This window comes from Amphiprion ocellaris, chromosome 2 (genome assembly GCF_022539595.1).
Source record: "Amphiprion ocellaris isolate individual 3 ecotype Okinawa chromosome 2, ASM2253959v1, whole genome shotgun sequence".
Taxonomy (NCBI): Eukaryota; Metazoa; Chordata; class Actinopteri; family Pomacentridae; genus Amphiprion; species Amphiprion ocellaris.
In genome coordinates this window covers 14,452,504-14,524,592 of record NC_072767.1, presented here as the reverse complement: position 1 = coordinate 14,524,592, position 72,089 = coordinate 14,452,504, and the positions used below count along the sequence as shown (strand labels likewise).

At 41.5% G+C, this 72,089-nt stretch overlaps 2 protein-coding genes across 2 annotated transcripts; one reads left to right on the top strand and one right to left on the bottom strand.

Moving 5' to 3' along the window:
* The first annotated feature begins 32,286 nt into the window (after positions 1-32,286).
* igfbp3 (insulin-like growth factor binding protein 3) lies at positions 32,287-55,836 on the top strand. The gene is made up of 4 exons (XM_023272305.3): positions 32,287-32,792; positions 36,309-36,556; positions 39,290-39,409; positions 52,254-55,836. Exons 1-4 carry the CDS (start codon positions 32,429-32,431, stop codon positions 52,377-52,379), a joined length of 858 nt encoding a protein of 285 aa, XP_023128073.1. The 5' UTR covers positions 32,287-32,428; the 3' UTR covers positions 52,380-55,836.
* A 532-nt stretch (positions 55,837-56,368) lies between these two features.
* On the bottom strand, positions 56,369-59,086 carry igfbp1a (insulin-like growth factor binding protein 1a). Its single transcript, XM_023272300.3, has 4 exons — positions 58,547-59,086; positions 58,229-58,398; positions 57,805-57,933; positions 56,369-57,512 (listed from the first exon to the last, which is right to left on the bottom strand). The coding sequence occupies exons 1-4, from the start codon at positions 58,932-58,934 to the stop codon at positions 57,402-57,404; spliced, it is 798 nt and encodes a 265-aa protein (XP_023128068.2). The 5' UTR covers positions 58,935-59,086; the 3' UTR covers positions 56,369-57,401.
* Between the last annotated feature and the right edge of the window lie 13,003 nt (positions 59,087-72,089).

The window sequence follows — 72,089 nt, the reverse complement described above, 5'->3', positions numbered from 1 at the left end:
CTGCAGTGATAGTGCATCTCTGTATCCTAAATCGCATTTATATTTCTGGTTAAGTGTGTTGGCTACATGAGGTGATGAGCAATTCCTCAAAACTACATAATCAGACAACAAAGATGCATACACTCTGCCAAAACTGTGCTTGGCAACTGTGGCTTGTGTTCTCCTACATGTTTTTGACATTGGTGGACATGCTTGAGCTTCACTCTTTCACCCTCTGATCTCCAACCAGTATCTGGGTGTTTTATTTATTTGTTGTTTTTCTACTCTATCACTTTTAAAAAAAAATCACTATGGACTCATTTTTCACTGCAGTATAAAGTCCTGCATCTCCATACAAACATCAAAATCATGGTCAGAAGTAGAGAGAACTTGAAAATGTTTTTTGAGCAGTATAAATGCAATAAATCATAAAAAATTCCAAAAAAAAATGAAAAAAAAACTGGAACCAACATGCACAATATTTTTCAAGGATTCAAGGATATTTATCGTCATTGCATTTCTGCAATGAAACTTTGTTGTTCCAAGTGTGCACGGATGTTTCCATTTTTGTCTCCTATTTGCTCAGTTCATCTAAGTCACTAATTGCTGATCAGCTGCACAGAAGAGCAAGTGCAAAGTGCAAATGATTAATTTTTGGTTCATTTTTATATGACAGATACAGAATAAAATATTCAGATGTGGTCAATTTTCCCCAGAGATGTGCACGTCACACATGATTAATTGAAGGTCTGTTCGAAAGTTGATAAGTCAGTGATGTCCGCTGTTTTTACAGTTCCTGGTTCTGATTAATGGATAAAGATAACACGCCTTTCAAACCCGTCGTCAGGCTTGGATGTTCAGAGTGATAAACAGCACCACATGTACAATTTATTATCAAGCAAAGTCAAACATTGCTTCAGACATCTATATCATGGAGGGAAGGAAAAAAAATGTAAACTGGATGCAGGACAGTCAACTTATGACAGATGGATCTAGTATAGACAGTATAGCAGTGCAATGATGCCGCATTTACATGGTTTAAAACAATCTCAGTTTACATTGTCTTGGCACGCAACATCTGAATGCTTACTTCTCTAAAGCCCCTTTCAGATATGCACTGCTTTACATTAATCAGTAAGCGATTGGACATGGTGGCTTCATTTTTGGATGAGCCTCCTGGTGACTTCTCTCGTAAAGTCATGACAGCAAACTTGGTTGGAAGTACACTACCTGTCCAAGAAAAAAATGGGCAACTGGATTTAACTAAGCAAATAGGTAAGAGCCTTCCATTGGATAATTACTGTAGTGATGAATATGTTTCAGCTGCAACAACTTAGTTAACCCTAGCTGATGCAGGGAGGAGCTACTCATTTGTTAAACAACCATGTTGGAAGACATATCCTGTGGTCATGGAAGGGATGTTAATCTGTCTCAGAAGGGTCAAATTATTGGCCTGCATCAAGGAAAGAAAACAACTAAGGAGATTTCTGAAACTACCAAAATCAGGTTAAGAACCGTCCAACGTATTATTAAAACCTGAAGGATAGTGGTGAGTGGTGGTCATCTTTGAGGAACAAATGTGGTCAGTCATGTGGTCTGATGAGTCCAGGTTTACCCTGTTCCAAAGTGATGGATGCATCAGGCTAAGAAGAGAGGCAGAGGAAGTGATGCACTCATCACCTCTAGTGTGGGGGTTAGGGTTATGATCTTGGGTTGGTCAGGTTCAGCAACGTTATATTCCCAGAGAATGAGGTCAGCTGACCAAGTATACTAAAAAATACCAGGTCTTTCCATCAATGGAGTTTATCTTCCCTGATGGCACAAGCATGTTCCAAGATGACGAATCCAGGATTCATGAGGCTCACATTGTGAATGAGTGGTTCAGGGCGCATGAGACATCATTTTCACACATGGATTGGCCTCCAGAGTCCAGACCTCAGGCCCACTGAGAATCTTTGGGATGTGCTGGAGAAGACTTTGAGCAACGGTCCGACTCTCCCATCATCAGTACAAGACCTTGGTAGAAAATTAATGCAACTCTGAACATAAACAAATGCTGTGACTTTGCAGAAGCTTATCAAAACGACGCCACAGCGAATGTGTGCCACACTCAAAGCTAAAGGAGGTCCAACAAAATATTAGCATGTGCAAAGTTTTTTTGGACGGGCAGTGTAGTAACATTCTATGTCACTTTCAACATGCCACAAGTCTCAGCAGTTATAATGGACATAAAGAACATTGCCCAGGTGAGTTTTGTTGTCTTTGCGGTAGTGTTGCTTACGTATGGACAGAAGCGTTGCAGTGTGTGTCAGAATGAAGCTGTGAAGAACATGAACATAAAAGTGACCTATGTCTGAATGAGAGAATGTTGTATCCCATGCGAGGAAGATTTGAGTAAAATATTCATGAGTCTAAAGACTTATCAAATATCAAATCACTACAGAGAGGTTTGTTATACTATCAGAAGTTTTTGCACCTTGTGTTTTGATTGGTTGTGAAAATTACAGCATAACACTCCACCAATGAAATGAGCATTAGCTTGGTCAATACAGTTTGCTTTTAATTGAGTTGCAGCTAAGGTTAAGCCGGTTTTCCAGTTTTTTTGCTGGGCAACAGTGCATGTTTTAGTGAAGCCCAAAACACTGACAGTGGTCTAATCAGGGGCTAGCATTGCTGCAGAAAGTGTTAAAGGCAACACAACTCCTTTCATTGTTTTGCAAAGAAGCTGCTTAGAGGTCAGATGTCACATCAAGTGAAAACGATATCTTATTGTCCCTTTTCATATCAAACTCTATCTTTTTCAACTCTATAGAAATGCAGTAATTCAATCAAAGCAGCACATCTAACTTGAGTACTTCTCTCTTTTCATTAACGGTGCTTCTGATGTGCGTCACACTTTTGATGATGAAAATGTTGCCCATATTCACCTAGGATATGTTCCAGCCTCGTGTAACTCCAAAAAGGATAAAACCGTTTACAGAAAATATATGGTTGGATAAAACACCTTTGACTTTAACCAAAAAGATGCGGGTTCTTAAATGCAACCACACTGTAAACACAGAGGCGACCAGTAACAAATTGCTCATGTAAGTTGCCACATCTTTCAGATTTAGCAAGCACTGACAAGCTGCCTACATTGTCGTTGTTCCAACACACGGTCATCTTAGCCAGTAATTGTGCTAAAATTTTTAATTCTTATACTTCAATTTGTCCATAACCTGCACCAGAAGATATCGTGAAATAGAAATACTGTACTAACAGAGAGACAACGAAGGGGATATCGATGGTAGATGTCAAGGCAGGCAGGGAAAAAAAAGACAGATTGAAAAGAGGGGGGATGGGTGAACGGAGTGTAGAGAGCAATATAGGGGAATGGGTGAGGGGTATGTTGTGTGGTTGTAGGAGAACCAGTGCACGAGATAGTGAAAAAGTGAGAGAGTGGAAAAGAGAGAGAGGGGGGGAGAGAGGTGTTGGTGCTTTTTAAATAGCCTACGTGGAACACCAAATCCCCTCAGCAGCACAAATCAGCTGACTGACTGCCACTTGCCAAGGAGGAGGTGGGGGCAGGGGAGCAGGGCTTATAACTCTCCACTGACACATTCACCATGCAGAGACGAGAGGGAGCTTTGTCCATGTTGGCCGTGGAGAACTCTATCCTGTCTAAACATAGGCCTCCTGGTGCACTGGCAGAAGACGAAGGAGACTGGCATGAAAAGAAAGAACGAGGAGAGATCAGCTATCTCTCCCTTTCCCTGCTATGTCATCATTATTCATACACTCACTTGACTTTGTCTCGAAGCTGTGACAGTGCATTTCACAGCTTTATTCAGAGTTAGCTGCTATCCTTTATGGCTTCCTCTGCACTTAAAACTATGTTGTTTTTGAATTCTTTAATTCTCTGGCTGTGAAATAAAATCAGTCAATACAAATAATCAGTTTTAAAATTCTGGTGCACTAACCAGCCATCTATCGAGACGCTTACATCCAGTGCTGGTGAAAATTGCCGTCAACGCTCTGTCAAATTCATCTCTTTAGTGTTGTGCTAAACCTATGTTGGCACCAGTTTCTAAAAATTTAACAGCCAGCCCTTGTGTTAGGAATAGAAGATCAGGTAAGTATCTGCATTTTAAAAAAGGAAGTTCATCCATCCATTTTTAGCCACTTATCTTTTCCAAGACATAAGCAGAAGGCGAAATGGGGAAGCCTTGATGGCTTTGGCCCCGTTTAAACGACAACATTTCACCCGAAAACACGAAAGTATCTCCTTTGCCTTGTTGGGTTTACACGACAATGGAGTGAAAAAAATTTGTGTTTACACTGGAACGCTGGAAGGGCTGAAAACGCTGTATTATGGATGCCAGACTGGTAGTCGGTGATGTTACTTTGTAGAGGCACACCTCATGTGACCACCCCGTTCCTCCACAGACCAGAAGAAGTACAGTCGTCTATTAGAGGTGGGCTGATTAGCTGGTGTATATATTGAATGTGTTTTCGCTGATTGCAGTAATGGCGCAACAAATGCACATTTTGCTGAAGGAGATTCAAAAAATTCAGTACACTCAGAAGCACAAGTCCAACATGGTAGTCTGTCATTGTTACTGTTGTTGTCCGGTTCGCGGATGGCAACCAGAATAAAAGTGTAATGCGTATGCACAAAGTGGAGCGTGACGTCAGCGTTCTCACTGAAAACTCCGGCTACTAGTTCACACGGCGTACTCTGGAGGCCGTATTCAAAATTTTCCTTCTAAAATGCTGCTTCTGTGTAAACAGGAGGCAGCAACACACCAGAATCTTTGCATTATATCCTAAAACCATTGTTGTGTAAAGTAGGACTTTGTCCACAGACACATCTCCAACTTTTCTGGGGCAACCCTGTCTCCTAGATGTTCTTGATTGCAAAAGCAAATATGCTGTAACAGAAACATCATTTCAGCCTCATTATTAATTATTACTGTATTTGTCTCAAGTTGCATATGTTGATACTGCATCTATGACTAATAAATTCACTGACAACTTATTTTTTCAGCCAAAATGCTAGAGCTGCACAAGATCCACTTGTAGTAACTATAGGATTATTTATGTTTTATAGCTATGATTCAGCACTCCCAGCACTTTGTCTGTTAATTGTCAGGGTATCCAGACCGTCCTTCATTTTATGATATAAGACTTTCAGATTTTTTTTTGTAGGGGAGATTGTCTAGAATCAGGAACTATCAGAACCATTATGGTGGGTTAAATTGGGAAAAGCTTTCTTGTTTTATTAACATAAATAGTAGTATAACTATGGAATGAATAGTTTATGAGTAATTCAGACAAGAGGAAAAGGTGTGAGATGGACTCATGGCTGTATGCAGGTTTTAACTATGATTCTTGGCAACAGTTCATCACAGACAAACAACTAGCATTGTTTGAAACGTCAAAGCATGTGATTTCATTTAATCCACACTACAGCCTGTTACAATTAACATTTCAAGAGCAATTCAACTGAGAAGAGAGATATAAATTTGAACACAAGGTGCATCAATCAGGCTATATGGGTAAAGTAAGAGTAGATGGTCGTATTCAATAGAGACATGGATCTACATTGATGTGGGACACAATGTGATAATAAGCATTGCCTCTGAATATAATCCAACTAGTTATGATGCAACAACAAACAATTGGGGGAAAAATGTAGCTGTGTGCAAAAGAAATAATTTACAAGGGTCATGGCTGTCCTGGAGGCTCCCAATGTTTTCCAAGTTCAGAAAAGTAACTCCTCCAGCCTGGTATTCCTTCATTTAGAATGTGCCTATTGCAAATGTGCACACACACAGTTATAGACACCACAGATGTGTAGCAGCTGCTATTATACTAGTTGTCTTTCCTTGCGTTTCCATTGCAAGGACTCAGAGACTACATTGATGCTTGGAGGGAAGACTTTAAGGGTGTTGTATACGTGAAAATAACTAGTTAGAAGCATTATAAAGTGTTGTTCAACTATGTCCAGATGCAAGGAAAGGAAGTGAACGTGTTCCAAAAAACTCCACAGGTGGAGCTGTTTCAATGACCCATGATGGAGACTCACGTGCAGAGCAGTGAGACACGGCAACATAGTATATGCAAAATAAACAATTTATTACAATAAAGAGAAGTTGCAAAACTCAGAGGAGTACAACTAGACGCAGTCGGACTACAACAGGAAGTCAACTCGGAGACGAGGAACTGGAGCCAGCTAAAGAAGGATGCTCTAGTGGGCCTGCAGAATAACTAACACCAGAGTCAAATCAGGAAAATAGGTATTAATACAGAACTAACCCACGCTAAGTACTACCTAGGCAGGAGAGTGAAATGAGATATACAAGAGCCAAGAATAAGTGGCGACTAGAAGTTCGGCTGAACTGGATTTACAAAACACCAGTTATCTAACAAATACAGGGACTAGCTACGGCGATGGAGCAGGGAACTTAGCTGACAACAGACAACAGAGGGTGGAGTACAGGGAGGCATTGGTGTAGGTGTAGGTGGCGTGTGGCTGGTGGCAGGGCAGATGTTGATGATGGGGAGCATGGACCAGCGTAAAAGACGAGGAGGGAAGTGGAGATGATCCAGGTAAGCAGCACGAGCAGGCAGGGGGTCCAGACTGGAAGGCAAAGCGCAAGTGATAACGAGGTTGTCAGGAAAGGGAGCTAGACTGAACAGGAGTCAGAACTGACTGAGTCTGTTCGACTTTCCAGCGCTGAGTAGTGTGCAGAGTCTGGTCTTATGGAGAGGGATGCAAGTGATGAGATCACTCCCACCTGCTCACGTGCCAATTCCTACTGATTACATTGAAGACACCTGACCGGCAAGCCACATACACATGCCTACCTGAATAGAGAGGACAAGGGAGGGGGAAGGAAAAACCTACCACCACCTGGAGTCAGAGGTGGAGGGCGTGATAGGAGCAAAAACGAGGCACAAGAAATCATTACATTGGGGAAAATATTGCCTACTCTTGGACAGTCTCACATCTGGCCAGGGACTACGTAAAGTAAGCACAAATGGCAAATTGCCGGTTCGGAAAGTTGCACAAAGCACCCTGTGAAACAAACTCAAGTTGGTCACTTGCACTGTTCCAACAGCCATCCACAGTGTGCAGGAACTTTATTGTAAGTTGCAATCTAATTCTTTTGGTCACTGCCCAGATATTATGACTACAGGTAATGGGTAACTTAGACAGACTGGCAAATTAAGAGCTTAATTTGAACCTTCTGTTTAACATCACATAATGTTTTGAGGTGACCAGTGTAAAGAAAGTGTGTGAAGTCATGTTTGCTTACCTAATTTTGTGTGTGCACATTTGCAGGAAGGGTTGGCGTTCACTGTGTTGGCTGTACTCGTTTCACATGTTCACCGTAAAGGTTTTGACTCAGTAATGATGGGGAAATATTCTAAACGCATTAAAGGTAGGTGAACAGAGAACACTGGGAAGAAAAGAGACAGAGTAAACAGAGCTATGTATATTTCTTTCTTTTACTCTGGCTCCATCTCTCCTGAAGTCCAGCCGGTTTCCTGCTTTCCCAGAATAATGCACAGTTTATGAGGCAGGCAGAAGGCCATGCTTTATAAATGGCACTGTCTAAACCCCTATGCTTGCTTGCTTTGTCTCTCCCACTCTGTCACCCTCCTCCACTCTCCACAGCAGTTCATGGTATTTGTGCAGGGGTAGTGAATGAGCATGCATGACACTGTCTACTGTAGATACACAGAGGCAGGGAGGTGGTGTGTCAAAGTGGTACAGGCATTCTGTCATGGTGGACCTTTTAAATTTGTGGACTTTTTTGAATTCCTACCAGTTAGCCTCCCCCTTCAGTGCTACACACACACACATACACACTGTCCACCCCACCCTTCTCAACTTGCCCTGAAAGGTGACCAACAAACTGACAACCCCTGTTCCTGAAATGCGCCCTTGAAACACTTCTCCAAATGCAAAAGGTTATTCCTCGGAGGAGACGGTAAATCTTCAGGCGACCCTCCATCTTGTCTTACTCAGGGTCATCGTCATCCTTCAATACCCTGCTATCATTCAAGTCTCACCCTTTTTCTGCCTTTTTCTCCCCTCTCTGGCCCTTTTCTTCTTGGTTGGATGACTAATGTCTTGGAGGACAGAGTGGAAAAAATGCTTTACCATTCTTAATGAATATCAGAGACGGGTGTGTCACATGTTTGTGATTCATATCCGTTGTTATCTCAAAGGGTCCACTCACCATAACACAAATCCCAAACATGACGAAGCAAAATGGAAGGAGGATGATCCGAGCTTTGGCCAAGACTTATGCTTCAAAAAAATGACTTGGTTGCCAAAATAGATCTTGCCTGCAAGCGACGGGGATAATTAATTTCAACTGTGCTAATCTAAAACATGTCAAACTAAAACATACTTTCTGAAGGAGTGCCAGTACTTTGAATGTAGTTGCCTATTTAGTAAAATCATATAGACTATACTTTTACATCATTCTACAAATGAAACATTTCACTGCTGCTTTTATTATTTAGTTATTTTTTCACTATTGAGGACAGCGATTGGTTTCCATCTTTCGCTAATATATAAAAATGAAAGTGATTGTGTCCACATTTAGGAGTAACTGCACACCTGGCAAACTACCCTGTTCTTAAACTGTATGATATGAAAATAATATATTAATATATATTTTAAAACTGTGATCTGTAGGTACTGTAGTGTAGTGACCTGACCTATTTTGTCTTGTTTTAAGATACTGACAGTCGCTAGTGGAAAAGTCCTTAAAATCAGCCAATTTTCAAGAGAAAAACATTATCTTAACCTCGTGTTAGGCCTATGGAATCATGGATTGTATCAGTCAAGCTAAGACTCGCAGTGCTTATAGGATAACTGAACCTCTGAAAAAGTCTTTCTTTCAGTCAACTGTTTCTATAAATTTGTAAACCAGCCTGATTACTTAACACAGTGATTGGTAGCATGTGCAGAGCTACGCTTTTCATTTTTTGTCAATGTCATGAATACCTTTACAGTTCCTCCAACTTCTAAGATTCAGCATTTCTCTATGAAAGTGGGCTTTTCATCTTGTCTTTGAGTGTCAGTACTTGAATAAGGTAAAGTACTTTCCCCCGTTGAACTGGTCACAGGACAGTACAGGTGTGTTTCCATGGCAGGAACTTTTCTCGGGGAACTTACTCTGGGAACAGGTGCCTTGAAAGAAGTCCGTTCCCCTCCTTATCTTTCCAGTAAGGGAGACAGAGACTGAGTTAATTTCCAGGGAGATAGTTTCACCACTTTATTGCAGTGCTAATCGTTGCTGACTGTTACTCTAGCATTTTCTGCCGAACGAGACGTCACAATCGACCAAGTCCCAGCTTTGTTGTTGACTTCTGCGGAATTTCAGAGGGAATATGAAATTGCTACATTTTGCATGTTAACTGACTTATTTGCTTAAACTTCAGGGTTTTGTCCCTGCTTTGGAAATGCAAAAATACACTGATTTTCACCGCTGTTCTTTAGTCCATGGCAAATTACACTGACAAGGACTTCTGGTAGAAAAGCACATAATGAAGCGATGGGTTAAATTCAGCCATGCTCAGGACCCTTTGCGATGACGTACTTGGACTTATGGGACACGGTTTTTATTAAAGGTCTTCACAATGATTTTGAATATAGGCTCAAACAATGGTGGAAATAAAGTTCCACTCACTCTTGGTCTCTCTACACATACTGAGCTACAAAGAAGTAAGACACACTGGTATTGTCGTTTAAGTATGACAAATGCTGCAAACGACAGTCCAGGCGTTCTCTCACACTCGAAGGCATGCAGACATTTACCACACTCGTGTAACAAATGAGAGGAATGTGCACACACTCATCTAAACACACACTTCAAAATCAAAGCAGGCATGCATCACACATACAGTAACTGAGTGGAATGACGTGTTCATGGTAACGGCTGCAGTGTCCTGTGGCCCTGCTGCGAAACATAATAAAAAGCACTTTGATTACATTCCTTTGTGACCGTTCGTATCCCACTTTCCATTCTCTTCACCGCCAACCAGTGTTTTATGCACAGCCGCTCTGTTTTCATGATGCAGGGCAACGATCTGGAGCCTGTGGGGGTGACTCAGCTATGATGCATCCTTTTGATGTCCTGAGCTTTGAGACCTCCCAACATTTTATGTCCCACCTGCCACTTAGGTTAGAGGTGGGGTGGTGGAGCAGAGAGCAGGGAGGTATTAAAAATAAAGACACGTAAAGAACACGGAGGCTGCACATTAAGGGGGGTAAGTCTGGAGTAAATGCATGCATGGCAAGCATGTGTTTAATGATCACTTCATTACTGGATGCTCAAGCTAAGAGGGGTTAACCCTTTTGATGGCCACAGCTCAGGTAGGCACTGTGCTCGATGCAACAGTGCTGGGAGGTTGGATCATCTTTTCAGAGGTCGCAGCTATGTTCTGGACTGTCCTCACACTGGGACATGTACAATTGCCATCTATCAATGCAAGTGATGTTTTTTTTTTTCAAAAAAATGCTTTATTCATTCTCTCCTTTTCTTGCTCAGTTTTTCCCTTTGTATGTGTCGTGTGACTTGTTCTCATTGCCAATTTAACCACGCTGCTCTGAAAAGAAATTTAGAGTTCAGAGAACATTCTGCTTACAGATACAGTATGTTTAAAACATTAATATCAATGTATTTGAGAAGTGTACTCCATTTCCTAACATTTCAGACATCCATGGATTTTCATTCATTTTCTTTTCCTTCTTTTTTTTAAAGTATCTGTATAGGTTTACATAACATACTTGGCCTGGACAGAATACCATGTAAAATTATAATTGGATGTCAAGAGACCTTGCAATATTTATGACTTAAATATTATTATTATGTTTTGTAACTTTGAATATCCTTTTTGCAACTACTCCAGGAATTTTATATGTATATTTTCCTTTTTTATTGTTTGTTATGGTTCACACCATGTAATTGAGCAGTGTGGAAATTCAGATCTCAAGGAACTATCGTGGTTACATGTGTGGTCAAAGAAGTGGATCCTCCTTTTCCCATCCATTCCAAGCAACCCTTCATTTTCACTCAAGGCTTTTCCTCTTTTACCCTTCTTTCTTTACAGTGTCCTGGTTCATGTAATTTGACTGTGCCAAGCAGTATTCTCTCCAAAAAGAGATCTAGTAGATCTCAAAGTAACCATGGACATTAATTAAAGAGATGAAATAAACAAATGAGTATTACATTTATTTTTGAGCTACACAACAAAAGGTGCATGGCAACAATTGTGTCCATCGGCAGTGTTGATGTTAGAGGGACAGAACAGGCTGCTGTCTGTGGATTTCACTCAACCCAGCCGATGATGTGACCATAGAGAAGTTCTTTTTAACCCTTTGACAGCGCAGCTCAGGAGGGAGGTTTCGGCCCAGCTGCGTGGTAACTCATTGGTTGTGGTGAGATGACTGACAGACTGCATGGCTGAGCCGTGATTGGCTGCTGAAACCTCCTGATCTGTCTCCACCAGTCCCCGCCAGTCAGGTGACACACTGGAAAATCAATGTTATCAATCTGTCCTCACAATCAGAAAGAGCCCCGCTAATAGGAAGCTGAAATTTATCAATGCAATAAATTGTTCCTCTTTCCCTCCTTTAGGAAAAAAAAAGAATTTCACCCCCTCAGGCTTGTTTGTGGTTTAACGCAGCTTCGATTTATTATGAGGCTCTTTGGAGATCAAATGGGCTATGAGCTGTATGTGTTTCCATTTCTTTTTAACTCTTGGCATCACAGAGACAGAATCTCTGTGATCATTATTTGACAAATGAGACCATTATAAAACATTGCCGAGACGCAAACTGCAGGTTTGAGATGTCATTGGTTTCAATATGACTTATAAGCGTCATCCTATGACGTTGGTTCTCCCCCCTGCCCTCATTTCTGTCAATAAAAATAGGGCTCAATAAGTGCCTCATAAACAAAATTGTTTTGCATTAGCTTGAAGCTGAGTGAATAATGCAATGACTTAGCCACCTGTTTTTGAACAAGTCTCAGTGTCTGACTGGGATATGTGTCTGGGTGATGGGAAACATCTTTTATCACAGTGGTTTTTGCAAAATTTGTGATTGCACAATATAGTCACCATTTTATTGATATTTTGATGTGTATTAGTCAGATCTTTCATTGTTTTTCACTGACACACAAACAGACACACACACACACACACACACACACACACACACATGAACTGTCACATGCATTCTTTACCTCTCAAAGGGGTTGAGGGACCAATATGCTTGCTTAACAGTTACAAAATGTCTACACAAGTTGCATAGCAAAAGTAATAGCAGATCACTTCTCCATTAGTGTCTACAGTGGATTTACTCAGAGTATTCTTAGTTGCACCCTAAGTTGAACAGTCACTGCAGTTCTGTATGCAAAATGTAAGAAAATAGAAATCCAGTGTAAAAATATGTTTTAGCTCGCCATTATACACACTTACAGCACACTACTGTCTACTACTACTAGATTCAAAGACAGACTCTACCACTGTATAGACACTCAGGTTAGTAAAAATAGAAGCACATCTGTATTAAACACAAAGGAAATGAAAGGAAAAATCGCCTTATATGCAAGTCTTTAAGTCTTTAAGTCTGTATGTTCCACTGATATTTGGGCAATACAGTGTGCTTTTTTTTCTCCGTAAACCACAAAGACACATTATCTGTACATGACCTGTACAGGCCGTGATGAGTAATTACTCATTTTGTCATTTGACCACCTCTCTGAGCAACATCATCAGCAGTTCACTGCAAGATATTTCAGGGGTAAAGTCCTTCAGAGCAAATTTTTAAGACACACATGATTGACCTGTCCAACTGTATAAGGGATCAAATGTGTCTATTGTTGTTGCTGAAGAGACAAACTGAAAAGGGAAAGATGGTTTCAGATTTTGGGCTGCTGAGGATAGGAATGTGGACCTGCATCTGGACTAGAGCAGATGATGACGTTTACGTCACGTGCCCCTTTACAGAAATGCAGAAGCTGTGAACTGGCCGTACCAGTAACACCAGTACAGTACATTAGTAGTCTGCATTGTCTTGAATTTTGCGCAGTATGCAGGCGTCTGCAGAGGACATGGATCTGAATGTCCGCATGGTCACAGGTGGACAACAGAATTTGCACCGTATGTGGACAAGTGGACACAGAAACAATGAACTGGGCTAAACAAATACAAAAAAAGAGTTGGCCAATTACAGCATAGAGTCGAAATGAAGTGACTGCAGGTTTCAGAAAATACAAGAAATAAAGTGTAATTTTTAACACCCTCTATCTGAAGTCATAAAGGTTTCTTGAGTTTCCTACACTTTTGACTCGTGGTTTTGACAGGCTATAAACTCCTATTAGGTGAGAGTTGACATGGATGTTCAGAAACACCTATTTAGTTTATCAGGTTCTTCGTGTGTTTACTGACGTACTGTACAGTTAGTAAAGTTTTGAAGTAATTGTAGCTGTTAAAGGGGCTAAGCCAATGCTTAAAGCCACTGAGAGCATCCAACCAGGAATCATAAAAAGTTGACGTGCTTAATAACCGTACCAATGAATTAAAGTCCAACTTGTTTTAACTTGCCTTTCACACAGTGTCTTTATTGGTTTCCCAGAAATCTCCAAAGTGCACAAATTCACATCCACAAGTTGCCATTTAGTGTTTGGCAGTCAAAAATTTACTTGTTTCCTTCCGGCCGGAAACCCTACCTAGACACAAAGATTCCTACCTTATATAGGTAAAACCGACAATTAACCAATAAGGAGTGAAACCCACTGACACCAAAATAATTTAAGAGCATTTTCAAATCTGCTCCTACAGTAGTTTACTTGAGTATTTCCATTTGCTGCTAATTTATGCTTCCAAACATGAACACATTTTTCCATTCCAGCGCATTTCAGAGGGAAATATTGTACTTTCTGCTTCACTACATTTCTTGACAGTTAGCACAACTTTTAAGTTGAATATTTAACACAATGGATAAAACACAAGCTTTTGAAATGCAACACAAGTTGAAGGGTAAACCTAAGGCTTCTGATCTTTTAGACTTCTTATATTTTACAGTGTTTCCTTTATCTATATAAAGCTTTCACTTCCTTTTGTTGCTTTTCAACAGTGAATCATGGTCAGATAAATTTGGCTTTTTTGACAAGAATTTACAAGATAGATCCTTTCATGCGGGAGTGAAAGCTTATACAAAGTAATGTCAATCGATAAAAATACAAAAGGTCAAATGTGTTATTACAAAAGTATTCAACCACCTCAAATCAATTTAGTAGATGCCCCTGTGGCTGCAGTACCAGCATTGAGCCTGTATGAGTAGGTATCAGTCAGTCTCGCACATCTGGACACTTTAATTTTACACCATTCCACTTCGTAAAACTGCTCAAGGTCTGTCAGGTTGCACGGGGATTGTGAGTTAACAGCGCTTTTCCAGCTACAAATTCTCAATTGGATTGAAGTCTGGGCTCTGAATCAGCCTTTCCACAATATTCACCCTGTTGTCTTAAGACCATTTCTGTGTAGCTTTGACTGTAGCTTTGAGTCATTGAATGGGTGGAAAACAAATTTTTGCCCAAGTTGCAGGTCTCTTGCAGATTGCATCTGGTTGTCCTTATGTATTTCTGTATATTTTGCTGCATTGATTTTTACCCTCTACCATTACAAGCCTTTCAGGGCCTGCTGCCAAGACGTATCCCTGCATCATGATGCTGCCACCACCATGCTTCACAGTGAGGATGGTGTGCTTTTATGCTCACACCTCTAGCCTCAGGCTGGAGGTACAGAAGTGTGAAATGCAGGACCACAAGACTAAAGAAGTCTTATTTTCCCGCTGCTATCAGACTCTTAAACAGTAGCCTATAATCATGACATTTTGCTGTCTATTGCACATTACCTGCTGATTATTGTACATACCTGTTGACATTGCACATACAGCTGATGTTGCACTACTCCTTATTTTGTACATTGCATTTATTTATCTTTTATTATTTTATTTCATTTTATTTCTAGTTGTCTTTTTGATCTATTTTGTACTTGTTTATTATAGATGCAGTGTTTGGTGCTCACCAAACATAGTGCCTGATGGGCAAAAAGCTTCATTTTGGTCTTGTCAGACCAAAGAATCTTCTTCCAGTTGACTTCTGATTTTCCCACATACCGTCTGGTGAACTCCAGCCGAGATTTGATGTGAGCTTTTTTTAACAGTGGCTTTCTCTTTGCAGCTCTCCCATAAAGCTTTGACTGGTGAAAACCAGCCAAGTAACAGTTGTTGCACAGTCTCTTCAGTCTCAGCCGTTGAAGCTTGTAACTCTTTCAAAAAAGTCATAGATGTCTTGACAGTCTTCTTTCAGTATTTTTTTGCACGATTCCTCAGTTTTTGAGGATAACTTGCTCAAGGCAGATTCATGCTTGTGGCATATTCCTTCTAATTCTCAGCGATGGATTTAACTGTACTACAAGGGACGCTGACTTGGAAATAGTCCTGTATTCCCCTGACTCATGCTTTTTAAAAAGATTTCTACAGTCTCTTAAGAGACAGGGTTGCCCCAGAACAGTTGGGGATGTGTTTGTGGACAAAGGCCCAGATTACATGACAACTGTTTTAGGATGAAACACAAAGGTTTTGTGGTGTTTCGGCCACCCGTTTACACAAAAATGCCGTTTTAGACAACTTTATAGGGAAACTTTTGAATACGGCCTTCAGCGTGGAATTTTTCTCATCGCAACAGCCGCCGTCAACGTGTGAACGAGTAGCCAAAGTTTTCGGTGAGAATGCTGATGTCACGCTCCGCTTTGTGCATGCGCATTACATTTTTATTCTAGTTGCCATGTGCGAACCGGACGACAACAGTAACAATGACGGACTACCGTGTTGAGCTTGTGCTGGGTCTACTGAATTTATTGAATCTCCTTCAGCCAAATGTGCAACTGTTGTGCCATCGCTGCAATCAGCGAAGACGCATTCAACATATACCCCAGATAATCAGCCCACCTCTACACCGGCGACTGTCCTTCTGGTCTGTGGAGGACTGGGTAGTGGTTACGTGGGGTGTACCTCTACAAAGTTACATCACTGACTACCAGTCTGGCATGCATACTATAGTGTTTTCAGCCCTCCCGGCGTTCCAATGTAAATGCAGATTTTTTTCATTTTGTTGTTGTGTACACCCAACAAGGCAAAGGAAATATTTTTGTGTTTTCGGCTTAAACGTTGTCGTGTAAACGGGGCCTAACATCGTATTTATTTGTCTTCATTATGTAGTTGTAGGAGTACTAACTCACCACAGACTGGATCTTAAGTGTCTAAAATCAGTTGAGACACATTCACGACACTCAGATGACCTCCATTTAATGGATTGTGTGACTTCTATCAGCAACTGGCTGCACCTGTGATGAATTAGGTCAGTCATTTTACAGGGGATGAATACCTATGCAATCATGCAATTTACATTTTAGATTTTTCATTAATCAGTGTTATTTGTAGAAAACTGTTTATATTTTAGCATGAAATATTTTTTTCTTGTCAAAGAAGCCAAGTTAAATTGACCATGATCCAATGCTGGAAAGTAATTGAAATAGAAAACTACAAAGTTTGGTGACTACTTTATATTGGCACCTAGCTGGACTCACATTTCAGATGTCTATGTGTTGTTAACAGCGCCACCAAAAACAGTTTTTCACTATGAACTTCTCACATTTTTTCATTTCAGTAAATGTTACAATGATCTAATATTTTATGAAAAATCCAAGATCAGAGAAAAAATCTAAAAGCTGAGACAGATCTGTGAATCAGAACTTTGTCTTTCTTTTTTTCTCTCCCATGAATCATGTGATGATCCCTCAGATGTATCAATTATCTATTTATTATTTGGAGCACCAAACCAGTGTATTACTACATATCGCTGCTAATACTTTGGTTCTTTTTCTCAAGTAGAATTTTTCATGCAGGGCTTTTGTGTGTAATGTGGTATTTTATATTGCTGTATTGGAACTTTTACATAAGTAAATAATCTGAATACTTCTTCCATTAATGCAAACAAATCAAGTCAAGGTGCTTCGGTTTTAAACAAGCAGCAGAAATCTGGAAACTATATAAGCTCGTGAATGCAGCCCATAAACAAATGTGTGTAAATGTCAAATTATTTTTCAGGTCATCTACCCTGTTGCTCAGCAGAACACACACACACAGTTTCTTCAAAGTCTTCCTGCCTTTCTCGTGAGTACGCCACCAAACACACACACACACACACACACACACACACACCCACACACACACACACACACACACACACACACACACACACACACACACACACACAGACAGAGTTCCTTTTTGCACGTGTGTGATGTTGGCGTTCCAGCTCTGCCTGCCTCTTGGTGTGAATGCCGTGGTTCCGGAGCACCATGTACTTTTGTGGCAGAGAGCGGCACTTTCAACTTAATGAGGCCATGTACTGACTGATTCATTTACTCTAAAATACATGTTGTGGGGATGAGAGCAGTGTGTCATTAGAAATCACTTGACGGGGCCCCAAAACAGAAATGTCTCAACATCTTCTGTTTTTTTTCTTCTCATCCATACAGAGGGGCAGACAAAGGCAAAGACACAGGAAGACGAGGAGAGAAGAGGAGTGAGAAGGGGTGAGGGTTGTCAAAAAAAAAGCATGAACTCCTGCTCCTTTGTGACCTGTTAAAATCACTCTGTGAGCACTCAGGGTCAGTGAGGACGAAGGAGGGAGGGGAATCTGTTCTTTCTCTGCTCGGCAGGGAACAGCTCATGCTTGACAAACTCTTTGGATCCCCACTGAGCCAATCTATATGCTCTTTCTTCTCCCCTTGTATCTGATTCTGAAAGTGTGTCAAAGCCAATCATTATGTTTGTTTCAGATATCATTGACCTCTGTGCGTGCACGTATCTGTGCGTGTTTGGAAGGGAAACCTCCAGGCGTTTTTCTCGTGTACTGACCGTTCAGCATCATACCCACAGCAGAGGCTCCCTGGGAAGCACAGTGTTTCTGTCGAATGTGTTTTGCGATGCATGTCGCTCCAGAGGTCTAATTATGCTCGGTTTGAAAGTACAGACACCCCCATGTCAAAGACAGACTCTATAAATCACACACAGTCATTAGTGGGAAAATATGCTTTTTTTCTATTCTTTTGAGGGCTTGGCAATACAACATAAAGCCATGACAAATAAAAGCAATAAACTATTTATTGTTTTGGGGTTAGAGATGGTTACATCTCTCCACACAGACAGGAATGGCATTTACGCAAACCAATTGGCTGTAAACGCTTTTTATTTGAAACCCAGGATATAATTAGAAACTTGTGGCTTTCCAAGAAAGGATATGTGTGTGTGTGTGTGTGTGTGTGTGTGTGTGTGTGTGTGTGTGTGTGTGTGTGTGTGTGTGTGTGTGTGTGTGTGTGTGTGTAAGCCCTGGTGAGCCTGTGTGCGTGCATGACAGTGAGTTTTTTCACTCTCACTCACTTTCTCTTCTTCATTATGTCAAGTAGCTCCCAAATATTTTGTGTCAAAAATAAAGTTCATATGAGGAATTTCACAGGTGGCCGTGGCAAAAATACATTAGACTATATGGTCAGGAAATATGAATCTGACATGTACAAGCCATTCAGAGTGAACAGAAACCCCATGAATTTTGGACTGAACACTATGCCTGAATTATTCCAATGTGTCATATATAATCATGATATATGGGTCATTCCAGAATTGGAGGACATTTGGGCTTCAAATTTTTTTGAAAAATAGACCTTCCCTTTTACAAATCTCTGCTCCATATTCATCAATAATAGGTAACAAACTATCAAAGGCTTGATTGGCTCAGCTTACACGTCAAAGGTACCATTTTTATTCCATGCTTTATTTGTTGTTTGCTAGCCCTACTCTAATCACAGTAACATTCTAATGTTAGCTTTTTCTCAGGAGTAGAAGCTACATATTTAGCTAGCTGTTACTGCTGGCCATGAGGACAAACTTACTGATGGAAAAGTAAAGAAAAAGTAGGAAGAATTTGTCTTGTCTTCATGTGAGGCATTCAATCAAGTCTGACAATGTTAGGAAAATATGAAAAATAGAAGAGAGGACAAAGCTTTGCTCTACAAATTCTTTTGGAAAACTGTTAAAGATGTTAATTCCAGCGTATCAAGTGATTCACTGTTTTCTTCTTCTACCAGCTAAAATGGTTATGGCAGCATGTTGCGGGACACACGTTCCATGCATAATAATTATGTAAAATATTGTGTTGATTAAAAAACTAATTTCCCACAATTACAAGAGACATCAATGAAAAAAAGTAATTCCAAAAAAAGGAGGTGTAGGTATCATTTTAACAGTTTTATTTGAGATTCAATTTGGTCATCGGGGTGGGAGAAGAAAAAAAAAAGGTTTTTAGAGGGAACTCCAGACTTATTTGGTATTTTAAAAAATATTTTCAAAAATTCTTTTTTCCTATTTTTTTATTTTAGATTTGGTATCAGGACAAATAAATTTATACAGTAACTGCATGTTTTAGTATTTCGTACATGGATTATTTGAAATTTGATGGGTAGGACAGAAAATGTCCTCCAATTCTGGAATAACCCACATACTCTGCAGGTTAGTCTTGGTTTTTATGGTTTCAATGTCTTCTCATCTCACTCTGATCAGCTTAAGAGTGTTTGGAAAGATGCATTATCAATTTTCTAAGATTATACTCAATACTCCAATAAGATGAGAAACTACTTAAAGCTATTGTCCACAATATTTCATCATATTAAACCCCTTAACTAGATAAACGATTGCTTGCATATCCTGGATGTTATGCAACAAAAGCCAAAGAATATGCCCATTTCACATAATACAGAAGGCAACAGTTAAGTGTCAAACAACAATATTCTAAATTACAAAATGAAAATTTCACAATGGCTTCTTGATGGTGTGCTGCGAACCAAGAAGTCGAAATATGATTTTACAAGATCATGAAACTAACTCAGTTCGTCATTTCAATACGTTTCTCTCGAACTACAAAGTTTTCATTTATGAACTCAGTCTTTATTCTATCTGCAGCATATTCATGGCCACCTCAAAATACCAATACCGAATCCAGTTACAAGGCTGCACACATACTTATAGAACTGCTGTTACATACTAATCTGAATGTAATTTGAATTGTAGTGTCACTCACTGAAAAAGTAGAAATGAAATAAAGTCATTGCAGAAAGAGCTTATTTTATGACTACTTCCACATGGCAGTCATAAGCAAATGATAAAAGTAAGTGACCAGAAAAATTTGGCAATGGCAATTTGCCATGCAGGAAACAAAATTAGCGAGATATCAGTTTCTGTCCCACCCGCGTGTGAGTAATGGTATCAGCTCTCCCACCCCTATAAAAATTGTTTGGCTCTGTTACCGCTGGAGAGTGGAGACGTAGTGGTGACAGTGTGGTTCCAAAGTCATGGCCGCTCACTGCTTGTCTTTTTTTGAAAATGCTTTCTAACTGTTATCTGTCGATCTAACTGACTACTTCTGGACTACTTTTATTGGTAGGTTGTTTGTAATCCTACCTTGCTAGCCAGAATATGAGTTACTGCATCACTTAGTGGTTTGAAACAGGAAATAAATCACACGGTTAAGGAAAGAAAGAGTCTTGCAACATTCCCATCTGCAGTTCCTGAACAGAGTTCAACAGGTGTCTCCGTGACTATTTTATTAGGAGCAGCTATCAAACATGCTGAAAATAATAACTTTTTAAAGAATCAAATAACTAATCAAAACAAACTGATAAGAAAAACGAACTCTTAAACAAATATAAGTGTGGGGAACAGTCAGAGATGTACTTCTTGAACATTTATTATGGCTCATGTGTCATTTGCTAACATGGAAGGGTTTGTGATCCACACTGCAACCAGCCACCGGGGTGCAAATGATATTTTACATTCTGTTGGTCATTTGCCACCTGCAGTTGCAGATGCATTGGTCATTTCATATGACATGTATTATTAAAATGAATTTGGTGTTAATACAGATGAAACATCAAAGATGGGCATAGCCACCATTAAGTCACCTATTGCTTTGAGGGTCACCATTATTAGAGGCCTCAAGTTGAGGAAGTGGAATTTGGCTGTGGCCATCTTGGTCTTCTGAAACCAAACGCCATGGGTGAGCAGTGGTTCTGACTGAGAACTTGAGGATACTACGCACAGAGATACAGTAGAGACCTGTCAAAGTAGACCAGCCGTAAAACCTATCCTGCTGAATTGTCTATATACCTTTAAATAGAACATAATTTACAAAATGAACAACATGCTTTATTAAGAAAGTCTTGATGCTAGTGCCTGAGACCCTAAACTTATAAAGCAAATGTTTGTTTAGGTGACAATTCAAGTAAGAGGTAGGGTCATTTTCTGAGAGACTTCTACACAGCCAGATGTCTTCTTGCAACCAGAAGAGTCGCCCCCTACTGGCTGATAGAAAAAAATGCAGACTTAAGACATTTCCTAATTGGCTTAACTTTTTTTAGACCCGAAGGCTATGTCCATCTTTTATATACAGTCTGAAACATTAAAGTATGTTTCAAACTTTCAACATTCTTTTTTTCATTATTCATAAAATTGTATGTTATTTTTTCCGTGTACATTGCATTGTCGTCAGGTTTTTTTTTTAGTGGAGAAAGTGTCCAGTTGTGTACACTGCACAGCTACCATCATTTGTACAATACAGTGACTTCAAACTTAAAAGTGCAATTTCTAGCCAAGATCAGAAAAGTGCTGAATCTATGGCCAAATGGAACCAGGACTATTTGGAGCAACCACGTTATGCATGTCATTTGAAGAATATCGAGGGACACATTGAAAAGTGATGTACAAGTCTCTCTTGGACATGGTGGTGTATTATTAAATATTTAGTCAAATTCATACTTTAAAAAGAAAATGCTTTTTAATGTCAACAAACTGATGCTGGTGACACATCAGCATTCATAGGAATAAAGACTAGAACCTCAAATTTAATAGCAAATATTATTATTATTACAATGCAAAAAGTGTAAGGACACAACAACATTGTATTTTAAATAATACTACAAACTGCCTGTTGGAAAACAATACTACTAATCTAGTGGCATTCACAAACATATCTGTTAAAGTGTCAAGCTGCACATCTTTTCCCACCCAACCAATACATACAGTTGTGTGTCACAATGCATGTAATTATGCAATATATTTTTACACCTGTTTGTCATGTTTTGTGAGTTTCCTACAATCTGAGTGGCTGTAAGTACATATACAGCATTGTGAAACATTTTAGACACTTTAGTTGTCCAGATTCTTTATCTGATCAGTTCAGCTTTTATTGTGTTGCCATACTAACATTACCAACACAGCAGCACCACCAGACCAACCGACAGTACGCATGTAATTAAAGTTTTCACCATTTTATTTTAGTTCATGCAATTTCTATGCAGGGGCTGCATAGAAATGAGTGGTGACGTGGTTAGCCCTGGTGCCTTGCAGCTAGAAAATCCCCGGTTTGCGTCCGACCTGGGATCTTTCTGCATGGAATTTACATGTTCTCCCTGTGCATGTGTGGGTTTTCCCCAGCTTCCTCCCACAGTCCAACAACATGCTGAGGTTAATTGATGACTCTAAATTGTCCGTAGATGTGAATGCAAGTGTGATTGTTTGTCTCTGTATGTAGCCCTGTGATAGACTGACCTGTCCAGGTGTCCCTTGCCTTCACCTTAAGTCAGCTGAGATAGACTCCAGCCTCCCGCAACCCTAATGAGGATTAAGTTGTGTATAGATAATGGATGGATAGATGGAATTTCTATGCAACTTTGGCCTAACTAGACGTTAATAGCGTGATTTAGTTTTTTCCCATTGATTGTACTTAAAAATAATTGATAATAAAGATGAATAAAAAGCATCCATGACAAGGTTTGTGTGAACACCCAGCCTCTAAAACTGTCCTGTCAGCAGCTCTGCAGCCTTGTAATGCAGAGCAGGTGGGGATGGAAACACAACCTACGGAATAGGAGACTGCAGACAGAGATATTAGTTTCACTCCTGGCATCTTTATTATTGCCATCCCCCACACTCCCCACAAATCAGATGATATGATGCACGCACCAACCCATTCCCAGCTTCTTCCCCTGTCAAGCACCCCCCTCATTCTTCCCACGCAAGCTTCCAAGCACTGCCAGAGGACCGGGATGTGACGGTGCATGAGTTACACAAGATTAATCTGACATTTGATGGGAACCGTGTTGTTCTCAAGGTCTTGCAAGAGAGGTAAATTTAAAAGCTGGAGTGAGATTACATTTTCATTCTTCTCTCTTTTTCCACTGCTCACAGAGGAGCTCAGTTTATTTACTTTACCAACCTTTTACTGCCCCCCGTACCCCATACCACCACCGCACCACTGCCTCACTCAGCCTCTCTGCTAAGCAATAAGCTGGGGGAACCATTCATTTCTCCCCCCAAACACCGTCACTCTTTCTGTTCGCTTAAACAATCTGCAGAGCTCAACGTGCCCTTTACAGAGTCACTGATGTGTGGAGCACAGTTACATGTGTGGGAGTAGTACTTAGGCTAATCCGCAGGAATAATCGACACTGTAAATTATTTTTAGTTTGTTCAGCTTAGAAACACAAATTCCTATAATATTAGCTAACTAAACATAGATTGAATAGTTATTTCACATCATCTTATGAGTAGTAAAACTGGCTGAGTTAACAAAACAAGCTTAGTTAACCGAAGACATCAAACTGAATCAACTGTGTAGTCTTTCATTACAGACTTACTTTCCTTTAACATTTCCTCAGTTTCAGGAATCATTTCTTTGTTGGACATGAAGAATTATCAGGTACAAGTGTTGAAACCATTTCACACCTAATGTGAAGCTGCTTCCAGTTATCTTGTTTTAAGATGAGTATAAAGTATAGGGGGCTGCACAGGGGCGTAGCGGTTATCACTTTCGCCTTACAACGAGAAGATCCCCAGTTCATGTCCCCGCCTTCCCAGGATCTTTCTGCATAAAGTTTGCATGTTCTCCCTGTGCATGCGTGGGTTCTCTCTGGGTACTCCGGCTTCTTCCCACAGTCCAAAAATATGCTGAGGGTAATTGATTATTCTAAATTGCCTGTAGGTGTGAGTGCGAGTGTGATCGTTTGTCTGTATATGTAGCCCTGTGACAGACTGGTAACACTGCAACTAATTCTTATTTTCGCTGTCGATTAATCAATTATTTGCTTGGTCTCAGACATGGTGAAAAGTGGTAGAGAATGTCAGTTTGTGTTCCCTCAAAGCCCAAGATTCAGTTAACTGTCATAAAGGAAGAAAGAAACCACAAAATATTGAAAGTGAGAAACTTTATAAAATTATATATATGTATACACACACACACACACACACACACACACACACACACACACACACACACACACACACACACACACACACACACACAATCGTTCAAAAGTTTGGGGTCACCCAGGTCATTACATATTTTCCATGAAAATCCACACTTTTATTCATGTGCTAACATAATTGCACAAGGGTTTTCTAATCATCAGTTAACCTTTCAACATCATTAGCTAACACAATGTAGCATTAGAACACAGGAGTGATGGTTGCTGGAAATGTTCCTCTGTACCTCTATGGAGATATTCCATTAAAAATCAGATGTTTCCAGCTAGAATAGTCATTTACCACATTAACAATGTCTAGACTGGATTTATGATTAATTTAATGTTATCTTCATGGAAAAAAAGCTTTATATATATATATATATATATATATATATATATATATATATATATATATATATATAGATAGATAGATAGATAGATAGATAGATAGATAGATAGATAGATAGATAGATAGATTTCTAACAAGTTAATTGGTCATTCAAATATTTGGTCAATAATTTACTGGTTGACAACTAATCGATTATTTGAATAATTATTTGTTGCTTTGAACTGCCAGTGTCCATTTTTTAATTTTCTGAAAAGAAAACCATTTTCACATCCTTTTTTAGCAAAAATGCAAAAAACATCTTGAATCTCAAATGTCCGTTTGCAGCTTTTATGCAGTAAGTAACGTTGAGTTTTGTAGCCTACTGTTTGCTACAAAATACACAAAATGAACAGTTTGAAGATGGAGTATTAGCATCTAGGAAGTGGTGAATCCAACATAGATATTTTATATATATATAAATCAGACAAAGACAAGATTTATTAATGAGGAAATATTAGCTGCAGCTTTGTTCCTAACATCGGCTTTTGGTTGAGTATTGCATTTAAAACATAATCAGAGTAATAGAGGCCTGGGGCAGAGCTTCCACCATGGAAGCCATCCATTAGGATACGGCTAGGTGCCGCTCAGAGCAGCTGTTAGCTGCCTGTGTATCAGCTAAGAGGCATTGTGGTGGAAGGCCTCCACATCATGAGCTAATCAGTCACCCACAGTCCAAACAGCACGTCAAACGCACAGGTTTAGCAGGCGGCAGGGTTCAGCCAGAGCCACTCTGCAGCTGGTGTGCAGGACATGCTGTCTTTTAGCCCATTCTGGCACACACCTGCTCAGTGTCAGGTCAGGCTCCAACATGTGTCAAAATATACAGGGGTTAGGAATGTTACACTGGTACATAATGGGCTGTACTCTCGCACTGCTAACACCTGTCCCTTTATCAGAGAGAGCAGAGCTTTCATCTTTTAATTTCAAATCCATAAGCCCGCTTTGCTTTTCATCAACTCCTTGTAATAACATGTTAAAGGGTCAGCTCACCCAAAGCGCAAAACCCCCAAAAAACACTGATGTTGAGTTACTTGTTTGCAGAGCTGTTTTTAGTTGAGTGAAAGGCAAGCACAATTTTTCACATATTGCCTGTGAGATACCCGTGATTCAGGGTTTTGAATGCTTATCACTAAAATTAAACATTAAACGTCATATTTCAAATTTGTGAGTTTCATATGTTATTTTTAAGAGGCAGCATGTCATTCTACTGCAAGGTTGGTTAGCTATGCAAAGCCTGTCTGATGCTGTTTTTATTTAGTATTTTCTCTTGTTAAAAATTTCAATCAGTGCAATATTTGTGCTTAAATCTGAAAACTGTAGTGTGACAATTCTTACATGTGTCACATCTTACAGTGGTAATGTTCAAGTCAAGATTCCTGCATTCATTTATTTTATTTTGCCAAATGAGGGTAGTGCAACAAGCTGTAAAGTTAGCATCTAGTCTCCAAAGCCCATTTCAGACATACACTTCTTTCCAACAAGCTGACAGCATCTGTATGTGTTGGCTAAACGTCTTATTAGGCATCCTGCTCACTTTCACGGTAAAATTAAAACAGCAGTTTTACTTTAAAAGTCACTTTCAACAAGGCACAGGTCTTAACTGCATACAGTCACAATAACTGATGTTCATGTTCAAGTGATGCTCCTTCAAGCTGCATGAAGCAATGTGGGGAAGAATTTTTCCAAGTGTTAGCACCAATATTGGCTCCAAACATCACAGAGAGCACAAAGGCAAAGACAAAGTTTGCTGCCAAAATCCTAAAACACAATTCTCATTCACTTTGCTTTACAATGTCATATCCATTACAAACTGAAATGTATATAAAAACTACATTTTACTGCGATGAAAACAGTTTGTAATGTGTGAGATTAATGATTCTTACCAATAATGAATGTAATCTGGCTTTGCTTTAACTAAACGTTAACCGGAGCTGAAGCTCAGTTTGTTGTTTCCAGCTGTTTGTAGGAGTCTTTCCTCTGAGTGTATTAAACACCTGCAGAATCAGACAGTAACAGGATCCATATGAGCATCTCTAAAGACAGAGAGTTGAGCACATTTATGCACACGTAGCAACTTCAGTAAATACTTATAATTATAAATGGAGACAATGTCAGTCAGAAAGTTACCCTGTGTCACAAAGAGTCAGTTTATCAGCTGCAGTTAAATCATTTGTTTCATCCATGGGTTGAGTCCTGAGCTCCATCATATTGGTCAGCATATTTTGATATCACTGGTGGTAAGGTTTAGTTAAATTATCAACACACATAGGCAGACTGTTAAGTGATTTGCAAAATCAGATATAAACTGGACTGTTAGTTATTTGGCCAGTTTAAGTAGTTTGCTATTCGTTGAGACTTAGTCTTGTTTATTAGTACATCGATTGAGATGTACTACTCAGATGTACTGCCTGTTCTTGTGTGTATGATCAGTATCATTTGCATACCATGGCTTTGTCAAAGCAGTGAGTATGTCTGAAGCTGTGAGGAACATTAACATAAAAGTTAAGTAATTTTTTTTATTACTGCAACAGCTGCTTTCTGTGACTAGAAACTGCTGAAGAAAAACATTACATTTTCCAAGTGTAAAACCAAAACAGCTGAAAGATGATAATATCTTCCACAGAGCTGAGGATAATTGTAGATGGTTCTATCACTCGGAGCAATACATATATCATGAAAAATAGTTTTTTTTTTTTTTAACATAAGAATATTGATTAGTGTTGTCTAAAGCTGCATTTATGAGATTTATGTAACTCCAATAGTGGAGATAGTGGAAATCCCTCTCTTCTAAGCATGTATTCACAGATTCTTCTTAAGGATCTGTTGGCTTGGATCACCCCGCCTGCCTCTCCGGAGGTGACATCACTACATGTGACCGGCTCGGTGCAAGCCTTGCCACTCCAAGATCCAAGATTAGACACCTCTCTGTCTGTCTCCCCCACTGTGTCATGCTTTTCTTCTGGCTGCCTTTATCCCTTCAGTCTTTTTTAGTCTCTGTCCCAATGCATTCCCTCATAAATCTATTCTGCTCTGTTCTAGCTTGTTTGAACAGAGCTGGTGCGTTGTACGTGCTGCCATGCAGGCCTTTGCCTGCCTAGTTAGACTTTGTGAGAGTTAGGTTTAAGATCTCAATCCTCTTAGTGAGGACTTTGTCTTTCCAGTGCAACACTCTTTGATCCCATCCATGCAGCAGGACCAAATTGGTTACAGAAAGCATGGAAGAGTGTCTGAAGTGGCTGTGCCTGGTGAGCAGCAAACCTAAAGGCTACTGAGTGGTGCTAGTTGGTTATGTGTGTCAGGACAGGAAGGGGAAACTGATCCTCTTAGCAGCCTGGAATTGGCCCACACTCAGGAAAGTGTCACTTGAGTTGGTCAACCTGAGAGCGCCAGGCGGGATTGTCTAGCCTTGTATCTCCTTCTCATAGCAGCCTTCTCCTCCGCCCAGCTAGCCATGGGAGGACTGCTGACCTAAAGACAGTCTGTGACTGTGAGCACATGACTCTGATCTTTCCTCGATATGCTTCTAAGTATGTCGTACCTGGCCTCCAGGCATTAGAACAATCCAAGGTGCCACACTGCCTGTTTGACCAATTAGAGTGAGCCTCTGTTAGGCAGGACTCTGGCCTCCCGCTGAGAGCTGCCAGGCATATCTAACTGCAGCCCAGCAAATAGCACAGACTTCACCACAAACACATCATAACACATGTTCGAACCCTAACCTCTGTGCCGTCTTGTTCTCTCTCCAACATGCAGCTGCCTTGATTAAAAAAAACCTACAGCGAGTTGATTTAGATTTTTTTGGGGGGGGTCATTCTTCACCTTTCTTGCTCTACACATTCCTCTTCTTGCCTTTCTCTGCTTGCCTCCATATGTTTCTCTGAGCATGACACACAGACAGTGACAGAGTAGTCAAGCTATGCTCATTCCATCAATTTACTGACCACAGAGTTCATTCCTCTAGCGCAACCCCCATTACAACAATCAATAATGAATGCCGAGTTTTAAAAGCATGTGCAGCATTTAATAGATTTCAATAAAAGGTGCACCATTTTTCTGTTGTGTTACAGCAACAAGACCTGTGCCATAAAGGTCACTAATGTCATAATGAGAACACATATTTTCTAGTAGACTTACTCAAAAGTCAGCGCTATGATTTCCAAGAAAGTACATACTTACGTCACTTTTAAGGCTGTTGTGTGGAAAATCTAAGGATAATGCAAGTTGGAAAACACATAAAACCTAAACAGGACTGTACAGACACAGTAAGCTAACCTGCTTTCACTCGACTGACAGTCTTAAGAGAAATTCTCCCCGATTCGGATACAGTTACAACAGCAAGTACAGGCCTTGAAGTTTCTGGAAAAGGATTCAACTGTTAGTCCTAACCTCAAAACAGCCAAATTAATGGGGTCTGAGGATGGTGGTTAACAAAGGCAGATGTCTGCCACCCAAGTTGGCATACTACATCCAGTTACATCCCTTCATCTTTGCTCTACTGAAGGAAAAAGACAGTTAAAAGCATTAAGTAGTAATGTTAGATGTCAGTTGTAATTAAAATGGAAATAATAGATTCACAGCATCCAGCCTTACATTTTTATAGGTTTACCCATTTTACTTCATGCTGTATCATCTTGTCATCTAAAAAACAAAAACAAAAACATCTCAGATGCAATAATCAGCCCTGCAGAACTGCTCCATTAGCTGATCTACATGTTCTTGAATGACAGATGACTTCGGTCTCTGCTGTCAGCACCCCTACTGAGTTAAGAAGCACCAAATGAATTTCCTCAGCACAAAGTTGGCAGTACACATTATTTATGCATTTTGCCTGTAAACCACAGTAAACACGATTCAACAAAATTACATGTTAATCATTCTCCTGATGGGAAAGCAAACCCATCTGAAATAAAAGTTTAGATTGAAAGTGGCTGTGCTGGCTGAGCAGCGCAGTAAAAGCAGTGACACGAAACTGACAATCTTAAAATACTTTCACTGCCTTGTGAGGATTTTATGAAGCTGGAAGGGATCCCGTTGATAAGAAATACCTCCGCTTAAAGCAATGCTTAATGGATTGCAATCCTGTGAGTTCATTGTCCTGCGCTGAACGCCATAAGAAAGTGTTGAGAAACATGTGAGGAATCTGTGAACTTTTATACCTTGCACTGACTGAATAGTTCTCTTTCTCGTGGTGAAAAACACCCAAACAAGAAACGGGAGCGACTGCAGCACACTGCGATGGATCTGAAAGTCAGCCAAGTGACAAAACACAAAGTAAGAGCGCTGTCAGCTTGATGTATGTAGCACTGCATGTAAAATGTCTGTATTTGTATAGAGTGATATGCAGGTCATAATGTGTTCAGTTAGCACAGCGCGTGCCGATGGTATAGTTCATATACGAAGACAGCGTATGTTGACAGAAAGGAAATTTGCAGCTTGAGTCGTTCATGGAGGAAGGAAACAAATAAATCAGTCCAGAACCTTTCCTTCCCACAAAACCTCAAATTATAAACTGCATTATGCCAGTGTTACTGAGGACCGTCACCGACTTTGTGTTTCCAGTTAATGATTTATGGTCTGAAATGTGCTGCATTGTGGGAATGTAACACAGAGGAATGTTGACTGGGACAGAGACACTTAAAAGAAAGAGAGATTAATAAGGAGAGGATATCAGATTCCTTGAGGCAGAGAAGACGGAGAGGGTGAAAGACAAAAGTGCAGATGCAAGATGTAGACAAGATCATCGAATAAGACAAATAGCGTCTCTTATTGCAGTTTGCTGAGACTGCAACAGAGATGAGTGTAACATATGGTTTGGGAAATGAGACATGCAGGTTTGTGCCAGCAGTTATCTGATTTAATTTTATCTTTTTATTATACCCTAACCATCCCGAGGCGTATTACAACACACTCTGTTTTGACTCTTGAATCTTGAAATCACGAGGATCCCAGTGGATGTCCCGATCTGTTGACCTTTATCACGCACTATTGTGTCTCTTCTGCATTGCACAATATCTAATCAAGAAAACTGTCATAAAAGTTGAGAATGTCATATCCATTTAGGCTGCTCATTTTAGAGCAGTTTGGGAGTTGCCTTCAGGCAGAGAAACATTAACAGCACATCACAATGAACCCTGTCACCTTTGGAGGATGACAAAACAAAACCAGCAGAGAACTGTATTCATAGAAGAAGGACACGGTTTGCCGAAAGCCTTCTTTTTGCTGAATTTGTTTAAACTGTAAGGGCGCTTTAGGTAAATCACACCCTGCACAGACAGGCAGACAATAAACAAGCCAAAGGTCAGAAGCGGAATATTTCAGACATGAAAAAATGCAGAAAGAGAAAAAATGTCAAGTAATAAGAAAACTAATCTTAGCTGGAGACATTTTCTTGCTATTCTGGGGGTGTTTCCTTACCCTGTGCTTGTTTTTCATAATGCAGTCTCAACACTTTTTCTGCTTCTGTGGTGGAAATCACACAATGGCCGATACTGATTGCTTTATTTTCTCAGTGTGTACCCCCCTCCCACGTTTGTTATTGCAGAACAGGAGGATATGCCGGACAGGGGGGCGATGCTGAGCCTGCAGAATCTGAACATTTTCTTTCTAATAATTTGAAATCCTGTGAGGTCGATGATGGGCTGGGGGGCGTACAGGAGGGAATGTGCAGGTTGGGGGGGGGGCAATGCAAAGTGCCAGATCACCAGGTCTGCTCAGGGTATGTGAAAGGTGAGCACGGCTACAGAAACTACTGAGGGAAAGGCTCAGGTATGCAGTCTGGTCGGCACGTGCTTGGTAGCTGGCTGGTGTTCTGACTGACATGTGCATCCTCTGCAGCATTACCAGACCAGAACAGTAAAACAATACCTCTCTGGCTGCACCCACCACTGAGCATGTGGTCACAAATACACAAAGGTTATATGCAAAGAAATTATTGTTTCAGTGAGTTAATATAGAGGCCACCTACACACCTGCCCAGAGGAATGTTTTATGAGTATTGCATGTGGGGGGTACCACCAGTGGCATTCTCTCACATACCATTGGTGCCAGCAGGGGATGTGGCCAGTGGTGCAGAAACCTCCAGAGGTTTGGGAGCAGTCCGTACACATGGAAACTCTCCCCTTTGCAGCGTTTCTGGTTCTCTTGTTGAAACCTGCATATGGACATCTCGTCTGTGACATGAAAATTATGAGTATTTGTGAACACTGAAGTGAAATGTAGCCACCAGTTTAAAGCTGCATGTCATCTGCAGCCCACAGAAACTTGCCTGTCCTGTGGCAAGAGAGCACACTTCCAGATGGAAACGAGAACCATTGCTTTTCCCCCCAGTACAGTGTGCAGATCAACAGTCCTCAGTAAATGATTATAAAGGACTAAAAGGAGGGAATGTTTGAGGAGCTCTCTCCTGAGACTGATGTAGCGGTCCCTCATATCGGGGCTCTCCGTTTACATTATTCATACGGAGGAGGGTGTGACTTGCTGGCTCTTTTTTCCGCCTGTATAAAACGAGAAGTTCGCGTAAAAGAAAATACAGATGGAGAAGGCTAGCCGGCTCGCTGTGTCACAGAGAGTCCCCTTAAGCCTACGTGACAACTCACATACTGTCCCTTTGTGACCAGCTTAATCGGCAGAATGCCCGGTCTCTGTGTGCTTTGTCTCGCCGCCGCGCTGGCTGCGTTCGCCCGGCTCGCCGGCACGGTGGGGCCGGTGGTCCGATGTGAACCGTGCGACGCCGGCGCGCTGCTCCAGTGCAAGCCGCTGCCGAAGGACTGCGCGGAGCGGGTGAGGGAGCCCGGCTGCGGCTGCTGCATGACGTGCGCCCTCGGTGAGGGACAAGCGTGTGGAGTGTACACGGCGCGCTGCGGCTCCGGCTTGACCTGTCAGCACCAGCCGGGGGAGAGCCGACCCCTGCAAGCTCTGCTGGAGGGACGGGGAGTGTGCTCCAGCGCCGTGTCCAAAAAACTCAACGGCATTCTCATACCGACGCGAAAGCAAGGTAGGAAGCGGTGTTTTGCATTCGCGCTTTTGTGGTTTGCCGATAGCCTACCTTGTTGCTTGTGTGTACGAGTTATTTGGTGGCTCCTTTGACAGGCGCTCAATCCGTGAGGTACTGCTCTGTGCTGACCAGGTCTGGGGAGCTCCGTCCTCAGGGATGCAGCGTTTAAGTGCGTAGTATTGATAGCGAGATAAAGATGAACGCTGTAGGATATGAGGCACAAACAAACGTGCGTAAACTTATTCTTTGGGGTGTTTTGTAACATACCACCACGAAGAAACACCAGTCCTGGACAGTAGGTTTGACATTGCAGTGTTGTGCCTGCCTGGGTTAAACAAATCACACGGGCACCTGAAAGTTTGAGTGGATAACACCCGTTATGGGTAATGTTCGTGCAGCAATTGTTTTCCACAGCTGCTACCTTTTTTCCAAGTGCGCAAAGCTGTGGGCCAACGTGCGTAAAATGCAGAATAAAATGTAATACATTTATTGTCTGTCGTTTGGGGGTTTGCAAGCTGTTTCTTTTCAGAAAAGGACAACACTGCTCTCTTTTCCCTAACACACACACACACACACACACACACACACACACACACACACACACACACACACACACACACACACACACACACACACACACACACACACACACACGCACACAAAGCCTGGCTCCCTCAAACTAATAGTTAAGGAATGCCACATACATACTGTAAGTATACAGTATTTAGCTGAGGTTGAGTACAGACCATGTCCTTGTCTTCTGTAATGTCCTTATTTTCCTTCAAGTAAAGCTCATGGATTTTTGTACAGCATGAAAATATGTGTTGCTGCTTCCCTGGTCCAGGACATGGGCCAACACATCTCGACTGTCTGGGAAAGGAGAGGTGGGGGCCATTTCTCTGAGTTCCCTGTAAGCAAGCAGACACACAATCACAGGCCAATATCAATGAGCACCAACTGCAAATTTCCTAATTCCTAATTACTTGTACAATATTGAGAGGCATCCTGTGGGGAGTGCTTTGTGTGAACGGATGCTCGATGCTCACAATGGTCAAACGGCACACATGCCACCTCTGTGTGAATACACACGGTTGTGTGTTTAGGCACTGCTGACGTCAAGCCTCCAGGAGCCTCTGGGTGTGTTTTCATCTTCTTGGTTATTTGGTTTTGCCACAGTAAAGTGTGGTGCACAAGTCACATTGTCATACACCCTTGACACACATTGTCACTTTTTTATTCATCCTCATCATCTTCTTGCTCATCTTTGTTTCTTAACCTCTGCCTTCCCTGATTTAAGACAAAACATTTTTTTTCCAATGTTGGAGCAAGGCCATTCATTTTCAGGTGAACACAAGCAATACCAGCCGTAAGACAGGCATCAATGCATGCTTTTTCACAGCATCTCCACTATTGGAGATGGGGAAGAAAAAAGGAGGGAAAGGATCCCAAGCGCCCCTGTTGGTCAGAGTATGTCAGTGCAGACCAGTGGTTTCCACTGCCATCAGTCCCTAGCTTGAGAGCAGCCTCTCCTCCCAGACATTAACAAGCTCTCCTCACCGCAGTTTGTGCTGTTTACCCCATGCCATTATACAAACAAATTACGTAATGTGTTTATCTAAAACACCCCAGACTTCCTAGAAAGGTTATATAAAAGCTTATATTGACAATAAAAATTAATGCTTGCAGGAATCTAAAACAGGGCTCAATATTTTTGTCCTCGGTTATGGGCATTTACAGACATAGCTGAAAAGATCAGAAAAACCATGCTGAGGGTGTCTCAGGTTAAAGAGCGCTTTCTGACTCTGTCGTATTGCAGCTGATGCTGTTGTTGACATCCATGTTGTTATTCTAAGTTCTGGTGAGCCTGGGAGACTGTGGAGCTCCACCACGTCACTTAATTGATCAGGTGGTCACAGAGAAAGGGTGGGCTGCCAGCCTGCCTGCCCACACGAGCTACACCCCTACATGCCCGTCCACCGCCCTCACCACAGCTCTTGAACACAAAATCTGCTTTGAGTTAACGGTTTAAAACTGTGTTTGGGTGTGTGTGAGTCGCTGCATGTGTGTTCCCAGCATCCCTCTGCCTCTCTGGGACGTCGTCTCCAAGCTCAGTTAGCTCCTTCGGCTGTGGCCTTGTGGCGGTGTGGTCGCCCGGGTGGCACGTGGTGGGTAGTTTGGTCCTCTACTATATTAGGGAGGAGTATTTGAAGCCCCCTCCTCTCTTCTTCTCAGTCAGATGGTCACTGCTCTGCTCTGCACTGTAACGATTTGACAGGAATCTTTGCCAGCACCACGGGCTATTAATACATCTGCCCCCTCATCCTCCACTTTACCTGCCCAAACCTCCTCTCCACACCACCATAGCACACACATAAACATATACACAGCATTTTCTTCTCAGTGCCCTTAAAATGTCTTGTTTACACTCAGTTTCTCTGTGTGACTCTATCTCTTGGTCTGCATACTGTGGAAATTTGTGGATATGAAATCGTCATGTTTCTGTTTATTACTTGGCTTCATTTCTGGCTCCAAACAGCCCACAAGGCAATGAGCTAACTTTATTTTGACTGTCTTAAACAGGCCTCTCTTACACAGTCAGGATTTCTCTACTGGATGAAGTGAAAGAGAAGCAGGAATTTATCATTTTGTATTATAGTTTTTCACAAGCTAACTAAAACACCACTTGGATTCTGAAGTTTAGGATAAAGCTGGGTGAAAAAAAAATGATTATATTTTGCAGCTTAATCTCAGTTTTTGCACAACATGTGATTGAGAAGGAGGATTTTTGTACAACATCTGCCCTTTAGAATTTCTGTAAACCACTTAAACCTCATTAGGGTAGCGGGGGGCTGGAGTCTATTCCAGCTGACTTGGGGTGAAGGCAGGAGACACTCTGGACAGGTCACCAGTCTATCACAGGGGTACACATAGAGACAAACAATCACACTCACATTCACACCTATGGACTATTTAGAGTTCCAAATAACCTGAGCATGTTTTTGGACTGTGGGAGGAAGCCGGAGAACCTGGAGAAAACCCACACATGCACAGGGAGAACATGGAAATTCCATGCAGAAAGATCCCAGTTCTGATGCAAACCAGGGATCTTCTAGCTGAAAGTGCTAGCCATCGAGCCACTGTGCAGCCCCCTTTAGAATTTTTGAAACCTAATACGAAGAAGGGCAATTTCAAGACCATGTAACACCAGGCCTGATTTGCCATTACTCAAACCCACCTGGGCAAGATTAAGAAGATACATAGGTGTTTAGAGTAAACAGAAAAAATGAGAACTCACCTTTTTATTTTTATAGTCACACTATAAAGCCTGACTCTATAGTCTACTCTTAATCTAGTCCAAACCTGACAAGTTCTTGTATTACCTTTAAGCTTATAATACTATATATAACTCTTTCCTACAACAATAAGTGGTGCAACAGAATTGTGAATATTGTCTTTTTGAAGTGTTAGAATAAATGAAACATTTTTGACACTGATGACTTACTTTTGTCCATACAGAAAATTCTGGAAATCAGGTTGAAGATTGTGCCAACGTGACCCAGACGATGACGGTGTTGCCTGGTGTAGCCACTGTGAAGGGTGGACACAGTCGGGGATCAATGGACACCAGGCCTCCGCTGCACAACAAGCTGATCCAGAAGGAACAGAACAGGAAGACGCAGAGCTACAAGGTGGAATCAGTGTCAGGAGGAGCCAATATGGACATGCACAACTTCTCCCTGGAGAACAAGAGGGAGACTGAGTATGTAAGTCACACCCGAGGCAATGAGTTTTCTGTTGTAAACTGTGACACTGCTCCTGGGAGAAAAAACAGAATTGCATAGAGTTGCATAAAGACTCATTAGCAAGGACCCCACTAAGACTGCAGGTCCAAATTAGCTTTAGGCTGACTATTGTACAGCATAATAAGTGGCAACATTTCTGTTTATCAATGTACATGGTCCCTTACATATAAATACAATAAATTTGTTTTCTGACAACAACAACACAGCCACACACACTTTATGAACCCCATGCCACAGATCTCACAAAGAAGAGAATCTCTCATTGTTCTGCTTTTTTTTTGTTAGACTTCTAATTAGTTAACAATATTTACCTTTAAACCAATTCACATTTGAAATTGACTTTGTAGGCCTTTCCATGGCCTACAATGATAAATGTGAAACAAAGGGTTAAAGGAAGAAAGTCTGTTATAAGGGGCTGAAGTCTGTTAGCTTGCTTTATGTTTTTATTTGCCAGGACAGGTTAGCTTTCTGGATAGTGTGTATGTTGTGAACAGCACTGACCTTTGAACAAATTCAGTGATAAAACGGACAGTGCTGGCATATCAAAAACAGAAGTACTCTGTATGTTGTAAACAGTACTTAGCTTTGAACAAATTCCAATATGAAATTGATAATATTGGTGTTTTGACAACAATGCATCCCAAGCTCAATGAAAGAGTCACTGAGAGGCAAATATTTTTGCTCGGTTTCTGTCTAGCCAGTTAGCGCTTTGTCCCTCTCATGCTAATTCACTCTTTTGGCTCGTGAAGTAGTCTCGCATCGCAAGAAAAGCTGCATTTGAAAACACATGCACAGCAGAAAGAAAAAGTCAGGTAAAATTTGTGGCCAATGGCAGGTTTATAGTTGCAGTCTATATCCAGCGAGTAAGACTACTTACGAAACTAAACAAGATCCACAGATAGTTAAACTCCTTCGACTGGGGCAGCAACTCCAACTATGAGGAACCAGGATCTTAGATTTGGCGGTGGTTATCCCCATACCGGCCCTTTCACACTCAGCTGCAAAAAAACAAACAAACAGAAAAAAGAAATGCTTGTTGTGGTAATGAGAGAGCTAAGTGAGTAGACAATCTGCATTCCTACTCTCACCTGTCATGAGCTCTGGCTAGCGACCAAAGGAATGAGGTCGCAGAATGAGTTTTTCCGGTAAGGTGGCTGTGCTCAACCTTAGCGATAGGGTGAGGTCACTGCTCCTTTGCTCTGAAAGGAGTCAGTTGAGGTTTTTTGAACAGCTGATTAGGATGTCTTCAGGGCACCTTCCTTTGGAGGTTTTCAGGGCACGTCCAACCAGGAGAAAACCCTGGGGTAGACCCACAACCCACTGGAAGGTTAACATATCTCATCTGGCCTGGGATCATCTTCGGATCCTAAAGGAAGAACCAGAAAGTGTTGCTGGGGAGGGGGCTGTCTGGAATGACCTGTTTAGCCTGCTGCCACCTCAGCCCAACCCTGCATAAGCAGAAGAAAATAGATGGATAGATAGTCAGGTCACTGAATTTGATAAAAAGAAGAACTAATAGTAATTAACTTTTTCTACTACTTAGTATTTTTTGCATGTAACATTTACTTTTGACATCAATAAATTTGGCAACTGTGAAAATAGAATCCCACATAAAACTCACATACCCTGAGAAAGAAAGGGAGTCATTGAGAGGCTGAAAGCTCGTTTAACCTAGTTAACTCTCTAGCATTCTTGTATTTTACACACAACAATGAAATGGAGCCAGGCATCTTGCTTGCTTAACTGCTTGTTAGGTAGCTCACTAGCATCTCATCAGAAAGTGGCGCCGCTATTGTTTTTAAACTAACAAAGAGTGGATGATGATAGGTGTATGAGAAAGTATGCTAAAACAAACTGTCCTCATGAACCGTTGCCACTGAACTTGAAGTTCTATTGTGACTAAAACCCAAACCACTGATTAGAGAACATGGTATAATTGTTTGGACCTATAGACATAGTGGCTCTCCATTCATCCTCAGCCCTTTGCAGTAAAATGCATATCACAGTCAACCCATGGTAGGTGGTATACATGTGTAACGTCAGGCACGTGTTGGAAAAGCACAAGATACAAATAGTATGAGGTATCTTGCATCAAAACATTGTCATACAGTGCAATTTGTGGTCAAAAGCTCCACAAGGAGACCTTTAAGTTATCTACCATCATTTAAACACTATCAGCTTTGATTACAAACGCTTTGTAACAGAAGGTGCCACTTTTTTTTACCAAGTTGATCTGTGATTTTGGAATTTAACTTCTCCAACTTGGACCTAACAGTGGGTCTATTTCTGTAGCTCGATGTTCCTCAGATAAGCAATGCTCGAATTTACAAACATTACTTGAAGCTCAACAGCACAATTCTGATTTTTTTGCAAGTTGATACACAAGACATTTAGAATATTTGATTTTATTATAATAATACAGTCATAAAATGTATGGCCATGTTTGATTTTAGCGTTTCTCTTATTAAAGGATGTTACCTGTACCGTCATGTTATGATACCTTTAGCTTACTAAATAGAGCTGTTTTGTGGGATGGTTAATGGGACATTTGGGGCTCCAGAGATCGACTTTTATAGACTTTGATGTTCACCACAAACTTCTGAAGTCATATGAACATGCCTGATGATCTTCATGCTTGTGTGGGGATGAGTGTGTAATATTTGCGTCATTTGGATGTGTTTGCTTTGTCTCTAGGGGCCGTGTCGGCGGGAGATGGAGAGCATCCTGAACAGTCTTAAAATCAGCAACGTGCTCAACCCGAGAGGCTTCCGCATACCCAACTGTGACAGAAAGGGCTTCTACAAGAAAAAACAGGTGAATGGCTCTCCCTGCTGTTTCATCTCAGTTGTCTCTTTTACACACTGTCATACACACACACACACACACACACACACACACACACACACACACACACACGCACACACGTGCACGCACACACCTCCGGACATGCAGATAGACCCACCACATGCCTGAACACTTCCAAAGAATCCTCAAAGACTCATCCCAACCACCCACACATGCACAATCCCCTTTTTTTGCAGCTCAGGTTGCCTTGACAGCCACATCAACACTATATTATCAGAATGGCTAATAACCATGTATTACCCCGGTAAATGCACTGCAGCCGTCTGACTCATGCTTCACAGGAAATGAAGTTGGTCAGGTGTGTTTGTGGGTGTGTGGTGTGGGAGAGTGTGGGGGGTAGGGATGTAAGAATGTGGTCTGGGAGTGTGTGTGGCACGGTAGATGTGGCAGCAGTGGAGTGTATGTATGGCGCTTGTTTGATGGTGGTAGTTTTGGTGAGGGTGTGTAGGTGTGGGGAGCTGTTGGTGAGGTAAAAAAAACAAACAAGCTGTCACTGGTTTAGTTTTTCTTGTCCGTGGTGCAGCAGACTGGGGCCACCCATAGCCTGCTCATTTTAAAGACGGGGAAAAAAGCAAGGAAATTCATCAGAGTAATACGATGTGTGACATGTACTGACCTGATGGAAGGAGGGGCAAGACACGGGGAGGTGGCGGGTGGAGGGGAGGGCTTGTGGGACATTGCTGAGACACAGAGCATGTCCAGTAAATACCACCATCCTATTTCCACAGATTGGGAGTCTTATCGAAGGAATTCCACCGAATTAGAGCCCATTCTGAGAAAGCATGAGTCACCAAAAACCCCCCACAAGCACCATGAGTCAGAGTCCAGCTCAAGCCATAACTCACACACACACACACACACACACACACACACAGAGTAAAATCATCCTCTAGATTCTTATCTCACTCTCTCCCCACAGTCTGTAAAGTGTGGTCTCATTGTTGCTTTTATTAAAGTCAGACTCTTCCTTGTTCTTTTCCTGGATTTCATCAACAAATATCTCCCCAGAAAGTGTGAGATCTGGCCTAAGTGTGTGTAAATGTGTGTGAAGCAGTGTGCCAGCTCTCGTCGCCCTTTTCTCAGAGGGCCAGTGGGGTGCGGGGTGTTGGGTTAAATCCATCCGAGGGGATGTGCCTTCACGGTGTGTTGCAGAGATTTATGACCGGAAACACAGCGGAGAGGAGACCGTGTGAACCGTCTAGGGTGACAATACTGTGAAAAGAAGGGAGCAGGAGGGTGGGGGAGGGATGGATGCGGAGCTGGTGGGGTGGAGGGTGGAGCACTAAACCGAGGAAAAAGAAGCATTACTATACACGTGATATACAAGCTATGTCTATATCTTTAAGTGATGAACCGGCCACGATGTTTTAATATCAGACTCTCACACGTTGTTGAAAAGTAGCTGGTGTCATCTTTCATATATACCAGGAATAAATGGAACTAATGACTTACAGTGGTTCCAAGAATGATGGTGTGAGATTTGTTCTGATAGTGGATTAGCATTTTCACACACAAAGGCATCCAGAACTGCAAAGGGGGAAGGAAGGAAGTTTCTGAAGTTTGTCTGATGACAGATTAAAAATGAGATTCATTTTAGATGTAAATTCTACACGCTTTGTGTTGTGTGCAAAGTTGAAAATGGAACATAGAAAAGCCTGAAAGGAAGATGAAGGTTTCTTCCAGTTATTTTATGTATATGAATTAACACAGGTAATTAGCAGAGATTAAGTTTAAGTTGTGTTTTTCTTGCTAGCTTGCTCTTTCTTGGAAGTTTCACACTTTAGATTATTGTTTAAACATCTGTATGGTCAAGTCTTAATACTGACACTTGCTCCTTAATACTGACTCCTCCCTGGTAGCTTGAGGGCCACAAAAAAGTCCCGTATTTAGTGTAGGGATTTTTTGAAGGCAGAGACTCAAATTGGAAAGATGTTTTCTGGTCAAAACCAGGAAAAGGTCCAGAGTTCCTTAAAGGTTTCTGGGTAAGGCAACTGTTCTTTGATTAGATTTATGTCCTTTACAATGGATTCCAGCAGTTTTAACAGGCATCGGAAGTGCCAAAATGACCATAAAGTTTGCTTCCTCACTCAACTCTCTGTGTACTCTGCTCAGTTGATGAAAAAAAAAATCTGTAATTATGTTGGTTTATTTAGTGATTAAGGTAGTTACTGTCTCAAGCTTTTTGGGAAACAGTAACTATTTGACTATTAAATGGATGGATGGACTATAAAGAAGTGGATAAAGGCTGAAAACAGGAGTTTGTACAATGTGCTGTCTGACCACATCTAAAGTAAATTTTGTATACAGCTTTTTCAGAATAGTCAGTCAAACGTGGGGTGCAAAGTCTGCTGTTGCAGGATGATATTCATCCAACATGTTTCTTGAAAGAATCCATCATGTTGCTCTTGTTAATTTAAAGAAAAATTGATGACAGCAACATAGTCTGTGTGATGAATAAATTGAGATTCAGAAAAAGTTGAACTCACTCCTGCAAAGTCGATGTGATAATTGAGGTTATAGAAAGAAGCAGCGGATGAGTGATGAAGAACAATATCCAGCAGGGGTGGTGATACTTTATACACCTTTAATTCTTGATATCTAAATTAATCAATATAATTTCAAGATGAGCAACATCAACAACAGGGCCAGGAAGCAGTTGCATACATATATGTGTGGTTTTCTGTATGTTGCTGGTAATATGATTGCTTCAGGCCTGTCAGAGAAGTTGAGCAGTGTAGCCCTACCTCAGCTGCAGTACAGAGAAACCTATTTTTAGCAGCAGTTATATGAATTGGCTCAGTATCCCAGTTCAGGCCATGCATTCCCAACACTGAGCCACTCATTACACCTCAAAGTCTCACTCTCTCTCTCTTATTCATCATTTCACCCACCCATCATTACCCCCATTGTGCCCTGCCTACAGTCATCCACCCGTCTTTTGTTCTGCCTGCCCGCTCCATCATTCTGTCCATCCTGCCCTTCCGCCCACCTGGCTTTTCCTTCCTTGTTTGGCCAGGAATCACCCCGCAGAGGGTTGTGAATGGGACGACAGTGTCTGCGTCTCTCTGTGTACTCTTTTAGAGTTTGGTGTGTGTATTGAGAGGAAGAAGAGGAGGAGGAGGCCGTGGGTTAAGGATGTGAGCCAGGTGCCTGCGTACCCTTCTGCCTCCTCCCTCACTGAGTCCTGACAGTGCCAGGCCCATAAGGGCTGACTTATTGAGCGTGACTCAGAAGGATCTGTGGAAACGTACACACTGACCACAATGGCTTTATAATAACTGGCCAACCTTCGGGGACCCAGACAGCTATTTTCACTCTGTCTCTCTCCCTGGTTCTCTTCCCTCTCAGGATTTTTTAAAGATAGTTTTTTGGCATTTTTGCCTTTTTTATAGTCCCAGTAGAGGCAGACAGGAAAGGTGGAGAAAGAGAGCAGGGCAATGACATGCAGTAAAGATCCAGCCAGCTGGGAATCAAACCAGGGACTCACTGTTTAAGGGGGTTTGCACTGATGTGGTTTGCGCACTAACCACACAGCTATTGTGTCACCCCTGCTCTCTGGATTTCAAATCCGTCTGTTCCTCGTTCTCACTTTGGTCCATTTTTCCATTTCCATTCCATTTTGTCGTGGTTGCTGTTGCACAATATAGAGAATGCAATAATTATTACAGAAGGAAGGTTTCCTCCTGAATATCGCCTAGACTGTCTGAGTAATCCTACAGATATCACTCCAGTGAGAATGCATGGTGGAGGCCTAAAATTTGTAAGTTGCGTGGATATAACTCAGAGTGAGGCATCTGGTACAGTTAATATCCTTTACTGATGGTAGACTGGGTAGTGCTGCCAGTGGTCTGCAATAAACAGAAAGTAAAGACAAAAGAACACAGAGCAAGGCTTTATGAGTTAATATTATTAACATAATCAACATAGGGATAATATCGAATAACATCCATTATTATTCTTATATGGATTATACATTATGAACTTAAATCAACTTGATTCTATCCTACCACAACAACAGCCTGAAATAATTAGCAGGACTTAGAATAATATCAGATATGATGTCATGATTAAAGTTGAACAATCTGTCCCAAAGATCATGTTAAAATCTTCTAGGGTACAATCACAATCCACAACCTGAATCACAGTACTCCCCACAGATTTAGGGGCAACTGAACTGAATTGAGTACTGCCACAACAGCAGAAACAAGACTATACAATGTCTTAGATGTTTATTTGGTCTTTCTATACTTTTTATAGAGTAACTTTCACACTCTTTACTCCTTTTCCTCACATTCCTCCCAGGTGCAGCGAGTTAGATGGGTTAAAACAGAGAGCAATCTACTGCTCAGCTAATGGCCTTTGGAGAAGCCCAACTGTAAAAACACTTATTTCTCAATTGCTTGTAGCGTTCCCATGCTATATCTCTAGTTTGCTGAGCCAATAAGTTTCTCAATTTCTGCAAACAGGATTCCAGCAAATGTTTTGTATATTGTAAGTTGCAGACTTCAACCACTACAGGATGGAGGTGTTATTAAACCATAGGATGATGGTTGGAACTAGCAGTGTCAGCTCGGTCAGCAGGGCCAATGTCAACTGAGAACTAATAAGTGCCACACGACTTTGACACTGGCCATGAAAAGCTGTTTGTTGGGCACCACACAAGATCTCGCTGTACAGACATACCCTCCAAAGGGTTGTTCAGTTGGTAACTGTCAGTGGGAACGACCCTAGCTGGGGGAAATATTTATGTGATATCACCACTGACGGTCACCAGAAGTCTAAGAACCTCTCCAAGGAGGAAAGAACCAAGAGTGGGAGCAACTGACTACTCAGTGACTAGCCCTTGTAAATCAATGAACAGATAATGACAACCTGTCTTTGCCGTTGTGTTCGACTATAATGAAGTAAATACCAGGATCCTTTCAATTTTTGATACTATAATCACACATCTATTCTGTCCCCGTTTCTGCATCTCTGTGCAGTAGAGTTCCACCAGACTTGACGAGTCTTCTCTCAGAACTTCACAGACAAAGTGAAACTACCTTCTTTGTGGCTTGAAGATCATGGCAGTAATGTCAGTGAAGGAGAGGAGTCACATAACAGTTTTCTCCATTCACCTTTATTCTGGTAGTGTCGAGGTCTGCTTATCCTGTTTTACAATCTGGCCAAATGCTTCTCATTGATATACATATATATATATGTACATATATATATATATATATATATATATATATATATATATATATATATATATATATATATATATATATATATATATATATATATAGATCTGCTACAACTTTATAACATGGTGATGGAGCTCAGCTTCCAGGGTGAGTGCCTTAGTATAGAGACATTGCTGCTTTTACCCTGGACTCTCTAAGAGCCATGTGAAGCTTTGCAATTCCCAACTAAGTCTTGTCCAGACTTATATGTTCATCCAGCACTGCAGCCTGCAGGCTGTTTGACCACTCTCGGTTATCCTACTGAACAAAGAGGTGGTGGGTGAAGAATTACACCAAGACTTCTAAGATGGACACCAATGGGATGAACTGGGTTTTGACTTTCTATCGTGTTTGGGCAGGTGTGTTTAACACAGCTGAGCCTTGGGGAAACAGTCAACATCACCATAAGGCACATGTAGTGGAAGTTTTATCCCCTTGGGAGGCCTCTGGCATACCATTTGTGGTTTGGCTTTGACATCCGTGTCAACATACTTTGGCTGCAATATCTTAAGTAATTACTCAGTCTGACTCAAAGGATTATTTATTATGAGGGAAGAGTATATGTGTAGTAAGTAAAATATTTTTTATGCTAACACCAGAAGTATGCCTTTTAGCACTTGTTGGAGAATAATAACATATTTTCTACAAAATCCTATTTTTTCATGTAGAAATTGTCAATATACTGTATCATCTCAACTTAAGCAACTCAGTACCCAACTTACACCAGTATGTTAAGGCTCTAATCCTAACTAATGATCATATTCATTATGTTTAAGTCTGTGTTTTTTTCTTGCAAATAATGAAAGTCTGGATTAAACGCTGTGTCTGCGAGGTTTCATAGTACACGTGCCAACTTTGTGATGACAAGAAGAGCCACTGTTTTGGACAGTCACTATACTGCGACTGCCGTCTGTAAAAGTTTAAGAACTGTTTCCATCATACGTTACAATGATATTAAATACAGCAAAGCAGCTGATTTTTTAAAATAATTCTCTTATTTACATAAGTGGAAGTCAGATTTAACAATAATTTTCTATAAACATATAATTGACTACATCTCCTCCGTTTAAAAATTGTCTGTTCTTTCTTTCATGTTGTCCCATCACTCTTTCCTAAGTGTTTCATCATGTCCATTTATTATGGATATAGATCTTACCTGTTCCTGTCGAGCCCTGTGCTTTGCACACTTTGCAAAGTCATATTTAAGCTTCTATTTTAACATTTGTGTGGCCCTGTTTTCCAAAAACAAGCACAAATTATTCTGGAATTGAATTCACTCTCATTAAACTATTTTTTTTTTTTTTTTTGAGAAATAAGCAATATCCTGCAGCTACTCCCAATGCAATTGGAAACACACACACACACACACACACACACACACGCACACACGCACACACGCACACACGCACACACGCACAGACACACACAGATGCACCTCATTACACAAATACATATACATATACTCCTATACACACAAACACACACAGACACACACACAAACACATTGCATTTTATGAGCTTGTGTTTATCCTGTGGTCAGACCAGGCTCTTTTTAATGTCCGTGAAGCCCAGCGGCGCTGCTATTAGCTATAAAGACCGGCATCACAAGAGCACGCATTCATACACGCATACACACCTCATAAAGGAAGCATTATGAATGTGAAGGGTGAATGAAATGTGTGTTTTTAGTGACGGTCGTGTGGACCACGCAGGGCCAGTGCTGGAACTGTGAGGCAAGGAATGTAGGGCACAAGGTCTAGGCTGACCCAGTGTTTCGACTCTGTGGTTCAGCATGGTGGGATCAGCGAGCACATTAAAGGGGTATTCTTACAAAAAATCTAGGTGTGGAGTATCAGCTACTTACCTTATGTATGTTTGAAAATTGAAATGTTTGTGGCTTGCTCCTTCATGGAGGGAAGTCCGCTTAGATTAAAGATTGATTTCATACAATTCCAATAGTGCAGTTACACAGCAAAACACAACAGTATCAAAATGCTCAAAGGACTTTTTTTTCTCTTCTGTCCATTTGTGTGCTTGTGTGCACATGGGGCACAATGCCTTTCACACAGCCATTTTGAATCCTGGCTGGACAAACCTCTTCCTCACTCTCCCCCTCTTCCCATATTGTTATATTTGCTATCAAATAAAGATCATAATTAAAATGGAACTTTGCCAGAAAGATTAGGGAGTTAAGGAGTCTGTGATAAGGATGAGTACGGACTGATGCACAAAAGACAAGTGGAATTAACAGTTTTTTATGAAAGAACAGGTTTGGATTTTTTTCGAGTTTGTGAAGTTACTTACATGTCATGAGTACTTTGAAAGAGGTGACGATCATGGACTACATTGTAAAACATGGGGATCAAAAGTCACAACCTGCATTTAATGCAAAAATGACTTCTGACTTCAAGCCAAAGCTAATAAGCGGTTTCAGCAATTAGAGCGCCAAAGTTTAGTCTTTACAGTATGTAACAACTTAATTTTTGAAGCGTGGATTTTATCATGTAATTTCTACAGTATAAGAAGGTGTCATGCCATGGACAGTATGGAGAGGAGGACTAATTACAGTGACCTCCTTTAGTATAAATGTAGTACGGCATGTGAATACAGTGTTAAGAACGAAAAAATATCTTTTAATCTCTTGTACTTTTTTCTCTGTGAAAATGGGTCACTTGTGTCCTTATGGATCTAAGCAAGCTTCAAACTCATTATAACCTCCATTCAAGTTCATACTGACCTAGTGTTTGATATCTTCTACAAGTATTTCTTCTATATCTCTCAGGATTAGTATGCATTTTCAAGGCCCTGGTTGTTGAATCCACTGCTCAGTGTAGAGACTAGAAGAGGTTGAGGAGGTTTCGTTGCACCCTCTTAACAAGAGAACAGCTGTGCAGTTGTGTAAAATATGTACAAAACTCAAGCAAATTTTACAGCAAAATGTGCTCACATAAGTGATATATTGGATGTAATGTTACTTCCAGCAACTTCATTAGAAAGCTTCCAAGTGACATCTAGTAAATGCTTGGCTGCTTTGTTTATTATGTTTTTATTTATTTTTTTTTTAGCCTTGCTCTACATTGTGTGTGTGTGTGTGTGTGTATGTGTGTGTGTGTGTGTGTGTGTGTGTGTGTGTGTGTGCGCACGCGCACACATGCATGCGCGTGTGTGTACATGTGTGTGTGTGTGGATTGAAGCAGTAAAGAAAGGATTGCTTGAGATGACTGCTAATAGTTCACAGATGAAAGAGAGACTGAGCGGAAATTCAAAGGTAGCCAAGCAACAGGGGAATGCACACATGCACATTTTGCTCTTCCTCTCCCTTCCGCCTTTCCTTTGGCTTTTCAACCCTGACATGCACACACAACACACACACACACACACACACACACGCACGCACGCACGCACGCACACACACACACACACACACACACAGATACACCCACCAGACACATGCAGGACTCTATCATCATTAACCCGAGCAGAGGAACACAATGTTAAGCTCTTCTCCGCAGTCTCATCCGCTGGGTCAGGGCTAAAATAGAAGCTGTCCGCAGACTCAGACGATGGCACCTTGGAGAGAGACAGAAAACAAGAGTGAGACAGATGAGGAGGAGGAAGAATGGGTAGGTAGAGGTAGGTAGGAGGAAAACTCAGTACACTGAGAAGAATCCCTCAATGATGTTAGTGTGTGAGAATGGGGTGTGTTGGCCCATGTACTTGCCCCCAGACTGCTGCAGTAGTTGTTGGAGAGGTATTTTAATAGGCCTGTGTCTCTATAAAGCTGCCTTTGATCGTGCACTCAGGCTGCACGTGGAAGTTGATTACGCCGGAAACAGACGCCTGGTCATGCTCTAAAGCCTGTCTGTCTGCCTGCAATGCAGTCTGTAAGTATTAAAAGAGTTGGGTTTTGGCTTTGCACTCTTGGGTGTTGGAAATTTAAGTGCTGCAATGACTTTGGCGTTAAAGTGCTAATTTTCTTTCCATTTACTTTGATCTGACAAGCAATGTACAAATTATTTTTATGTAGTCTCCTGAAGGCAAAAAGTGCTACAAATAGGTTCACCAGAGATGGACAAGGCCTAATTAGTTGCTACATACAGACGTATACAGTGCCATGCAACAGTATTTGCAGACATATTTGTCACGCTTAAATGTTTCACATCATCAAACTAATTTTAATGTAAGATAAAGATAACCCAAGAAAACACATATGCAGTTTCTAAATGATGATTTTATTTTTTGAAGGTAAAATACTGTCCAGCCCATCTTTCCCAGTGTGAAGAAGTGATTGCTCCCTTAGCTACCAATCTACCAAAGCTCAATTTCACCAGCCACAGTCACATATAATTACTTCCAGGCTTGTTGAATCTAAACATCACTGAATAGAACCTGTCTGGTATTGTGAAGTAGCTAAAGGGTCTCAAAAAGCATCATATGATGCTATGTTCTGAAGAGATTCAAGAAGAGATGCAAAACAAAGTCATTGACATTTATCAGTCTGAAGGGTTTCAAAGACATTGCTGAGGCTCTGGAACTCCAGCGAGCCACAGTGAGAGACATTGTCCACAAATGGAGAAACATAGAACAATTGTGAACCTTCCCAGGAGTGACCAACTGGCCAACCGACCAACCTGCTCTTGGACCACATCAACATCTAATCCAGGAGGTCACAAAAGAACCCAAACGGACATCAAAAGATCTGCGACCTCACTGGTCTCAGTTAAGGTCTGTCTACATCATTCCACAATATGGAAGACGCTGAGCAAAAATGGCATCTATGAGAGTTGCATAAAGGTTTGTCCAGCATTTGCAAAAAAATATCTAGATGAGCTCAAAGACATGGGTCTGTTACATGTGATGTAAAGCTAATACTGCATTCCACAAGAAGAACATGATACCAACAGTGAAACATGGTGGTAGTTTAATGGTTTGGACCTGGACAACTTGTCACAATTGATGGAGCCATGAATTCTGCTCTCTATCAGGAAATCCTCCTGGAGAATATCCACCATCAGTTGATGACCTAAAGCTCAACACCAATGGTTTATGCAGCATGACAATGACCCAAAGCACACAAGCAAGCCCATCTCTGACGGGCTCAAAATTAAGGTTCTGAAATGGCCGAAGAAAAAAACTGGACTTGAATCTAACTGAGATGCTGTGGCAAGACCTTGAAAGAGCAGTTCATGCTGGAAAACCATCTGATGGGGCCAAACTACAACTGAAGGGTTTGGAAGCAGAGTGGTCTAACCCACTTTCTGTAATTTTTAAGAAAAATTAATTGAAAGTTTTGTGTTTCAAGAATGATCTATCATTCAAAGCGCATCTATTCAATTCAATTCAATTTTATTTATATAGCGCCAATTACAGGTCAAATTGTCTCAAGGCGCTTTACAGAACCCATATGCCTGAAGCCCCAGAGCAGACCTAAGGTGACAGTGGCAAGAAAAAAATCTCTTTTAACAGGGAGACACCTTGAGCTCTTTATATAGGGGGACCCATCTGCCTGCTGGCCGGCGGGTTGAGAGCATCTGTAACGCTATATTTGGGGTGCGGGTTAGACCACTTTGCCACTAAAATCTAGACCATAAAATATTACAGAAATGACATTAAACTCACTTTGGATTTTTTGTCGGTTAGACCACTTTGCTTCTAACCCCCTAAACTGCAGAGAAGAGTGAGCCATAATTCCTCCATGGCAAAGTAAAATATTGATCACAAGTTGTAGCAAACATTTGACTGCAATTGTTGCCTCCAAGGGTAGCCCAACCAGTTATTAGGTTCAGGGGAGCAATTACTTTTTCACAGGGGTGATATAGGTTTTCAATATGTCGTTAATAAATCCTCATTTACAAACTGCGTTTTGTATTTTGTGGGTTATCTCTGTATAATATTAAATAAATATAAATATTAGTTTGATGATCTGGAGCATTTAAGTATAAGAAATATGCAAAAATAGAAGATTTTTGTAGGGGGGCAAATACTTCTGCTCGGCACTGTACATTTCTAGATGCCTGCTGTATTTGTCCTTGGCAATTTAATTTTTTGCCTTCCAATATACTACAGCACATGAGAAAACCAATATCTGTCTATCTATCTATCTGTCTGTCTGTCTGTCTGTCTGTCTGTCTGTCTGCCTGTCTGTCTGTCTGTCTGTCTGTCTGTCTGTCTGTCTGTCTGTCTATATTTGTGTGTGTATGTATGTATGTAAATCTACAATGTATCTAAAATGCACATTGAACGTGACATGTAAACTCTGCTAACTGTAAATCATACTATACATTAAAAAATGAAACCAGTGGATGAATGGTGTACAAAGTCAAATATATTCTACATACACATACTGACTGCATATTGTATCTCTACTGTCGCTGCTTTCTGACAGCATCGCCAGCGAGACAGACAGGCGTGTCTCGGTCCTGGCTGGTCTCCTCACCCCTCTGTCACCACTCCCACGGTGGGAGATGATAGGAGGTGGGAGGAGGATTATTCGGAGCCAGAGTTTAGCCTGGCTCCACTGATTGTGTCGTTTCATGTGTACCCCAAATGGAGCTCATAAAGTTGCCACTCTACAAAGCCCGGCCCCCTGTGGGACATCTGATATTACTGCGTACATGTGTGTAAGCAGGTGGGGGGTATGTATGTGTACAGTACATACCACTCTTGTTTATGTGCACCTCCATGCTTGCTAAGGTGTGTTTATGTGTGCACGCGCACATGTGCACGCGCAGGCCATAATCAGCTCCAGATGATTTTGAGTGTCTGCCAGCTCCCCAGAATAGCAGCGCTGGTTTCCCTGCAGCCCTCCAACTGGCCTTGGCAAATATTTTAGCAACTCCATGTTTACCTTCACACTCCTTCACTCTCACTCAGTCAGAGCGCTCCTCATTCCCTGCACCTCTCTATCAGTAATAATCTGATTTTTACCCCCAGTGGTCAAGAGCACAGAGTAAACTCCTTCATAGTGTCTAAATTGGACAAACTCAACAGCACGCTGGCCACACATGGAAGTCTGAGCGAGGCTCTCCTGCTCTGATCTTGATCTGATCTTGATCTTGATGCCATCTTTCATAAAGTGAGCAGCTGCACATTCAGCGTTGTTTATCTGCAAAGAAAACAAACTTGGTGATAGTTCCAGACAGCAAGGCATTCCACTACATGATCGGCGAGATGTTTGTCTTATTAGAGTTCTGCTGAGGCATGACTTGGCCTCCTGACAAGCATCCAAAAGTTAAAAGCCGACAGAGAGATTGAGAGTCATTATAATACACACATGCACATTGAAGGTGGTGTTGATAAAGCTGCGTCAAGGTAATAATTCCTCACCGTGGAAACGCTAATCTGTTTTCGCAGTGTGTCTCAGAGTGATAAATCCTCTGCTGCTTTCCAGTCCTGAACTCCTGCCTCTGAACTAAAGATGGAAGTCAGAGCTGGTTGAGTGATGTTGCTGTGTTTGTCCGTGCCCTGCTGGTGCCACCTGAACGTTGGACACATTAATCTTCGCTCAGCGTTTCGTAAAAGCAAACAGGCAGCATGCTAAATGTTCTTTTCTCCACATGTTTTTTCAGTGCCGTCCATCCAAAGGCAGGAGGCGGGGTTACTGCTGGTGTGTGGACAAATACGGGCAGCCTCTGCCTGGCTACGACGGCAGGGAGCGGGGTGAGACGCAGTGCTACAACCTGGAGAGCAAATGAGAGGACGGAGGGACGACGAGTGGACGGAGAGAAGAAGACAGCGTAAGGAGAGGAGAAGGGAGAAAGAAAGAAAGAAAGAAAGAAAGAAAGAAAGAAAGAAAGAGCTCACTTTGCTCTTGCATGTAGTTTTATGTAAACATTTGAAGGAACTCTGGACCTTTGGTTTCAGGTCCCATTTCTGTTGGAGAGGGAGGGAGGGAGAGAACAAGGGGGAGGTGAGGGGGAAGGGGTGGAGCACAGCCTCCTGTCCATCACAGCTATCTGTCCTGTGCTTAGGGAACCTCTGTCCTTTCTTTAAAAAAAAAAAATAATAAGATAAAGCTGAAAGCTTAGACAGAAGGGGAAGAAAGAGAGAATCCTATCATCTGCACTATTCTTTTAGAGAGAGAGGAAGGAGGGACTTTTCCACTCACTTTAAAGAGGACTTGTTTGTGACTGTGACCCCAAAAAAATGCACCAACTTTGTTTCTAATGTGTGTATCTGTCCGTGTGTGTATAACCATGAGTCTGTACGTGTGTTTAATGTCTGAGCGCCTACATAACATACATGTGCACAGCTGCATGTCTGTGCAAGATGGCGTGAGTGTGTGCTTTCCCAAAAGTGTTTATTTGTCTAGATACTATAAGTCACTCAGACTGCCCATCCCCAGGCCCTGCTCCATTTAACAATGCAGACTAAAACGCTCTCTGGCTCAGGGTCCAATTGAAGTGAAGGATTATGGGATGGCGGGGCTTTGACTTTTTTTCAGCATGATCACCAACACTGGTCTTCCTTGCTGACTCGAGCTCCTTGTCACTCCTCGGCGGGGCAAAGGGAACAAAGGCAAACCGTGCAGTTACAGTGCCTTAAAAAACAACCTTTCAATGCCTCCCCTCCCCTTCAGCCTCTTCAGTCATCGATCGAAGGAATACTTCACTGAAGCGTACCTTGTTAGTTTCAGGTTGGCAAATTTGTAGGTCGCACTGTTGTTGAGGACAGCGGTTGCAGTTTTAGTGTGGATTCACAGCTACAATGATTTAAAGCTTCTGAAACCACTTGCACAGTGTAGTTCACTTTTTTACCGTTGATCCAGCTTCAGAAGAGTTCATACATGTGCTACTTCTAACAGATTGGGACCTGTTAGGTTGCAAGAATGTAACATGGAAGTGGTGTATTTAGACACATTCAGGAGAAAACAGTGTTGGAATACTAGAAATCTGCAGGGAGGTTAGCTCATTGGCAGCTGTTTTCTGGACTGGAAAAGCAGCCAAGCTAATCAGAGTTATGTCTTCCTGTGTGAGAGGCAGAAAAATGGCAGCAGAAGTGAATGAGACTGACGCCATGATACAAATTGTTCAACTTCTTCTAGCAGCAATAACTCCAAAATTGATACATTTCTTCTGTCGATGTAAAAAGCCAACCAAATGAAAGTTATGACATTTCTTGCTTCTATTTCCAAGCAGAAAGTGAATATGCTGGCTCAAATGGATAAAACAATGTCAGACTAAGTAGTGAAGTGAAACATGAAATGAATAAAATGAAATACTGCTTGTTTTCACTAGTGTGGTTAGATCTCACACTCAGCTAAGACCCACACTAGCAACAAACAGAAGTTGTGCAATCATCCCTGCAAATGGAGCAAGCTACAAACTCTTCAGAACTCCCCTTCATGCTCACAGATTTAATGTTTGGTACCTGGGAGACTGTTTTTCAGTGGAGTATTCCTTTTAAGTGCCCTGTAGTTTTAGAGATCAGTTTGGTTAGATTAGGCTGCCATCTGTCTCCTTCCCACCTTCTGTTGATCCTATGTCTCCCTTTTCTTTGTCTGCGTCTCTGCCCTGCTATCGTTTGCCTTCATCCCCATCCTTGTCCCTCGTGTGTCACAGCTCTGGTGCAGCTGAGGTCCTTCAGTCTTTCATGTGACCACCTCTCCCCGTCCAAAAGTTGTCCTCATGTCTGTGCCTAACCCTGTCCCTGTCTCCGGCCGTCTGACCCAAACTGTTTGTCCTCACTCCAGCACCCTGCCCATCTCCGGTCCTCTTCCTGTCAGTGGTGCTACCTGGTGTAGGCTTGTTGGAACGGGGTGAGTCCGGTGTGACCGTTTCGCCCCACTGCAGGTGCCAGCTGCCCCTATGCTTCAAGCACAAGCACTTAAAGCACTTTAGCTGCGCTGCTACTCGTCAATGCATGCAGTTAAAGACAATTGGACCTATCTGCATCTGCATACCTTTCCTCAGAGGTAATGTTAGATGAAACAGCATGATATTGTAGGAAAACAATAATAACCCAGGAAGGAGAAAAAAAAGTAAAGAAAAAAGCTACACCAGGACTTCTGACAGCAAACTTAGCGAACGCCCCTCAGAAATTCTTCATTCAATGCAACTATTTTCTTTTTTGTTGTTGTTGTTTTTGTTTCTTTGAAAAAATGCTTGTATGATCGTATGCCAACAAATCTCCACAAGGTGGACATAGCACCAAATATGCATTCACACAAGTGGTAGGGGGTCTGAGGGAGGAGGCGTGGTCCTCCCCGAGGAGCTTCCTGCCCGATGCTCTCCCATATCCTGTGTAAAGACTTGAAAAGTGGAGAGAGTGCCGACAGAGAATGCTCGCCCAGTAGCTTGGTAGCATGACATCGGCTATACACTTCCTCTAATAGACAGCAGCAACTTACAACCAGCCTGTTGGTGCTATATCCCATCTATTCAAAGACTTGATGTAAGGGGAGGAACATACATAAAAATATGTTTAAGCTATTCCCTCCCTAATATTTGTAAGTGTGTCTTTTTATATATTATTATTATTATTATTTCCTGGCCAGCTATGTGTCTGACTAGACATCATGTACAGTACTTAAAAATAAAAATTATTTATCTAAGAAAGAATTATAAGCTGATCCAAACTAGGTTTTCTTATGAACAATTCAGTGACTCACAGATTGCACAGCAAAGTCTATAGGATTCAGTGTATTTTGGGGAATATAATCACTAATGAATGTTTTATTTTTTAATGAACCTTTTCCTTCTGTTGCTGAGCAGTGTCTTTGGTAAGCTCCGTGCCCAGCAGGCCACTTCCAGCCTCGGGCAAATCTGTGTCAGTCAGGCACTCAGGTTTCTGGTCATCTTAGTTCACTGCTTCTTAAGGCCAGTGAACCTCTCACTAAGTCACTTCTCTCCATGCACACCCAGCCATCCCGCCTCAGTCTGTTCATGCAGAGCCAGAGTCACATTTCTGTAACGTCACTTTTTATTTTTCCCTGCTGGTCACATTAAGACTCTCTCTGTTCACGGGTAAATGTATTATGTCTTTCATTTTAACTTTATCCTTCAAAGAGTTTTTTTGTTTGTTTCAAGCTTTTCATGATAATAAACTAGAAATCACACAGCTATTATTTTCTTTGAGAAAGGAAATGATTTTGATTCAAAATATAATTTGTATTTAATGTCTTTTTTTAAATAAAAAGTGAACACATTTTAAGACATTGTCTCTGATGTTTTTTTTAGTGACTTGGCATTGTCATCGGCAGCTCGTAAGTCGATCATGTCTTTATTTCTGCAGACAATCAGGCAACAAATTTGTGCCCGTTGAAGTCCTTGAATGCAATCAGGCTCCTCTCAGTCTTGGAATGTGTCAATAAGGATAAAGCAAAGGTTCAATTTGTAAAGAATAAAAATAAATCTGGTGGTGCCAGGCAGGCTGGCAGTGGGCATGAGAGGTTGGGGCGAATTCTTGTGCCCGACCAAGGCAAACAGAGAGCGGGTCAAAAGGCAGCGCAGAGCTGCGTATGCCGGCGAACTGGCTAAAGTTAGACAAGGACCTCCACTTTAGATCACTGTGATAACACTGCTCACAAACACACTGAATATAGAAAATGTGGTCCAGCAGTGCATCCACACACAGCGTTTCACAATCATGTCTTGATGAAACCGTTATGTTTCTCATGTTTTGCCACCTGTGAGTGCACAAAATAAACCTGCCTGAGGTGAAAGAGAGGCCAGGAGCGCATAGCTGAGGTTACTGTTTTTATTAAATATATCAGCTTTTTTCTTACATCTCAATTACAAAAGTGTACATACACACGAGTGAGCAGTTTGTCACTTTGGAATAGACTCATCTAAACAATAATTCTCTCTCCAACAGCAGCATGTAGATAGAGCTGAGCCGACACAGTTCACTGCAGGACTCGCTCTTTGTGGTCATGTGTTCTTGGTCAGAGAGAACAGCAACATAAAAGTAAAGTAGCAAGTCTTCTTGTTTGACAGACACATCAACACAACTGACAGCAGACACGTAAATATTGGAGGTAGGTAAATGTAGAAATACCCGTCTGAGAGGCAACGCTGGGAGTCGCCGCCTGTCATGCTATCTGCAGCCCCATGGAACCATGGGGAATGTTTTCTGAGACTGTTTGAGGATTCAAGACTGAGAGTTTTGCATTCACTGACAAGAGCTGATATGTCACATCCGAAAATAAAAAGACAATGGCATAAAAGAAGACATAACAATGGCAACAAAATAAATCACAAAAACAACATTTAGAAATATTTCTAAATGGCATTTGGTCACTCAGTGCTTTTGTTCTTGCTTGGTTTGTCTCAAACCAAACCTCCAGACAACTCCTTAAGGGTAGAGCGAGCTCAACTCAGCAGTGGAGTTACTCAGGGCCAAGATACATATTTACACTTTATACACACATAAAAATAATAATATAATAATAACAATAAGGCAAAAAAAAGATATAAATACCCATGAAATAATTACAAATAGAATGCAATAAAATTGAAATAAATAAGGCTGAAGAGTAGAAGTAAATGCATCAATATTAAAATCTCCTTTTCAGAAAAACAAAAATAGATTTTTTCTCTCTCTCTCTTTGGGACGTGTTTGAAGGGGTGGGGGTGGGGGGGGCACAGTCCCGCAATGACAGTGTACCTGAATTAAACACCACCATGGACAAGATCAATAAATAAACAGCTATAAAAAGGAAAAATCAGTGGCTTGCTTCTTCTTTTTCATGAGATCTGCTTCAGTGGTTGATCTCTTTAAGGGCACTCGGCGTCTGCAGGCAGGTCGGTGGAACCTAAAATCTTCTTGCCGTTCCAGGAATTCACACACCAGCATCGACCCCTCTGTCCATCCAGAGAGGATTCACACTGCAGGGGAGACACAAATCCTCTTATTTGACTGCTTTCATTTTCAGAGCACTTGTGAGACACACATGTATGGTCATGAAACTGGGTGACATCACACTCAAACAAAACTCTTGAGTTGCTGAACAAATCCCTGCGTGCAACACACACAATCATTTTAAAGCTGTGCTTGACATAATCTTGGCTACACACACACACAATTTGGTGAGATTCTTTCATGATGAGTGGAGTCATGAATGCATTCACACCAACCAAAAAAAAGTCACTCAAAACACGTTTCACTGAAGATACCAACCTGTTTGGGTTTGTAAAGGCCATGTTTGTCACAGTTGGGGAGGTAGAATCTGGTTAATTTGTCTCCTAATTTCTGCTGAGATTTGGCAATCTTCTCCAAGGCTGTCTGCAGCTCCAGGTGGCAGGGCCCCTGCACAGAGGAAGCAGGACAGAGAAGGGTTAACCGAGCAGTGCCAACTCACAGAAATGATAATCACCACTGTTTTATTATCAGCGAGCACGTGGGCTGACATCAAACTGCATTTGAAACTTGCAATAACAAGCGTCCCCATATTCTCTCTCCTCATCAGCGTTTCAAACGGCACACGAGCTCCCCCTTGTGGCGCACCAGTACTCACCCAAACCTCCCCCAAAACTTTTAGCAACATAAGCTGAGGATTTCACCAAATGCACACACTAATACTGATAGACTGTCTTCGTCTCACCTGCTCCACCAGCTTCTTGCGGATGGCGATGAGTTTGGCTTTCATGCTTTCCTGAGCGTCGGCAGCCGCCCTCGGGTCGAAGGGCTTACTGAGACCGGGGAGGTAGTGGCTGGAGCCGGGGTCCGAGATGATGGCTGCGTTCTCCATCTCCGCCTCTGGCTCTCCCTGATCTGGAGAGAGAGGGACAGGATGAATGCGACTGACTGTGACCGTAAAAGGCTTCAGCTCTGACAAGTCATTTGTTTGTATGATTGGGATCATGAGGATTTACTGGATGTGGAGAAACAGATGTAAAATGTGGAGGTGATGTGGGCCTACCTTGTATCTGGGGCTCAGGGGTGGGCTCTGGCTCAGTGCTCTCCGTGCACAAGGCTTGTCCGCGGGTGAGGGAGTGTAGCGGCCGGGGGTCGCCGGGTCTCGGGGTGCACCTCAGTCCGGAGCCGCATGGCGCCGTGTAGATCCCGCACAGCTCTCCCGCCTTCAGGGCGCAGGCGAGACAGCATCCACAGCCGGGCTCCCGCAGCACCTCGGCGCATCCGGGCGCCACCGCTGGACACTGGCTCAGTTTCTCCGGAGTACACGGGGCGCATCGGATCGGCTCTGGCCCCACCACCGGGGACCCCAGCGTCAGTGTGACCAGCACGGAGCACAGCGCTGCGACCACGACGTGCTTCAAATAAAATCCACCCATGGCCAACATGGTCATCTGGATACTAAATATAGAATGTAGAGCAAGGTAGAGAGAATAATTCAAGGTGTACGCCGGATTCCCGCGGTTCTTGCTCAGTTGTGTCTTTCGTTTGATTTTGGGAAAATGTCTCACTGTGCGTTGCGCGCAGCCGTATTTATAGCCGGGTCCTCTGTGAGTGTTTGACGCATCGGCGTTATGAATGATTTCTGAAAAGAAGGTGTAATGATACGATGGGTTCTGATTGGCCCGCACATGTCCGGTCAGGCGGCTTATTTGAATACAACAATCACGTCAATATTTATTTTGGAACAGCCAGTGCCTGCACGTATCGCTGACGAGTGACGACACCAGTGTTTGATGTTGCAATCAAGAGCCCCTCTTTTCTCACCCGGGTGCTGCACTAAACTACTTTGCCCCCAAGTGCCACATTATAATAGCAACACACGGGCAGTAAGTTTGGTTCATGCTGTTTGTTTTCACAAGTTGAATGAGAGTAAGTTGACGCAGTGTCACATGGGAACAGATTTAGGATTTCAGGAGTGAAACAGTTCCTTGTTTTCTGCTCTGCCCCAAATGAGCTCCTCTCTTTTGGAACAACGTTGTCTATTCATGGGAGCTTTCCATCAGTTGTGTTCCCTAAAATTCTTACACAACTTTGGGAAGAAAACTAATAATGAGCGCAAATTACGCACGCCCCCGCTGCGCGCAGAGAGCGTGGGCCCGCCGAAAGGCTCTAATTTGACATGAGAAAGCATCCGAGCATCGCAGAGGGACAATAAACTGGAGTTTCAGAAATAGCTGCGCGAATGAGGGTCACCGTTTTCGCCAGTGAGCGGAGGGCTCGGGACTCTGTGGTATGTGATCCCTGGCTCTCCCTTGCGCGCACACTGAAGCCGGCTTTGGGCTCCTTCCAGGAGATGTCCCGTTGTAATTACCCGTTTCCTGGGGTAATAATAGAGCAGAGCCTGAATCAGGGCTGCCTGACATGACCACAGACACGTCCCTCGCCTCGCCACTCTCTGGGGGCTTTGATGGTCCCACGGTGGACAACATGCACGTCTTCACGGCTTGCTGCAAGGCATTTGATGTCCTGTCACTGCTGACCAGCGTGTGATAATGTTCCTTCCATTTGCAAAAGACGCAAAGAACCCTTCTGATCTCAGTGCACCCCCACAACACCCCGCTGTTTTCTTTTTTCCCCCTTTTTTTAATCCCCACACCCCCTTCCATGCCTTTTTTCACATTTTAATGAAGTACTACTTAATATCTGACTTTCTGATGCAACATGCAGCCCTGTGTCATTGTCTTTCCACGCAACTGCTTTAAAGGATTGCATCATCTGTCGACGGGTGTTAACAGTCGCTCTCTCTCTCATGCCCAGATTATATTCCTCAAAGCCCGGGGCTAAATAAAGCTTTTAGAGTAATCTGATGTGGAGTGAGAGCGCTTTCTGCACCTTGGCACGCTCACATCTTCACTTCTGTGGAGGGGATTTCAGTCCAGTCACACCTGAAGTGCAGGTTATGCAACTGAATAACTGAAGTAAAAGCCAAGCACTGTATTTAGATAAAATGTAAGAGCTTTACATTTCTATTTCACTACAAGTAAGAGGAAAGTATGGACTTTTATTACATAAACAGTTAAACTTAGTTACTTTCTAGGTGCTGAGTTTTTTTTTAAATGTACTTTTAATGAAATATAACACAGTGTGTAGTGAATTAAACTCATTAATTTGCTGAAAAGTATCAGTTAAAATTATCCAATATGCAGTGTATGTAAAGTATGTTATTTTCACCAATGACGGCTTTTGCTTCTGGTGGCTAAATTAGCTGGTCACATAAAACCACTACAACCATTTTGCAATAGTACAATATATCTTATAATGTCATTATTCGTTGTGTTTGTAAAATGTGGATCAGTAAATATCTGTACCTGTCAGTTAAATGCAGTAGAGTTGTGGCCTTTGAAGTAGAAGTACACAGACCAACAAAATGGTAAAATCAAAGTACCTTAACATTGTAACAAAGTGCAGTGCCACTGTTACACCTCTGAAAGGGGCTAGTCTGCATATTTGATACTATTTATTAAACAACTGTTGCTGAGAATGCTTGTGCGCTTATAAAAGAGAAATTTTACTTGTAATCAAGTACTTTTATATTTGAGTTTTCACAGAAGAAAAGGAATTCCCTGCAAGGCCTGCACGGTTAAAGTTGTTAAAAAAAAAAAAAAAAAATCCCCTTATTCAACGCTTTCTGACAGATTCTTTGATCAACTCAGTCCAGCTCTTAAATCAAAACTTTGTGGTGTTTACACCGAGTCAAATATTCAAATCCAGACTCCTCTAAATGGGATTATCTGAGATAAATGGTGCATAATTTTATGCAAATTTCCCCAAATTCTGTGAGACATTTTCAGAATCATCAAAATTTTAAAAAAAAAAGGTTTGAACAGGTATCTCTTATAAGTACTTGGGGGTTTGGGTGGATGATAGGTTCCCTCCAGAGTGCATACTGAGCAGAGTGTTTTAAAAGTGTTTTAGACTATAGCTGTGGTATTTATGTGCACAATGCTGCCTCTACTCTTCACTGTATAGACTCCGTTTATTGCAGCTCTCTAGGTTTTCTATCCAACTTCTTGTCCAGTACACATCACTGTGTCCTTTATGATCCAGTTTCTTGACTTTCTTTAAGCCTAAGCAGACAGCAGCACTGGTGTATTTTTATCTACAAAGCAGTACTGGGTAAACTTCCTTCTCATTTGTTTAATTTTGTATCACTCATCTAAATGTTCCCAGGCTTTATTCTGATCTTGGTAGAACCGCCTTTAGAACACACTCCACCTTAATGATTTTGTGTCCCCGGCAGAGTTCAAAGCCCCGATCAAAAGATGTGTAACTGAAGAGTGCAACTGCTGTTCCTGAACTGGATCTAGCTTTGTGCATCTTTAGACCCTGGATTGTTTTAATGTGCTTTACTTTTGTCTTATGACAGTTGGTGCCATGCTTGGTTTTCTATTCTTTTGGAACCTTATAATGGTGTACCTTCTGAGCCAATCTCCCTCAAAAAGGAGAGTTTAATCTCCAAGTGCTCAAATAAAAGTTAAAAAAATATATATGTTTTTGTGGCTTTAATTATTCAGTACGCAGTGGAGACAGTGGGGTTTTCGGGGTTAAAAGGAAAGAGGCTGCTTTTCATCCACTCCCCAATAAAACATGTGATGTGTGTACATGTGCAGTTTAAACAGTATGTCCTACAGGAAGTCCAAATGCTGTTTGTTTTTTCTCACTCTCACTGAACAGGAAGTCCTTCACATCACACAGCAGGGAGAGACATTTATTCAAGGACTGTACTTCATTACATCTGATGCAGTTCATTTGAAATGCTCCATTACATTTCAGGAAGGATGGAAACATTCTTCTTCTTCTTCTCTCTCTCTCTCTCTCTCTCTCTCCCTTTATATATATATATAACCCTATCCATGTTTAATGACTTATTGTGATAAAGCTGTTATCTAAGCTCTAATTTCGTCTTAAATCTCACTCTATCCTGGTGATGGGGACACAAAGGCTTAATGTGTTTCAAAATTGCTGAAAATCTAAGCATCATATTAATGAATGGATACATTTTGAATGGTGATATGATACTTTGACAGTAGTGTAAAAAGTATTTAGGTCTCTTACTTGAGTAAAAGCAGCAATTCAACAGTGTAAAAATATTCCATTGAAAGTTAGAGTCTGCAAAACAGGGCAATCATGGAAATATTATCAGCATAAAGATTTTAAAGGAAGACTGTATAGCAGCAATAGTGTGAGTGTTATAATTATTACTGGGTTATATCTACTGATGCATATGTTACCCTAAAACTGGCAAAACAGTTCTTTTACTGGATAACTAACAAACCTCCATTGTTCTATGGTCTATGTGCTGGAGTTACATCCACTAATTACTATTAGTTGATGTTTTGGTTGCAGTCAAAGCTGTGAGCAAATGATCACTATAAAACAGAGCCTCAGTGGTGGACATGCTGTCCATTGAGCTGTATAGTTAAGCATCAGGACTTCACATTTTACTGAAGAAAAAGTTGAACTCAAGAGTAAAGCTTTTAACTCTTGAGCTCTTTCAGTTTTGATCTGGGGCTGGAGTAGCTGAGCATGAGTGCCGACCATTAAATTCATAAGTGGATCAATTAAGGATGGACAAGATATTCCTCTACTGCTGCCATCACCAGATGCTTTTATGTCAAGCTTCTCTTTGTGCAATGCAAACAAATATGAACAGTATTTAACTGTAATACAGATGGTCGACAGAACACAGCGTCCCTATAATGTCACAATATGTTACTGTGGAAAATTGCTACCTATATCTAAACTTTGTGAAATGACTGAGCAATTACAGCAATTTGCTACAATGCTAAGTAAATTGTCAAAGATTGATTTAAATTATGTGAGACTGTTTTTCTTAACAGGTATGAATGAATGCGCCTAACTTGCTTTGGTCCATTGAGCTTTGTAGTTGCTGCCATTTCTGTTAAAAACAAATCTAGATGCTTGTTTCCACCTCTGCTAGTTTACATGTTCAAACAAAACACTGAGTGTTAAAAGTTCAGGTTTTACAACTACAGTCACATGTTTCCTGTACATGCAACATCTGTCCTCAGTTGACCTGAAGATGACGCTTGCAGTTTGAGTCCTTCTGAGGGAATGTGGCTTTCCGGGCCGCTGGGACCTGGCTGGACTTTTATTCCCGTCTGACTCAAATGTTTATCACCACTTTTTTAAAATACAGGAAGCTATTTTACCCTAAAACTCTCACAAAATGTTTTGAAAGGCCCCTGCCCCTCTGTAAAGCTGGTCTGTGTAATATTGTATGATACGGCCTCACATAGCTCTAAGGCACGGCTTGAGATCATCAGTGTAATTAGCAGGTTGATGTAAAGAGGGAGAGACATGAGGCATTAAAACATTTGAAGTATTCTCATGGAAGAGCCACACGTGTTCGCAGACAGGTTGTGTGAAGTTTTTTTTTCTTCTGGCAGGCAAAGTGGTCAAACAAAGCAGAGTTATCTGAGGTCAGGGACAGACCTACTTTTTTCAAAAACACATGTACACAGCAGGCTTCATCATAAGCCCAAGACCTCAACCACAAAACCACAAAGCTCTCATGCGGATGCTGCAGGGTTTGTGTTTTTGGGAGAGCGATGATAAGAAGAGCTTTCCATCTCTTTCAGGTGTCACATGATGAGGAGATCAAACGATGCTTGGCATTGAACGTCCCAAGACTGGAATGTTTACCTTTGACAAGAGCACCGGGAAAAACAGTCTTGCTGTCTCAGAAGCTGCTCACGCCCATGCACACACGCAAACACACACCGACACACACACAAACACGCATGCTAGCCTCTAGGATCCATTTATGGTGTTTTAAACCTTGCCCTTTTGGGGGCGTCGAAAGGAGGGTATCCACAACAGATGAGCTCAGAAAAACAGGGTTGTTTGGAATCACACCCACAGAAAGAATGCACACCTGAGTGAATACTACACTGGCTGAAACACAGAAGTTCACGGAGATTTTACAGCCACTTTAGTACTTTAGATTCATATTCATTACACAACACCATCGGTGAGGCATCTAATCATTCTGCAACGATTCATTCTGCAACTGCTGGTCTTCAGCCACAGGAATCAGCAGGAGTCCTGCAGCAGATGTTCTGGTCCCCACAGAGCCCTGATGTCAAATTCATGGAGACAGTCTGGGATCATAAGCAGACACAAAAGACTCTGTGGCAGAATAAATCCACAGAGGAACTGGCATCTCTGAGATGCTTGGAACAGCTTATCTGCTGAGAAAAAAGCTGAAATATTAATATTCTCTTTAAAATGAATTCTTATCTATTTAAGGTTCAGGCATATGGATTTTGTAAAGCGTCTTGAGACAATATGACCTATAGTTGGTGCTATATAAAGCTGTCTCATTGTCAGCCAACTATACAGCACCTATAACTGTGTAAGCCTGTATGAAATGTGCTGTACAAATAAAGTTTGACTTAATTTGATGAAGTCTGATTGGTTGACTTCAGCGGTCATCATGTGAACATCTAAAAGACTGGCAATTTTCTTGCAATTTCCTGATGAAAAGGATCATAAAATTCTTGCATATTAAAAAGAAATAAAGTTTGCATATTAATTAACAGTATCACCTATTACAAAGATGGTAGTATGTTGGTTTCAATATTGATGGCGTCAATGGGTGCCCGGGTACCCATAAACATAGTATAGTCCCCCGCCACAGCGGTCATGGGTTCAAGTCCGACCCACGGCCATTTAGTGCATGTCTTTCCCCCTACTTTTCTCCCCATGTTTTCTGTCCCTGTACACTGTCTATAATAAAAATAATAGGCTAAAAAGGCCCAAAAAATAACTTTAAAAAAATCAATCAATAGCTTATGCTGGATGAGAACATTCTCCAACCAGTCAGTCTAGGTGACAAAGTTTAATCAGGAATCAGACTCAACACAGTGTTGCCGGGCAGGTTGTTAACATGCTGTGAGATTTAAAATTAGAAAACAGAGTGAAGTCTTCTCAAACACTACATGATCAATTATAAATGTAACAGACAGATTTCACAGCTCTGACAATTTGTCATAGCTGTTGTTGTGTTACAGAATTTGCAATGTAAATATTACAGATATGCACTTCACACTGTAAAGTAATAGACCAGGAGTGTAAGTCTGTATGTGATTCATCACACTGTCACTCACACGTAGGGTGATTCAAGTTTCTCTGATCTGTACACAAGGTGCTATACCTGGACCAGAGTGGATTATTTCTGATCAAATGAATGACAGGGCTACATGTTATTGCACAGATGAGTTAGGTCTGAATGCAGCCTAAAGGGTGTGGTTCAGATGGTAGAACAGGTTGTCCACTAAAGCAAAGTGCTGTTTAGCAGAACCGCAAGTTCAGTCTGTTGGCAGGCTACCACCTTGTATGAGAAACATTGTAAAGCACGTTGTAGAACAGCTAACATTACAAGGGGTTTTGAATGCAGACACTTTAAATAGAGAACAATTGCACATGTCTGCAACGTCAACTTGACTTAGACTTCATTATCTAAGTCAGTGAAGCTCTGCTTGGACATTGTGGACGTATGGGCTGTACTTGTGTTACTTTTGTGTCATATAAATGTTTAAAAGCTTAAGGACCAACATGTGCTCTAAATAACTTAATTTTATTAACAGTAAAGCTACACCACCGTTCAAAAGTTTGGGGTCACTTACAAATGTCTTTTTTTTTTTTTTTAAAGAAAAACTGTTTTTTCAATGAAGATAACATTAAATTAATCAGAAGTACAATCTAGGCATTGTTAATGTGGTAAATGACTATTCTAGCTGGAAACAGCTGATTTTTAATGGAATATCTACATAGAGGTACAGAGGAACATTTCCAGCAACCATCACTCCTGTGTTCTAATGCTACATTGTGTTAGCTAATGGTGTTGAAAGGCTAATTGATGATTAGAAAACCCTTGTGCAGTCATGTTAGCACATGAATAAAAGTGTGAGTTTTCATGGAAAGCATGAAATTGCCTGGATGACCCCAAACTTTTGAATGGTAGTGTATGTTGCATCATGAAATATCAGTCATAAATGATCAGTACCCTTCAGCTAATTATAGGTTAAAGTAACATTCAAGAACCTAACATCAGCGTTCCATATACTACACCTCCTTTCTTTTCAAAAGAAAGTGCCATGTATGTGAGAAAAACAAATATCAGCAATTTACAACTTACTGTGAAATGTCGCTATTCTGACTTATTAAACAGTTTACCTCTTAACAGTTCTTACACAAATTACCAGGCATTAGGTTTTTGCTTGAGTGGACCAATTTCAATATCACAATATCAGAATATTAATTTCAAAACTTTTACACATCCACCGCGGTATTTCAGTTATTCATCATATATGAACCACCCCGAGCAAATGATGTTTGTTGCAGTGATCCTCTTGTACTTCTGCTGGGATCACATGGTACAATCTGTCAACAGGTTTCATGACAACTGCAGATTTCCAGCCACCATGTTCCTTGAGCCTCACACTCCGTTTTGCATGAGAAGTGTGAGTAGCTTTGCTGATCTGTCATACTGCTTTTACTGGCTTAGTTGTTGTATATTTGAATGTATCATGATGTCAATAGACACTTCAATCTTGAGATGTTAATGGATGTTTGGGAGGATAGATGTTAACACATGAGCAGCTGTGCCAGTGATCAGAATTTGCTTCTGTGCTTTTGGTTCCCTACAGCCTCTAGTGAATGTCTTTCATATATCCTTGCTCTTGCCCAGGAGTACCTTTGTTATTTGCAAAAACCTCTCAGCAAGTCCATTGCTTTGTGAATAATGTAGGATTGTAGGAAGACTTGCAGACTTGTTGTAAAGTTGTATCTCTGACAGCGTTTGATGTTGTGCTATTGAGCATAAAGGTTCAAATACCTGCTGTAATAATCAACTGTCACCATGTGTTTATGACTTCAGTTTAACAGATCTGATGCAGTGAGCTGCCATGATCATGAGTTTTCATTGTTTGAATGTCAGTGTCCTCAACAGATCGTGCATCTTTTGACCATGTTCTCAATTTGTTTGCCTATCCCAAGCCAGAATAGTGTGTCATGGGGATCTTTGTTTACACTGTTCTGTGCCCACGTGCCATGTGTGAATGTGTGGCAGCATTTCTGCACGTAGCAAAACTGGAATGAAAAGCTTCACTCTTTTGAATGCCATTTATCACAGACAGTTCATTTGTTTCCAAAATTTTGTTTTCCTTTGAGAACATTCTTTTCTCTATTGTATTTTTAGAAATGACAGCTGAGTGTCCTTGTCATTTTCCTCTTTAATCTCCGGGAGGCTCTTGTCGCTGACAGGCTGCTGTACAAAATGTGCACCTGAAAGTCTATGCTTTTGTTGGGGCTGCTTCTCTGGTCAGACAGTGTTGGACAGTGATTTTCTTGACTTCTGCTTCTTTTCCAGGGCTGTAGATGATGGTGGAGCTGTGATCCTTTAAAGTGTGTGAGATACTGCTACAAGATGATGGATGATCAATTGTTCTATGGTCACTCTCCACTATGACACACTATAAATATAGCAAAAAGATACTTTAAGCCAAGTGAGATAACATTAAATCCCATGCTCCTCTCCTCATACACGGGGAGGACATAGAGCAAGTTGATAACATCCACATCACCACTGACCTCACATGGACCCTGAACACCTCTCACCTGCTAAAGAAAGCATAGCAAAGACTTTATTTCCTCAGGAGGCTCAGACAGGCTGAACTCCATTCTCAGCTGCTGACAAACTTCTATAGAACCACCAAAGAGAGCATTCTCTGCCTTGGTATGGTGGTCTGGTATGGCAGCTGCACAGTGTGGGACAGGAAGGACTTGACCAGGGTGGTAAAGACAGCTCAGGGGATTGTGGGACGCCCTCTGCCAGACCTGGACTCTGTTTATGCTGGTTGCCTCCAGAGAAAGGCCAGCAGCATTGCTGCAGATTCAACCCACTCTGGTAACAAACTGTTTGTGCCTCTGCCTTGAGGAAGGAGGTACAGGTCCATAAGAACTTAAACCACCAGATTGAGGGACAGCTTCTTCCCCAGAGCTGTAAACTCTGTACAACCTCCCACATACTCATTGTAAAAGCTTGAAACGAGATGGAACTGAAACTGCACCTTGCACTGCTGTACTTTACTCAGTCTGTTGTATGTATATTTTCTTACTTTTAAGGTATTTTTACAATTTTTTAATGCAATATATGTTTTACTGTCCACGTCTTTTAATGTTGACCTTTAAGCCGATACTACCAAAAAAATTGTTATGTGGCTGGTGAAAACTAACTGCATAATGACAATAAAGATTCTTGACTTGACTTAATTCCTTCTGAATCATGTCTTTCAGAAAGGCATGGCACAAACTTTGACAAGTAGTTAACTATTCCCAAAATGGTTTTGTCTTTGGGTGGTTCTATCTCTTTATTGGCTTTGACGTTGTCTGAATCTGGTTTGATGGCATTGGTTGTCTGAAAAACTTGACTACTGTTGCGTAGATGGTGCTTTATTCTGGATGGATGTTGACCCCTAGCATTCTGGAGAGTTGCTGCGTAGCATGAAACAGCTTTTGTTTTGCCATAGACCTAAATGCCATCAAAAATGGCTATAACACCTTCAGGTCCTCCATATATCTCATCACTCTTTATCCAGTGGTGAAATTAGGTCACAATGAAGCCTGGGGAATCTGTGGTACCAAAATGACATTAAAGGTCTCCAGTTTGGATTAATTCTGCCAAGGCACACCCTGAGTTTACCATTTCGTAGGTTGAGTAACTGTTACAATAATCTGCTGCTCCATGTTCTGTAGTACCTCTTTAAGATGGTCACACAGTGCTTGGGGAACTCATTTGGTTAGGGGTCCTACAGTTTTGCATTAGCTTTAATATGGATTATGCACTTGCTAGGACACAGTCCTGTACTTGTGAATCTGTCAGCAAATTTGTTTATGATTTTCATTGCCAAATAGATGAGGTTTAAGTCCAGGCACACTTTAAAGCCTGACACTGGGGGCACTCGTGTATCAACAATGCACGTTTTGAGCCTGAAAACTAAATCTGATATTTGAATTTCACACTACATTTGTCGCTTACAGCCAGATGTAAAGCTGTGGGTGATAGGCTTCAATGACTGCACTCTTCCCAGTATTTTGATTATATATGTGAGTGCAACATTTGCCGAGGAGCCTATGTCCAACTTAAAACTTAGAGCAGTTTTATTCGGGCTGACCTGTAAATCTGCAAAAGTTTGTTTTTGCGACTTTACCTGTTCTGTTTAATGGCTTCAGTAAAAAAAATATCACTGCTGTCTACAATGTTCTCCAACTCACTTTCACTGATTTTTGTGAACACTTGTATTTGGTTCAGAGTGACATTTTGACAAGTGGTTCCATTTTCACACATTCTGTATTGCTTGCCTTTGGCCAGACACTTTCCCTGTCATTGTGGACTTTGTTTCCACATCAGTCAAACCCTTTTGAATGACCATCCATTCACCTTGACTTGTTATCAATTGTGTGCATGGCCTCTTTTCAATAACTGTTGAACCTGTCTGCTAAGGTTTTAAGGTAGACCTTTGCAAATTCATTTGATCAGGCAAAAACCACCTCTTTGTTTTAATGTGAGCTCAGAGCCAGGACTTAGAAATCTTTCTCTCACAGCAGGTAAATGGATGGCGAAAACCATGTGGTCTTTCACCATCTGTCACTATATGCTAAGCAGTCTTTCACAAGCAGACTCAGATGTGTCAAAAACCGTTCACATGGTTCATTTGCTTCCTGTATTTTTTCACTATTGGCATGATATATGCCTTGCACTGCTTGTAGTACATTTTCAGCACTTTTTCTTCCTCTTTACGAAGCAATCCAAAGACGATTCCTGCACATTTTGTTTGAGATGTGACATGTAGCATGACTATATGGCTAGTATACTGGTGGTGGTGGAACTCCAGCTATGTCCATTCTTTTCTTTTCTTTTCTTTTCTTTTCTTTTCTTTTCTTTTCTTTTCTTTTCTTTTCTTTTCTTTTCCTGTTAAATCTGACCCCATGCCTTACTTTGCATTATCTAGACATTTAGAGGAGGAAGCTCACTGACTCATGCACCAGGAAAGCAAAATAAGTGCTTGTTGAGGAGAGGCTATGTGAGGAGATTCCTTCATTATCCACAACTTTTTGTATTCTTCATCAAAAAAGCTGTAATTAAACAAGTCACTGCTGGACTTTAGAGGAACTTTGATTTGTACATGCTTTCCATCGATGGTGCCCAAACACAGCAAGAAGTTATAAATCCTATGTCCGACCCCTGTGCTTGGGAGGGAAAGGCTACAAACCCTGGCTGCAGGCTATAGGTGTGCCACAGTGCTTGGCACACCTCAGGAATAATTACAGGCATAGAGCTACATCCCACTTTGTAACTAGCTGCTAGATACTGCAAAAAGCACTAAGTCACAGCCTTTCAGAAATATCCACAGGTGGCCCGTGTGCATTTGTGTGTTCAACATAATCGGCAAGGTGATGCACCGATGCTGCAAACTGACACGTACCCTTTGTAGCATGAATAGAAGCATGTCTGCGTTCGAAGTCTACATTTGCAAGTCCATACAAATGAGGAAGCCATGATTTGGCCTTTACTTTAGGGTCAGGAGGATTGGTGGTGGTTGATTTCTGCTGGACAACTTGTAATTTAGGACTTCCTTTAAATTACTACCTACATGTTTTTATGAATATCGAAAACTGGTGTATCGGTGCATGTGGAAGCTTTGGTTCCGGTGACTGAACCTGTGCTGTCTCTGGTCCCAGGACGCATCGATGGTGTGGTGCGGTAAACCAGTGTCCTCTCCCAGGGCTGAGATTCAGCAGCCAGGAATGTGATGTGACTGGGCACAATGACGCTAATCCCCAGAAAAGTTGTTCTTTTTCTTCTCCTCCCCTTCTCAAAAGATTTCCTTAATCGGATAATTCATGTCTTATTAAACAGGCAGTGCAGATCATAGATTGAGGTCTGGGAGAAAAAGACTGAAAACAGAACTGGGGTCATTCATGGCAGAGGAGTCTTGGGCCACTCTCATCGCTTTAAGGTTGTGAATGGGGGAATGGATTTATTTGTTAGACCGCAGCGTCTTGGCATACTGCGTGATGGTTCACGTGTGTGTTTGACAGTGTGTTTCGGTGTGTTTCCAAATGAGTGTATATGTTTGTGAGCTTGTGATTGTGCACTTGTGTGTGGGAAACCCAGGAAATCCAGTCTCCCATGCGCCAGCATCCATTGTGTTTAGTTTCCTCCTCTCTCTCTCTTTCTGAGTGACTGTGTGTGTGTTTAGCTGCAGTGCTTCCCTCTCTCGCTGTGGCTCTAATGAGAAGTAGAAGGAAGTCCGAGCCAGAGGATTGCACTTGGCAAAGTTAACTGGAAACAGTCTCATGAATGGGTCAGGAGAGCTGTGTTGGTAGGATTAGCTGTTATGTCCCCATGCAGGAAAATAGAGTTTTACGTTCAAACTCGCTGTTACTTTAGACACCCTCCTCCCCTTTCCTTCCATCCAATCTATGTGTGCAGATCCTTTCTTCATTCACAATAGAAC

Coding starts and splice junctions, on each gene's coding strand:
- igfbp3 (XM_023272305.3), top strand. CDS start 32,429: ATGCCCGGTCTCTGTGTGCTTTGTCTCGCCGCCGCGCTGGCTGCGTTC. Junction 32,793..36,308: donor CATACCGACGCGAAAGCAAG/GTAGGAAGCGGT, acceptor TTGTCCATACAG/AAAATTCTGGAAATCAGGTT. Junction 39,410..52,253: donor GCTTCTACAAGAAAAAACAG/GTGAATGGCTCT, acceptor ATGTTTTTTCAG/TGCCGTCCATCCAAAGGCAG.
- igfbp1a (XM_023272300.3), bottom strand. CDS start 58,934: ATGACCATGTTGGCCATGGGTGGATTTTATTTGAAGCACGTCGTGGTC. Junction 58,399..58,546: donor CCCTGAGCCCCAGATACAAG/GTAGGCCCACAT, acceptor CTCTCTCTCCAG/ATCAGGGAGAGCCAGAGGCG. Junction 57,934..58,228: donor GCAAGAAGCTGGTGGAGCAG/GTGAGACGAAGA, acceptor TCCTCTGTGCAG/GGGCCCTGCCACCTGGAGCT.